The sequence below is a fragment of the Haliotis cracherodii genome, unplaced genomic scaffold, assembly GCF_022045235.1.
Source record: "Haliotis cracherodii isolate W230 unplaced genomic scaffold, xgHalCrac1.p SCAF_4, whole genome shotgun sequence".
Classification (NCBI taxonomy): domain Eukaryota; kingdom Metazoa; phylum Mollusca; class Gastropoda; order Lepetellida; family Haliotidae; genus Haliotis; species Haliotis cracherodii.
The window spans coordinates 19426175-19486217 of NW_027266297.1; the positions used below are offsets into that span (position 1 = coordinate 19426175).

The 60043-nt window shown below is 41.3% G+C and overlaps 1 protein-coding gene across 1 annotated transcript; it reads left to right on the plus strand.

The window, feature by feature from the left end:
* The first annotated feature begins 862 nt into the window (after positions 1-862).
* On the plus strand, positions 863-56134 carry LOC139478627 (GRB2-associated and regulator of MAPK protein-like). Its single transcript, XM_071261186.1, has 2 exons — positions 863-1347; positions 52677-56134. Exons 1-2 carry the CDS (start codon positions 1047-1049, stop codon positions 54938-54940), a joined length of 2565 nt encoding a protein of 854 aa, XP_071117287.1. The 5' UTR covers positions 863-1046; the 3' UTR covers positions 54941-56134.
* The last annotated feature ends 3909 nt before the right edge of the window (positions 56135-60043 follow it).

A 60043-nucleotide genomic window follows, 5' to 3' on the forward strand; every position in this document is an offset into this window, starting at 1 on the left:
AGGACTAGAGATTACACATAGAGTAATTCATTAGAGTACCATGTAAGTAATACGTCCTTGCCAGGATATAAACTCCTAATAACGAACAATACGATAAATCACTGCCACAGAACAGGAGGCTTAAGTGTTTATACTCAGTGGATGACATAATACCAAATGTCAAGGTGACCCTAACTTGTACACGCGCACCTTTGCATATATAAGCGGTGTTTATAGCACTGATAATTGTGCTATTTCATTTACAGTTTAGCAATACACTGATAATAACACGATGGGTAGACGTGACTTTACAGTTGTCCCCTTGTAGAGAACTGAACCCGAATTAGCGTGACGAGCGAGCGCATGGACAAGGCACCTAATTAGGCCATTATACGATGTTTAATTACACTTAAACACTATCTATGTAAACATCCACTATCGGTATTCTCGAATAATATATACTGCTCATTATTTGAAAGGGAATAACCATATATGTCGTTCTATTTATTAATAAATATATATTGACATTATGAGTTATCAATCTTATGTATCATGGAAACAGAAAAAAGCCCAATCAAAGGTGGATGTATATATAATCTAGCTTGTACAGTAATTTATATGACGTTTGCGGTGTCAAATCTATAATATGTTACGAGAAAATTAACAAGCGCTTATGTAAATACGAGTATGGTTTTGATCAATCGAATAAATAATTCAAACTGCTTTTTCATGTATGTAAACTGGTATGGCATATCCAGCGAGCAGACGACACAAACCGGTTCGCGGTTAAAGTTGCAAGTCTCGGCTCGCTATTTTTACCTGGTCCTTTGATTTGGTTGGCTGTCAGGTGCTTAGCGAATATTGACAGTCTCCCAGGCGGGCACGCGCCGTTGGACAGTGTGGGCCACTCGTATTCTCCTTCCAGGTCAGGGTGAGACGGTCTGTTCTGTTCATCCCGCTAGGAGCCAGTGAACAATGACCCGGGCACCGCAACCGAGCTGAGATCGCTGGCGGATCATATTTTACCTATGGAACGTATCTGCGTTCTGTTGTCAAGCTGATTCAACATGGCGGACGATAGTGAGTTTGACAGTGTTTCTAAACATACACCTAAAGACATGGTATGGGACGATCGACCGAGGACTTTACGGCAAATAGTGTCGAACTGTCGTCTGCCTTTTTATGTTAAAGCTTACAAAGGAGATCTGTCAAAATATATACCTGAGTCTAGTGAACAAAATGACGTTCTGCATGTGTTGGAAGTTCGGCGGAGGAAAATTGTTTTAGGCAGACGACTTCAGTGGGAGAAAAGAGCCAATGATTACACGGTGACTGGCGACCAGTTGGACATACCGGCTTCTTTCAAAGGTAAGTGAGAATTGGTGTTTTCCACGTAGAGACGATGAAAGCAGACGATCACAAACATAAGAAACATGGTGCAACTGTGACGAAACTGTTCTAAGTTCTCAGACGTGATTGCCTCAATCAAGAAAAACATTACCGTTGCTTGTTGTAAGAGGACGTATATTAGGCAAGAGTCTTTTCAGGACTATATAAACAGTCTCACTAAAGAGGGATTTTTTCATGGATACATTGTGGAAATGCGTTGCTAGCGGGCTGTAAACGTGTTTGTTGTTGTGTGGAGTTGGTCGGTCTTGCTTTCGTATTAGTTTCTAGCAGTTTGCTTTATCAAAAGGTGCCATTTTTATTTGAAAAAATATTTCACGCATCTACAACAGTGTAATCATCATATATATAATTTCAAATCAAATAGTCTAATCTTGGCGTGTGCTGGATGTCGTATGTGCGTTAGGTAAGGCAGAAAACAACAGAGTTGATCACTGATATATCTTAGGACATACTGAAAAAAACACAGCTGGAAATTACAAAGAAGCATGTATGAGAATACATCAAAAAACGTTTCCTTTTGTGGTTTCCTGTAGTTGATAATTGTTTCCTATACCAACCTGATCTGTATGAGACGAGACACATCACGGTTTAGACGCAGACAATTAAATAAATGACGATGACACGATATTAAAACATGACAATTAATGCTTGCGCTCTGCATGTTCAAGTAAGTGTCACGACTAGCTTCGTGATCATGGGAAACATAGCCTATATAATTTATTCAAAGGTTTTTATTCTGTTAACGCCATCCCGAGGTACATGAATACACAACCATGAACATGTATACATTCTTCAATAAATATATCATTCATAAATGTTAAGAACGAATTGGATTGTTTAAGATCAATAATTGTTAAAATGAGTAGCAATATGATATATGATATATATCTTTATATACAACATGAAATAAAAGTACAAGATAAATGTACACATTCCTAATTATACGAGTAATATCACATGTTCAGGAATTCCCTATGATATGAATATATATCCCATGTTACTGAGTGTTACATCAATCACTCGGCTGGCTGGTCGTTCAGCCCGTGCTACATGAAATGCAGGCATTAGCTTAGCCAAGTTGAAATCTACACTGCCAATCATAAATCCATGCGTTTCATAACATGTTAATCTTGTGCTGCACGTGATTCAGGGTTGCCGAAAAACTCTTTCATCCCGTTCACAAAAACGTAAATTATTAGATGATCCAGGATTATTGTTCAAGGGTAGGTCTATTGAAAATAGATTTCCTATTTACTGTTTGCATTTCACTTATTTGAGATTGTTTGGTCATATCAAATTGTGTCAATCTGAAATGGATAGAAAATGTAATATCACCACATGAACACATGCTCTTTTGAAATCTAGTATAGCAATGCAACTTTGATATTTAATCGTGATTAAAGTAAATCAATATTGGCTGACAGTCTAATGTCTGCTTAAACTCCAATGCTATTATTACTGAGCGTATATGTCCAAATCGATTAGGACACACGCTCAATTGTATCTGACTTGTAGCGAACACTGTTTCAAAACGAAAAGAAATAATTGGCATATTCTGTCACAGTGAGACCCGCGAAAGTAAACACACTTTGATGAATGTCGAGGATTGTTGGGAATGATCGTAAAGTTAAAAACACAAATGCAAACGCGAAGGCTGAACACATGAAGGTGAGGACTGTTTTATTTAGCTTAGTCAGGCATAGACGGGAAAACACCGATTAGATTTCAAATGAGCCGAAGGCCTTTCTTTGACACAATTGCCGTATGAGTTTGCAAAATTTGTCACCTCAAGGACGAACGATTCATCGCATGTGGGAAGTTTAGTCATCAAATGAAGTCGTAAATACAAGTACACTTGAAACCAGCAACACTCAACTTGCCTCAGTAATCCCCAAACTCCCATCTGGTCCGATTCACATGGACGAGGCGATAACCCCAAAACGTTTCGAATGCAGCTAAGCGAATTAGGTTAACCCCACACAACGACACCCTAATTCCACATTTAAGTATTTATTTCTTCATAATAACAATATATCTCAGGTTCATATCGTCTTAATTAATACAACCTTCTTACTTAATGGATTTGTAATTTAGAGGATTATTGAAGGTCTTTACAATTCGTGTTGCGGAACACGGCCATTGCTTGACTGGAGATGTTTATTCATCATAGTCAAAGCAATCTAATGGTTACGCCAGTGTGTGAATAGATTTGCCTTGAGGTAGGTGCTTGGAGTTAACGGTCTGGTGGATTGATTGAGGCGTTAATAGATTAGACGTTATGTTAGATATCGTTATTGAGGTCCCTTCGGATGAATGTTAAAACTGTGTTAAGGTCTTTGATATACTTAGTTTGGCTTTCATTTTGTGATAAACAACAAATACATTGCCAAGGAAGTATATATACTATACGTACAAGATGTCTTAACCAGAGTAAGAAACACACGAATATGACGAGAATAACACAACGCCTTTCTCTGGTGCAGCTCAAGGCATCTGGGTACTTTTTAAAAAGGGCGTTTGCGTAGCCTTGTGGTTAGATTTGTTTAGATGCGTAGAGTCCATTCTACTGTCCCCACCGTGACATTGCCGGACTATAGTTAAAAGTGTCATAAAACTATACTCATTCGCTTACAAAGATCCCTTTAAAGTTTGAGTACATAACGCGTAATTCATATATACTGGTATTACATAACATATCGAACTGTTGAATGTAAAAAGTATTTGTTTTTGTAAAAGAATACATTTTGTTTGTCGCAACGCTGCCTAAAATCCACGTAAACACTTATGACCTTTGGCCCACCCTGAGAACCGAAGAACCGACAACAACGTCCTGGCACACTGAATAACGATCTGGCTTATATGAGTGATGATGATGGAGATATGTTTCTGTCGATTTCCTGGTATAAAGGATCAATTTAATGTACATCTTAATACCCCTTGGGAATTCCGGGATAGACCTGGTCCATAACAACTTATGCTGGTCGTACGAGGCGACTTAATGACTCGTTGCTCACATTATCAATCACTAGATTGTCCGTTCCTCTCGATTATTTACAGGCCGCCGTCGTATACCCATAATATTGCTGAGTACGTGTTTAAGCAACAACACACATATATACACACACACACACACACACACACACACACACACACACACACACACACACACAGAGAGAGACATCCACACGCGCGCACACACACAATATCTTCCTCTTGTCGATATGACTACAGTTAATGTAAAGCATTGACGGGAGGGCAAATATTTGCCCTACTGCAAATTGTCCCCATAGCTTTGTTGCACACCATGGTGTTTGTCATGCTTACACACACGATAGCAACAGACCATACATGGATAGCCCTGCATCCAGACCCCCCTGACGTTGAAACATAACACGTGATTGTATTTCCATTCCATAATATGCCACATGGGCCATTAAGAAAATCAACCGCCATTACAGGTCTTAGTCCAAAACCACGCTGCTTTGATCAATACATATCCCCAGCCTTACCAATTAATCACAATTATGTCAAGATATTCATATCTTAGCACCGGTTACTTATAATCATAACACCACGAACCGACGTTTATCTGATCAACGTGTGAGATCAGGCAATCTGGATGCATGGGAAGCGTGATTGATAGCAAATAGATGTGCACGGTGATATCTGGTTAGTGGTTAATGTCTGCACTGTCCTTGTTGGTATTTAGGACAGTAAAGAGTACGTATACGAGTGAGTGATTTGGGTTTCACGCCGCTCGCAACAGTATTCAAGTTCTATCAGGGCGTGTCAGGATGTGGGAGGAAAGCCCGAAGTGTTGCAGGTCTCAGACGTTTACCACTTTGACGAAACCCACGAGCACGGGTATGGTGCTGATGAACCTAGACGCATAATCAGAGCGAACCGGGATTCGAACCCACGATCATAGGTGGCGTACCCAAGGGACGTAACTCTGCACAGCGAATTGCGGCACCTTAGACTACTGGGCCACCCGTACCCATAGTCCGTATACAACGGGTAGCTGTTCTATACAGCCATCTGACAAAGACATACGTCGGCTAGGTTCTGACTCACAGAGGTCCCTGTGCTATAGACAAATAATTTAGGATCGGATGAACACAATGGCTGATGCGTGTGGGTCGTTGGTGGATTGTTACCACAGGACCTGGATGTGTTAGTGTGTATCCGTACCCAAACGGTCTGGATTGATGCTTGGACTTTCAGATGCTGTGATATTTCTTAGTGTGAAACAGATGAATGTGTGACTGTTCTGAAAACAACAGCCTTTTTGTTGAGGACCAGATCCTGTGATTGTCGTCGGAGTGGAGGAAATGTGGATCAGTGGATCATTGATTGTATGAATCCTTCCTGGTGTACTGTTGCAGTGCTTCCACGGACCCGTGAACATCCGGGGTAGAGTAGGTCTTCAGAAACCCATGCTTGCCGTAAAAGCCGACCATGCTTGTCGTTAGAGGCGACTAACGGGATCGGGTGGTCAGGCTCGCTGACTTGGTCGATGCATGTCATCGTATCCCAATTGCATGGATCGAGGCTCATCATGATGCCAATCTCTGGAATGTCTTGTCCAGACTCGATAATTTACAGACCGCCTTCATATAGCTGGAATATTGCCGAGGGAGGCGTTTCACAACAAACAAAGCTATCAGCCACAGGTTTGGCTGGCCCAGTTATTCACGCACCTTTCTTTGTCAACTACAGCTGGGAGTTGACTGAAAGAGATGACAGCGCAACTAAGTGACCATGAGATATCTACAGGTGTTTTCGCAGCCTTGAGATGGCCTATACGGACAATAAACATGACAGTAGCAGGAACACCCTATCTCCAAAGAACATCGTGACGTTGATAAAGAACATGACATGTCTCCCTATGCACTCCTGATAAAGAGACACTTACACATTCTACTCTCTCAATGTCCCTCATCTTCGCTGGTCCAAGGGTGAACAGGTCGGACTTGAGAGCCCATCAGCTCATCATTAGTCAAACGGGACTGCTTCTGCAGAGATTTAAAGGTAATCATCGAGCCATACTGAAAAGATGGAAGACATAACCACTGGTCCAATATGAGCTGCAAACTAGTTGGATATGACCAGTGGTGTCTACCCCTGTTACGCTGAAGCGAGGGAGCATTATTTTCATCTGTTTGCGATATTATTTTTTGGTGTGAACTTAACATTAAGACAAAACGTTGACTTGTGGTCTAGTGGTATAGCGTCCGCCCGGAGAGCGGAAGGTTTGGGGTTCGATCCCCGGCCGCGTCATACCAAAAGACGTTGAAAGATGGTACTTGTTACTCTGTCTGGCGTCGGCATTAAGTGAGTGAGTGAGTGAATATGGTTTTACGCCGCTATTAGCAATTATTCCAGCAATATCACGGCGGGGGACACCAGAAATGGGCTTCACACATTGTACCCATGTCGGGAATCGAACCCGGGTCTTCGGCGTGACGAGCGAACGCTTTAACCACTAGGCTACCCGACCGCCCCTCTCGGCATTAAGAGTCTGAAACAAGGACTGGTCGGCTCGGAGTCGGTATACTGTGTCTGATTGGGGTAACCTGCAGGATGGTATCTCAGTGAGCTGGCACTATAAATCGGCATCAGTCCGGACTAGTCCAAACACACACACACACACACAAACACACACACACACGCATGCACGTCGCTATTTAAGTCCAAAAATCTTGGACGCAACGTTAAACCCAATTTCACGTCACCTCACCTCACAAAAGGTTGACAACAATTTTCAAACTATTTCAGAAAACCACCAGAACTAAAATATTAATGTCTGTATTCAATTATGTGTTTTAAGGGTATATATCAATATAAAGAGAGCTTGATATTTCACTATGTTCTCAGATTTAGATTTGCCCTTCAGTATTCATCGTTGTGACATTTAGCTTAGCCTTTCTTCTTAAGGGCACAGGGACGGTCGGGTAGCCTAGTGGTTAAAGCGTTCACTCGTCACGCCGAAGACCCGGGTTCGATTCCCGACATGGGTACAATGTGTGAAGCCCATTTCTGGTGTCCTCCGCCATGATATTGCTGGAATATTGCTAAAGGCGGCGTAAAACCATATTCACTCACTCACTCACTCACTCTTAAGGGCACACGACAGACGTCCTTGAAACCTCTGACAGAAAACATGAAACAGTGATTTCACATTCTTATGTGTGCGCAGAATCCCTTCCGGAAAATGTTCGATGAACATAACATGTCCAAAAAAGATAAATTGTTCACTTTAGAAATCGGATGTTCTGATAAAATAATGTAAGAAATTGTTTTACTTCACACAGAGAAAAATGTCCTGGAGCAAAATAGCCTGTTTCATAGAATCTTCCCATTGAAACATTATATAGAACCGATATTAGTGATGCAGATAATAACCTGGCTGTAATAATGATCAATATTAATGTAATACTGTACACCAGCTGGTGAGTACGATGGCTGTCAAATTCAGTTTTCGCCCTTTGCTGTTACGAATGCGAAAACTGAAACCCCTTTCTTCAAATACGATAATCGCATGATATGCCCAGTTGCTGGACAAACGGACCTCTGTCACGTTTCACTCCGAGAGAAACAAGGCTCTGTTACAACGAAGACCCCCTGTCGCGCGTTCTGTACTTGGTGACACGCTTCTCAGACCCCCGGGCTAGAGGCCCCCAGGTAAAAATATCCAGATGTATTTAACGCCAGGGGGGTACCGGCCCCCAACACAATAGTGACTCTCTCCGATTCACCCCCGGAGAATTTGTCCCTTGTTGCATGCGACAAGGTCGAGATTCGTTAAAATCTGCACTTCAACTAGGACTCCAAGTTCACTGTCACTCGTCTTTGAAGGCGCCCGAAATAAAAATGGCAGCATGCATACCTACATGCTTGTCTATTGTTTTCGTTTTGCTTGTTGCTTTTTAGGGACAGGTGCAGTAAGTACTGTCACGTAGGTTATTTTCGTAGACACCGTTTAGAAAAAAAATCACGGCATTAATGCCCTATATGCTACGTGTGCAATATTAGCTTGCCAGGTCGCCATTCTTAAAGTTTATATGAGAGTCTGTGTTAAACATCTCCAGAGTTGTCTCATAGCCTTTGAGGTGAACATCATGGAATTTCGCGCTGACAGTCTAATCTCGGATTGTACCAGACTTGCCTTGAGGTAAGGCTGTTGCGTTACTGACATGTCACCATTTAAACCTCCCATGGTGCTTCCCATGGCAAGCCCATTACATCACTGGGTTTTCATAAGAGGTATTCAGCTTTTTGTGTACAGCAGAGATTTCTTGTGATTATGGAAAGGCTTTTGTCTAACCATTTCACTAATATTCGGGCACGGGTGGCCCAATAGTCGAAGTTGCGTCCGCTAGGCGTGCATGATTCTCTGAGCGTGAGTTCTACTCCCAGATTTCCCCTGATAATGATTCCTGCATTAAACGTACACAACATATTACCAAAGTACTTTTCAAAGCTTGTTAAACCCAACTCACTCAGTCCCCCGATAATGTTCTTGTGTGAAATGATTCACGTCGTCAATCTTTTATCTTTAAAATTTTAACGAATCATATTCGATACAGTAACTGTTGTAATTATATCAGCAGATTATGTTATGTTGAAGGATGGCAGTATAGCACATGATCAAGGTGTTGTTGTTTTTATAAACACGGATTGTACTTTAGGACACGACCCGTGAAGATCCGGGTTAGAACTGGCCTACAGCAACCTATGCTTGTCGTAAGAGGCGGGTGGTCAGGCTCTCTGACTTAGTTGATGCATGTTATCGCATCCAAATTGCGTCGACCGATGCTCATTATGTCCAAAAGTGGACTGTCTGGTCCAGACTCGATTATTTACACACTGCCATCCTGTAGCTAGAATATTAGTGAGTGCGGCTTTAAACAACAAACAAACAAAACGTCATAATACTTTTCGTGTATCGAACAAGCCACACATGTTTGGATCTAAGAGATTCTAAAGATAATTGTACATAAACATTTATTCAACATAATTATCAGTCGCTTTTGTCACGTAGAAAAAAACGTTGAAACGAGTCTAACAGAGACCGATTGTTTTTTCAAGGATGATAGATTAAATCCCCACTTGGAAAATATCTCTCGTTTTGATTCCCCAACAAACAAAGCAAATCTGCAATGCTACTACCCATAACGTGTCTGCCACCCCCCTCAAAACGTGAGTAACGAACCTGCTTATCTCGGGGGTTCATCAACTGCCATTTTGTTTGTGTTTCACGTTTACGATTGTGAACAATCATTTGTTCACCTATTTGCCGGGCTCACATTGGTATCGACCCAACGCGGTCCTGTCATCTCTCCCAATTAGAACACGCACAGGAATTATGTCAGCTTGCGTTATGGATGTAGAGCTTGTTTAAACGAAAATCAAAGAATGAAGTTCTAATTTGACGAACAACGATGGACGTTCGTACCAGTGCGATTATTGACCAGTTTTTAAACCGTTACATTCAGCATGAAATACACACCGGTTACAACCAATTCATTGCATTTGTGATTTTTTTCTTTAAAAAACCCAATTTGTTTGTATTTGATAAAGGGATTAGTTAAAGTGCTTGTGGTGTTAAACACGAGGTCTGTCACATGCTCATATGATTTTTATTTCTACAGAGGAATGTTATAAATTTGTTTAATGGCTTTAAGATTGAATGTGTACCAAAATGTAAAAAACACCTAATGTTTGCCCCATGTCGTACACACACACACACACGTTCTGTATACACGTAATACGCATCAACTATTGTATACATATTAACACGTGAAATGAATCACCTGACACTTTGTTTTAAGTGTAACATGGTTTTTTTCTTGTTTTCTTGGTAAAGTATCTTCACGTATTGGTTTAGTAATAGGAAGATTTCGTACTGTTCAGGAACATTGGGTTATTGCGGTCGCCATTCGTAAGTGGGCATATGAATTTGTTTTTAAGCCGCTTGTAACAATGTTCCAGCTATACAGCGACGGGTACATGAATGAGCTTCGCGCACTGTACGTGGGGAATCGAACCACAGTCTTAGTCAGTACTTTAACCACTGAGCCACCCATTGCCACTCGAAATAACTTATCTTGATAGATGCCTTTGGAGTGAAGCATTGAGTATTCCTGCCACGAACAGGAACAGTCCAGCTGTAACACGCCGCATACATATAGTCTAGTCTGGACCAGGCAAACCAGTGATTGACAGAACGAGCAACGATCCACGCTGTACGATCATATTCAGTAACCTTGGTCTCACGTTGTAATCACGTGATCAGTATTTCCACTGGTACGACAAACATACAGGGGAGCAATACTGCCTCGGAATCCTCACTTATATTATAAACTCACCGCCAAAAGAAACGCGAACCATAGAAACATATAGAGAAGTATTTACGTTAAGAAGAGATCCAATGTGTACCACTTCAGGACAAAACTCCCAATCAGTCAAGTGTTACCACAGAGAGTCTTTATTCTTATCACGATATGCTGCACGTGATTTCCAAATTTGACACGCTAATCCTGCTCGAGATAAATGGCGCATCTCGAGTCATCTATGACGTCACATGTGACGCGTTCATGAACGTCGGCTGACACAACATACGCATGTGTTCGTTTGTGCATCGAACCAATGTAATATCTCTTGAATATGAGTACGTCTTCCTGTATTGACCAACATGCTTGATATTCACGTTTGTTTTGTCGGTGACTGAATAATTGTTAATAACTGCATTCTCTCTTGCTTGGGGGCACGGGTGGACCAGTCATCTAAGGTGCCGCGATTCGATGTGCAGAGTTGCGTCTCTTGGGCACGCCAGGTACTTATGATCGTGGGATCGAATCCACTAAGTTTGTCTCACCGAAGTGGTAAACATCCGAGACCTGCATCACTTGGGGCTTTACTCCCACATTAAGCTGACACGCCGTGATATAACTGGAATATTGTTAAAAGCGGCGTTAAACCCAACTCACTCACTCTCTCTGTTGCTTGAAGGGGCGGTCGGGTAGCCTAGTGGTTAAAGCGTTCGCTCGTCACGCCGAAGACCCGGGTTCGATTCCCGACATGGGTACAATGTGTGAAGCCCATTCCTGGTGTCCCCCGCCGTGATATTGCTACAATATTGCTAAAGGCGGCGTAAAACCAAACTCACTCACTGTTGCTTGAGTGAGTGAGTGAGTATGGGTTTAAGCCGCTTTTAACAATCTTTATCCGATATGACATCGGAGGACACCAGGACTGGGCTTCACGAATTGTACGCATGTAGGGAGTCGGACACGAGCTTTAGGGGTGACGAGCCAGCGCTGAGCCACAACACTAGCACTGCATGCGCAATATGTTTGAAATATTGCGTGGTACTTAGTAAAAGCAGATATAAAGTTCCCCACTCACTTTCGTCCTAACAATTCATTCCTGAAGCGTCAGGCATGGAAGTACAATAGTCCGGGTAGTCATCACTCCTATTGTCCTGGTTAAGCGTCGCTGATCGGGGTCAAATATTACCATCAGATCGATTCAATAATGGATCCCAATCATTATCCTATCAACGGTCGGAAAACTACCCCCTGCGTTTGCAGGATATTAACTGACCGAGGTCCTTCTAAAGGTGTGAGCACAACGTTATATCGTAAACCAGCCAAAGAACCAGTTGTCACATTACAGGGTTGGCCGGTCGGTCAAGCGACGTGGATATAAATCCTCTTATTGTTTGACAATAATTAACAGCCTCAACCCGGGCCCATGCACATATCACATCAGCCCATATCGTGGTTACCTTAGTTTATTTGTTGCCAGAATAGAGTTTTTCAACCTGGCTGATCTCTGGGGAATGGTCAATGTTCTTTGGACACGGACTTGTGTGATGTAATTGCTTGTGAGCGTTTAAACGGGGTCGTGAACAAAGACGACCACCCTATCGGCACACAATGGCCTGAATGGGAACTATAGGTCATTAACGAACACAGTTGCTACTGTATGATTCGTATAGAGGCAATGGAGGTTTAATTTCCGTGTGACCTTCACGTTTAAATCATATTATCATTGCTGTCCCACAATAGCCGTTGTCCCTTGTTCTTTATATGTGTTTGGAGCGATTGTGCTTGAAGCGTATACTCGTCACATCGAAGACGCGGTTCAATTCCCCCACATGGGTAAAATGACATGACTTTAAAAATGTTGAAGGCGGACGCCTCACATGACTTTAAAAATGTTAAAAGCGGACGCCTCAGAGGTGCTTGTAGTAGCTGTGGTCAGTGGACATAAAAGCTGCCAACTGTCTTGTCCGGGGTCCATTGTTTACCCACCGCCGTTAAATATCTGAAATATTGTTGACTGCAGTGTTAATCGACAAACAAATAATAATGAGTGTCAACAATAACTGCTGATATTTTGACCATGTGTACCAAAGTATGGATGTGATCCACTGTCCCTGTCGTGCTAAAATGTCTGCAAAACACGTTCCTAGTTTACTCAGCACAAAACGCTACCATTCATTTTCTCCATACACCTGCAGAACAATCAATAATTTTGCTTCGGAAAAGTTAGTGTACAAACATGTAAATTATTCAAACATACAAACGAATATTTGGAAGCGGATTGTTGGCTGGTATTTTCCGGAGAACGGTGTCGAATTCCGCTGCGCGATTGTTTAGCTCGACATGAGCGTGAGTTGTAGCAATGAATAAATACACGGACATATTTGGCTAACATATTGCCTGTGTGGACATTCTGACATGTGTTATTTATATACAAATTGTGTAATCTGACAATATTTCAATGTATTTTGAAACAATATCCCCTTCACTGGAAGTCAGTCGGGTGCCATGTTATTTGTACGTCGGGTTTCTTGGGTATCTCCAGGGTTGTGATTTGGAACCTTTGTTCTGAAAGTGTCGTCAACATCGTTAAAACATGTTTGTAAATATATTTGTTAGATATTTGTTAGATATTTGTTAATCTTTTGTCAGTTCGTTACACTGAAAGTTTGTTCGTATTTGTCTGAGTGATTACTTCAGTGTAGCGCCGATAGGTTCTGCTTATTGTGGGTTCGAATCCTAGATTTTTTGTGGTCTGCCAGCACCATATGTATGGTCGTGGTAAGCGTATAAGACCCGCGTCAGTTCCAGTTCCGTATTCAATCACTCCTAACCGGTAAGGCTTCAAGGTAAGAATGTAGGCCAAGGGCAGCTTTTTTAAAGGGGAGTGGTCCCAAATATTAAAATCCTCTCTCAGATAATTTTACTGCCTACTACATACTTCACTGGGTACATTGGGGAGGGGACGGTGGAGTACTGCCCCCCCCCCACCACCACCCCCCCCCCCCCCCTACCCCCACCCCCCCCCCCTCTGGATCTGCCTTTGTAGGCCCCCAGCAACCTATGCCGGTCGTGGGAGGCGACTTAAGGGATCGGGTGCTCAGGCTCGGTAGCTTGGTTGATTGCGTGTTACCGGATCCTAACTGCATGGACGCTCATGATGTCAATAACTAGATTGTCTCGATTATTTACAGGCCGCTGGAATATTGCTGAGTGCGGCGTTAAGCAACAAACTAACAAGCAAACAAACACTCACTCAGATAGTGTGTGATTGTGATTATTACAAGATTAGCCTTTCAAATATTGGTGTCGTGTCGGGGACTTTTAGAAAAAAATGCTTCTCATAAACGTTCGCTTACTTACAATATATATTTCTTAAATTTATGACACATTTGGGATAGATTCATGACTTGTTTGCACTCAAAAATATATTTGAAATGGATCACTGCTTCCAGATGGCTGAGCCTTTGGCGATATACATATAACAGTGATTTGAGGAAAAATTCCCTAAAACCTAACACATCAGATACCGCTAGCACGCTTCCCAATCCTTTACCCTAAAGGAAGACGTTTTATCAATGTTATTTGAATTGTTCATTACAACGTTATGACCCGGTGTCATTCAGCAGGCATCCATAGATTCAGCATGGTCACCACGTATTGGACTGAATATTGCAGATACTAACCCGTACCCTTAAAAAAGAATTGCAGAATTGCAGCATTAAAGGAACTGATTGAACTTGTTAAAAACCTATGCATCCCCTGCTGTTTCCCTTCCACGCCCTTATCATATGCATCTGTCATTGGCATTATTTCCCCTGGGATGTCAATGTTGACGTATCGCTGCTTTACTTTCAACTGGCAAATATACATTGATGACTAGTGCCCTGTCATTTGAATTTTAGTATTTTAATACTACTTTAATACCACCCTGTGCCGTCTCGTGGTTGTGCTGTCAGCTGACCGTCTGTATAATTACCACAAGTGAAAATAGTTCAAGTCTCCACATTTCGGCGTTTATCTGTGATTCATCGAGTTCAGATAATAGACATTAGCTCACGATTCAGTGCATGAACTTTAGTGCATTAACGCCAGAAAACACATATCGACAACCATCACGATTTACGATACATTCCTTTGTTTATTATGTTTACTTCCTTGGATCAAATCTATATTTACTATATTAAACTATGAGCAGGACTATCTTTCTGAAAACACGTGCTTGTAATAACGCCATCCGCCATACAAAGTTGTAAGATTCACTGATTTGTTTGCTTTTGTTTGACAATAATATGCAACATGTGACGTCCTAATTGTTATTAAGCCAGTATTGCTGCTTAAACAAATCAAATTTTGTATCTAACTTTATTTAAATATTGGTATAAATGTAAAAGTTGATACAATTATATTTTTTTAAACCTCCAGTTATTTACATGAAAGGGCAAGGTCGCTAATTCTTGCATCCTTGTTCAAAACGCTGTAAAAAAACAACGCCTAGATTCATTAGAACAAAGAGAAAAAACATCCAACAGTATTACTTTCCTAACAACTCTTCAAACTCGAAACATAACTGAATGCATCAATCGACCTACGCCCATTATCTTGAAAAACCCATTGGTGTAGGAGATTTGCGTTTTAAGGCTTTTAATCCGTTTTTGACACAGCATCGGTTCTTCCCAGTTCCTGGAATTCTAAAATTAGCGCGTGAGTCCCACCGGTCAGACACTAACAGTCATGGTGGTATGTTCTTGTTTGTGTAGCCTCCCCGCCTCGTCTGATGTTGGCGAGTTGCTAACGCCGTTGTCTGATGTCGTTGTTGACTGAGCAAGAGGGTTTATTTCAGTAAATATGGGCGTATCGGTAAATGCGAATATGTGTATGAATTTTCAAAATTTGGAAAAGTTGAACTGATTGCATTGTGTATCGTGACTTAATGGATTTATGAAGGATTTTAATCTGCTAAAAATATTGAAATCCGGAAGGCGTTTTTCATAATGTCGCGGCGTTTGAAATATTTTAATCCGATGTTTAATATTTACGAACGTATTGGAATTGTTGGAAGTCGGAAGTCGGAGTTTGCATATACACTTTATGAATCCAAGGTTAAAGATAAAATATGTTGAAAAATAGCGTGGCCTTTGTGATGCCAAAACAAAATAATTCCTAGGCAAAATAACATTGATCTGATATAAGAATTAAATAAATAAACTAGTAATTGAAGAGCAAGAAGAGAGCCACTCCCATCCGATTGAGTCTGGTGGAAATCGGTCGGGGATATCATGACCAACGAGTCAGGGTACAATGACACCAGTCTGTCGATGACCACCCAATCCACATTTGTGTCGGTTCCTACAAGCTTGGGTAACCCCCTGTTCTGTCTTGGAATCCAGAATGGGTTATGAGTGATAAGCGACAAAAAACATTTCCATAATCTTAAGAAATCGAGTCCACGGTACAATTGAGACTATATCATGAGCCTGTGTCAATGATTCACTATCAAAGAGCAGACCAGGTGTTCGCGAAAAGGTGAACGCATCCTGCCCACCGGTGACACACGTCGCAAACACATGCACAGGCAAGTCAATTGTTCACTATGGGACTATGGTACGGGTCAAAATAGGGAGTTGCACCTGATTTCGTTTTGGTCACTATGCGTCAAATTTTGAATGTCCTCCACATAAAACTGTTTGAAACCTTTACTGGGGCATTGTAAGTTGTAACCCTTCTCAAACAAGTCTTAGCAAGCGTCCTTTGGCGCTCCTTGAAATCTTCGAAGAAAGAACCTGCTCGATTGTAGCTCAAAGGTTGTGAAATGTAGGAAACAACTAACTGCATGTATATAAGAACTGACAAGAATGTCACAAACATTATTTAATATTTCAAACTACACAGCAGCTAAGAAACAAGTTGAAGATAGATATTGTATATATACACGTCACGGTATGCTGACGCTAATTTTGTCTACTCGACGGTAAAGGTCTCAAACAGTGCATGAACCAGCCTCACAACACACGCTTAGCAACTAACACAAGCCACAGTGTGCAAATACCGACCATCGCCCAACAATAAATGATTCTGGGCAGGTATTTAGTGCAATCCACAAAGGATTGTCCCATAACCTTGCAAGGGCTGAACCACATGGTCTTATTACATTCTTCAGTGGGAGCTTAGCATGAGAACAATATATTTCAGATAATGAATACGCTGGAGAAGAGAAGCGGTAGTTGTTTGATTTCTTGCCGGATTCAGTATAAGTCTTATCAACCCCGTGGCACATTCTTGTCTGGAAACTCGACACCTGTTTGATAAAGGTCACAGATCGTGTATTGGTCGACCAGGTATTGGAAAACCGACGCTGACCCGTATTGATCTTATCGACCTCTGATAACCTGATTGATTCCTCAGCGTCGGTCTTAAAGGGAGGCGGGTTGTTTACTGGTTCGTAGTCAGTGGGCGAGTGCGAGATGAATATTGTTAGGGAACAATGACACAGAGGACCAATGTTAGCGGAATGTAATGAGGCTTAAAATGTACTCTTACTACTATGTTTAGAAGTGAGAGGGCCGCCTCCGTGGTGTAGTGGATAGAGTGTCTGCCGGAGAGCGGAATGTCGGTGGTTTGATCCCCAATTGAGGTTAAAATATGGTCCTTGTTACGTCCCTGGCACTCGACATTAAGGGGATAAGACGAGGACTGGCCGGCTCGGAGTCAGTATATTGTGTCTAAGAATATAGTGAGTGGGCTATTCATGTTAACCCTCGGCATGGTATTTCAATGGGCTATCACTATTAATAATTAGTCATTAGTCCGGACTAGTACAAGCAGATACATGTAAGTAACGCGAAAGTAATCCTTTTTAATGAATGAGTGAGTTTGCTTAAATTCCAATTTACACAAAGTGTGTTTGTAAATTCACTTCTTGTGATATTAGAGTGAGTGAGTATGGTTTTACACCGCTTAGTTGCATCAAGGTGTGTCAGCGTGATGTGGATGGAAACCCCGAACTGATGCAAGTCATAGACATGTACCCCTTTGGTGAAACCAAAGTCCACTGGTATACTAATAAATAGTGCTGACCAACCTAAACACGTAATCCGTGTGAATGTGGGATTCGGAGCCACAATCATTGCTTCCTGGGACGCCAAAGGGACGTAATCCGATAGTGGTCGGATGAGTACGCTCAGACTTAACCTGGCCAAATGTGTCATGATGCACGATTATTGCTCATGCTGTCGCCCACTGGGTTATCTGATTCCTGTTCCATTGTCAACAGGTCTCTGTCATATAACTTTATTTTTGTTGATAAAGGTGTAAGACGCTAGTTCGGCAGCATGCGACCAGGGACCTTACAACTGAGAAAGAATACACTGGAAAACAAAGATGACATTAAAAATCAATGCATTTGAGGGGCACGGGTGGCCCAGTCGTCTAAGGCGCCGCGATTCGCTGTGCAGAGTTGCGTCCCTTGGGAACGCCAGAAACCTATGATTGTGGGTTCGAATCCCGGTTCGCCCCGATTATGTTTCTAGGTTTGTCAGCACCATACCCGTGCTCGTGGGTTTCACCGAAGTGGTAAACGTCTGAGACCTGCATCACTTCGGGCTTTCCTCCCACATTAAGCTGACACGCCGTGATATAACTGGAATACTGTTAAAAGCGGCGTTAAACCAAACTCACTCACTCACTCACTCAATGCATTTGAATGAGTCTACGTCAACGTCAGGGAAGAACATTTCGATTATCCGCCGAAACAGATGATAGAGTTATTGTTTGTGGGAAAAGGTCGATTCTGATACTATTACTGTAAATCGTAGACAAATATCGTACTTTTTAATAAGATAGATTTGAATCACAAATTAAACGACGAGGTATCTAAATTTATTAACCATATCATCTCTTGACAATTTATTTCAGTGAAATAATTGACATGTTTATTATCAAACCAAAACTTCTTACCAAAATTAACTTTAACTTATCTAAATTTGTTTGACGCTGTGCTTTGGGATTTACTTCGATCACCGCCATGTTAACCCGCCCAAGACCAATTAGATAGTTAGAAGCACCCATGATATCACTGAAAGAAGGCGGACAACGCCAAACATCCACGCACTCATACCCAACACCTAACTCCAAAACAAAACAAACACGAACTGACAGCGTGCCTTTAAGACCAGCGTCGTGATATCGATCGTCTATAACGTGATTGATTCTTAAGCACGGGATAGTCCACAAAGCATACCTATATCCTCCCTCGTACCCCCTCGATAACCTCTAACCTTGCCTGTTGTCATTTTCACTTACTTATTTGGAGCCGCGCCAGACGTATAAAGTCTTCAGTTGTCGCCCCTCTTACACTGTCCGTGTCTGTGTGTTTGAGAACGGATATTCGTTAGATAAGAGAAGTAGATTATGCTCCATGTCGATAAGATGTATGGCTTTTGATTGACGCAGGGGAGTTGTTATCGACAGAGAAAATACCTATTCTTGTAGAGGTATTTATATTAGATAGAAATCAGTTTTAGAACTCGTCGCCGCAAAAAATATGTTTCAGCATAAATCCCCCAACACTGAAGCATTATTTTCTCAATTTGAACCAAATCTCTTCTGAATATCAGGTTACTAGCGTAACCTTGTTGCGCTTCACTATAGATAATAAACCCGTCATTATCTTCCATATGAGTACTTAATTATCAATAAATAGCAGGATTTTTCTGACAAAGTTGCAAATTTTCGTTTTTCAAATATATTTATTTTTTTTAAATGAAACCCAATCTACCTATCCGATTTTGGATGGGCTGAAACAGTAAACACACATTTTGTTTTTGGCCTTATCAAGTACACACGATTTCTGCATCGAATTGAGTATGGGCGTTTTACATCTGATGTACGAGTGGGAAGGGATCGGTGTGGAATTCCATTAGATTCATGTGAATTTGTCCTGTTTTCTTCAGACAATAAAAGAATGACATCTGGATTATTAAACATAGCTTCCTGTAAACGTCTGCTGGCATGTTGATTGTTCAAGTGTATTATTCATTAAAAATTCCAAGCAATAGCCTTGTCGGCTTTAAGAAAGGAATGCTTAATTGATTTGCACCTCCGCTAGGTATGTTCCAGAGAGAGTGGTGTAGATATATTTAAATGAATATTTACAGCGGGTGTGACTGTGAATTAGTTCATAGAAAATGTCTGACGAGCCTACTGGTTGAAAAAGCTTGGAATCTGACTTAAAAGGATTCTGAGGTTTTTCGTTGACGTTTCACCTGCAGTATGGGACGCCAGTTACAATGTCTGCCCTGGTTGATTGTAGGTCATCTTGACATATTCGAGACTTACCTGTGACGTAACATGCATATTTGTCACAAAATCGACGCATTACATATCAAATCCAAAATCACTTTCCAACAAATCTATCACAACTACATGCTGAAATGGAATGATAATATAAAGATGTACCTTTATGGCTATTCGGTATATAAAGACTTACTCGATACCACATTATCTTATCTTATAAAATGTTAATGAAATACTGATGTTCATCAACTCCAATGGATATATTGGATTACAGGGGACCCGTGAAGATCTGGGAGGGATTGGTCTTCAGCATCCCATGCATGCCGGAAAAGGCGATTATGCTTGTCGTAAGACGCGACTAATGGGATCGGGTGGTCAGGCTCGCTGACAGTATCCCAACTGCGTAGATCGATGCCCATGATGTCAATTACCTGATTGTCTGGTCCAGACTCGATTATTTACAGACTGTCGTCATGTGGCTGTAATATTGCTGAATGCAGCGATAAACAACTAACAAACAAAACAAACTGTAACAATACACCATGTGACATCAACCTATTTATAAATGTAAAGTTTTACTTCAGGTTTTAAGCGCTTCCTCCTTTAAACCAATAACAACTCCCCCTGCAATAGCCCAGGAAATAGCAGACAAGGGCAAACCACCATATCGAGCGACAATAAAACGTGAACGTCAGAGAACAATCAGCCTCGATTATCCGCCGAAACAGATTCCATTTGGCATAAAAGGCAGACTAGCGGTGAAAAATATGAATGGATCTCTGAAAGTCAGTGATGACACCAGGTGTTCGCAAAATTTGTAGGCATGTCCTGCCCTACATGTTACACCCGCAGCTCACACAATTGCATAAAAAGGCTTTGTGTTTGTTGCCTGACGTAGCACAGCAGTACTGCTGTGAGGGCGAACTGTACACAAACCAGACACTCAAGTGATGGAATAGGCAGGAAATACACAGTAGTTTGGTAGTGGTGCTCCTAATAATACTATTCCAACTGATACTATCACAATATTGGCCCTAATATACTCGGGGGCACGGGTGACACAGTCGTCTAAGGCGCCGCGATTCGATGTGCAGAGTTGCGTCCCTTGGGCACGCCAGAAACCTATGATTGTGGGTTCGAATCCCGGTTCGCCCCGATTATGTTTCTAGGTTTGTCAGTACCATACCCGTGCTCGTGGGTTTCACCGAAGTGGTAAATGTCTGAGACCTGCATCACTTCGGGCTTTCCTCCCACATTAAGCTGACACGCCGTGATATAACTGGAATACTGTTAAAAGCGGCGTTAAACCCAACTCACTCACTCATTCACCTAATATACTCACCGCCAATTACGCAAATACCATACATGTTGGTTGACTTTCTCATATTCAAGAGACATCAGATTCGTTCGATGCACAAACGCACATACTGGTATGTTGTGTGGACGCATCACATGTGACGTCATAGATCCATGACTTGAAAAGCACCATTTGTCTCGTGCAGGATTAGCGTGTAAAGTTTGGAAATCACGTGCAGCATTTCATGATAAGAATAAAGACACTCTGTGGTAACATTTGACTGATTGTACGTTTTGTCATTAAGTGGTACACATTGGAAAATCTCTTCTTAACGTACATACTTCTCAATATGTTTCTATGGTTCGTGTTTTTTTACGGTGGGTGCGGTCGGATAGCCTAGTGGTTAAAGCGTTCGCTCGTCACGCCGAAGACCCGGGTTCGATTCCCGACAACGGTACAATGTGTGAAGCCCATTTCTGGTGTCCCCCGCCGTGATATTGCTGGAATATGGCTAAAAGCGGCGTAAAACCATACTCATTCACTCAGTCACTCTTTTGACGGTGAGCATAGTAAAGATATTCAACATTCAAGAATTATTTCCGTACCAACTTGTACGTCTATACGAAATCCCTACGAGTCAAACAATTGATGCACTCTATAAAGACACACATCACTGTTCAGGACATGTCCTTCGCTACATGCACTAGATCCATCCTATACATGCACTAGATCCATCCTATACATGCACTAGATCCATCCTATATCGTATCTGTTTGAATAAACACCATGATCTCCCCTTCCCGGATTGATCGTATTAAAGAAAATCATCGAATGCTGATGTAAAAGTTTCCTTAAAAGTTTCAAACATGTGAACTTAAGAAACCCGTAAATACGTCGTGTTTATCAAAGAACGGACGGCTCCTGTGTCGTTCCGGTGTGTTATCCAGACGGCTGATGGGGATTTTGTTCCCCATGTGTCAGGCAGGGGATGGCAGCGGAGGGTCAGGTGTGAAGGAGGAGGAAGCAGCATTACACATTGACGGAAGATGAGCACCGTGGACAGTTTTGAAATTGCAGACCCGCTGAGGTATTTTGGTCAGTGCGCGGAAGATGGTTTTTAAGATGCAGATCGGTGCGTGAAAATAGTAACAGATTAACACTGTGCTACATACGAACTCGGGGTGACTAGGTGTAGGGTCGGGGTGGGAAAGGTCCTTGTGACTCTTTGGGACAATTCTGATCCATATTAAAGCTGATAATCACGGTAGACGGGGGTAGAATCGGTCCGGGCAGGTGTTTGTGACGCCGCTTTCAGGTAAGCTGTGTTCTATTTTGAAATGGATATTGGTAAATATTCTTGATGCTTAAAGTAAATTTGAACTTTGCAAAGTTCAGAAATTGGTTTGCTTTCGGAAGTAAGTGGACTTGTTAACAGTTGGTTTTTTATGTGCATTTGTATCAGTTCATTGACGTTTACTGAAGCGGACCTCGTGGAGATAGTGTTATACATCGGAATGGGGAGACAGGTAATTTTATCGTTAGCGGAACAATGATGTTATTTCATTCTAGATCAACAGCATATATATACTTTATTATTCCATACGTCGTTATACGCCTTGTTGTGTGTTAAATCTACGAAAGCTTATGAGGGTATACCTAAATGTATTCATGTTCGAGATGACTGGCCGTACATAATTTCTCATTTCATGTACCTATAGGGGTACTGAGGCGCTTTAGTTGTCATGCGACTTATTGAAATAGGCGAAGAAATAGGGGTCGAGTGATCATGTTAGTTCTACGGAAAATACCTGGGTTGGAGTGATATGTGGACTATGGGGGCTTTGTGATCCTGACAACCGAGTTGCAAGCCAGGAGGTACAGATTTATAACAAGACTGACGATTTCCTGACTAACGTGGTACAGATATAAAAAGACTGACGATTCTCTGACTAACGTGGTACAGATTTATAACATAACTGACGATTTCCTGACTAACGTGGTACAGATTTATAACAAGACTGACGATTTCCCGACTAACGTGGTACAGATTCATAACAAGACTGACGATTTCCTGACTAACATGGTACAGATTTATAACAAGACTGACGATTTCCTGACTAACGTGGTACAGATTTATAACATAACTGACGATTTCCTGACTAACGTGGTACAGATATAAAAAGACTGACGATTTCCTGACTAACGTGGAACAGATTTATAACATAACTGACGATTTCCTGACTAACGTGGCACAGATTTATAACAAGACTGACGATTTCCTGACTAACGTGGTACAGATTCATAACAAGACTGACGATTTCCTGACTAACGTGGTACAGATTTATAACATAACTGACTATTTCCTGACTAACGTGGTACAGATTTATAACAAGACTGACGATTTCCTGACTAACGTGGTACAGATTTATAACATAACTGACTATTTCCTGACTAACGTGGTACAGATTTATAACATAACTGACGATTTCCTGACTAAGGTGGTACAGAATTATAACAAGACTTACGATTTCCTGACTAATGTGGCACAGACAAACGTCGCCTAGACCACAGAGGTAGAAACTTCTTAAATCGGGATCGAGACTAACAAAGTCAAAGTAAGAAAATTCAGACTATCAGTGTCAAGAATAACGTGGTCCAGAATAACGAGGTCCAGGTTAACTTTGTAGAGACTTATAAGGTCCAGGTTAACGTGGTAGAGACTAACGAAGTCCAGGTTAACGTGGTAGTGACTAACGAAGTCCAGGTTAACGTGGTAGTGACTAACGAAGTCCAGGTTAACGTGGTAGAGACTAAAGCTGTCCAGACTAATGGGGTCCAGACAAAAATGGTCAGGACTATAGTAGTCCAGACTAACGAGGACCGGTCTGACGTTACCCATTCTAACGTGGTTCAGACTAACGAGGACCGGTCTGACGTTACCCATTCTAACGTGGTTCAGACTAACGAGGACCGGTCTGACGTTACCCATTCTAACGTGGTTCAGACTAACGAGGACCGGTCTGACGTTACCCATTCTAACGTGGTTCAGACTAACGAGGACTAACGTGGTTCAGATTAACGATGGCTTCTCTAACGGGGTAGTGACCAACGAGGTCCAAACTAATGCGATCCTTGTTGCACACACTACTGATGTGAAACTAAAGGTTGTCATATCGCTGACAACCTATCACATCTGTTTCAGACAGTATACCCGTTGCCCCTAGTATTGCAACATTCTTTCATGTAGTTACTGTATGTGTCTGCAAGCTTGGCCCTATCCGTTACAAATGTTGAAGTACACAACTAAGACCTGCAGGCTTGAAGCAGGGATTGACACATCGATAACAACCCTTGTCATTGCCAACTTTGGATGTCAGCGTGACCATCCGGTATTGATCACCATCTGCAAGTACCTGTGTACACCTGAATGTTGACTCTAGATTATCGATGATCTATACTACACGTACCCTGCATGTTTGTACACTACTCAGTTTCTACACTTGTATACGGAAAATATGTTGTGCTTTTTAGAAGTCTAAAACGCCAGGATGTTGAAAGTTGGTTTAACATGCACATACATTTCTTTATATACTACCTTGTGTAAACTGCACCGATATCTTGTAGGTTTTCCAGTTTAAAAAGAACTGATGATCGATGGGTTTTTTAAGAAGCTTATACATATTTTAGAATTGCGTTTATGATTTATGCATGCTCCAGTACATAACCCCAAATCAAGGTGCAGTGGCCATTGACATTGGCACTGAGCACTGCTGGTCATGTTCATTGTGGCCCTACGTCTATGAGTTGAGGCGCGGTCGGGTAGCCTAGTGGTTAAAGCGTTCGCTCGTCACGCCGAAGACCCGGGTTCGATTCCCGACATAGGTACAATGTGTGAAGCCCATTTCTGGTGTCCCCCGCCGTGATATTGCTGGAATATTGCTAAAGGCGGCGTAAAACCATACTCACTCACTCACTCTATGAGTTGATGTATCAGGTTCTGATATCGAACGCATTATATTATTCAGAAGCAAGTGGAATCTACACCAGGGGAAGCTCCATCCCTCGCCAATTTCATTGATTCTTTAAGGACCGATCATTTCATAGTATTGGTGTGGAGCATGCTCACGTTTTGAAGGGATGACCAAAAACATTTTGTCTCTAACATAACACTGTACTCCCCGGAATAGTAAATGGCGCTACCTGAGGTCCACTATGGTAATCTACTAAAAGTTACAATGAAAATCTAAAACGTCATCGCAGACTAATAATAGTCTGGATAAGAAGTCTATATTATCTGCTGAAACAGATTCCATTGGTCGTAAAAGGCAAAGTAGCGTTCAAAATTATATGACTGGGTCACTAAAAAACAGTGATGAGACCAGTTGTTCGCATAAAGGGTATCACCGGCCACTCACACAAGTTGCAGACCCGTGAAGATCCGGGTTAGAATAGGTCTTCAGCAACCCAGACTATGCTTGTCTTTAGAGGCGACTAACGGGGTCGGGTCTTCAGGCTCGCTGACTTGGTTGATGCATGTCATCGATCCCAATTGCGTGAATCTATGCTCATGATATTAGTCACTGGATTGTCTGGTCCAGACACGATTATTCACAGACCGCCGTCATATAGCTGGAATATTGCTGAGTGCGGCGTTAAACAACAAACCAACCAACCAACCACACAAGTTGCATGAACAATAAGGATTTGTGTGTTGCCTAACACCGCACAGCAGTACTCCTGCCATACGACGGCGGCCTGTTAATAATGGAATCTTAAATTGACAATCCAGTGACACGATAAGACAATCCAGCAGTTAAGGCTACCCTAGTTACAATCATAATCTATATGACACTAAGTAAAACATCTAGGCCTAGACGGGAAATTGGCATATGACAGAGAAGCATGCCCCCTACCTCCCCTTTTAGCTTTTAATGTTAGCAGCGGAAGGTCCGGGGTTCGATCCCCGGCCGCGTCATAACCAAAGACGTTGAAAGATGGTAATTTTTGTTTCCCTGTCTGGCGCTCGGCTTGAAGGGGCTAAAACAAGGACTGGTCGGCTCGGAGTCCGTATACTGTGTCTGAGTGGGGTATTCATGTTAAACTGCGGCATGGTATCTACGTGAGTTAGCACTATAAATCGGCATCAGTCCGGACTAGTACAAGCAGCCACACAAACACACACACGTACATGCACGTCGCTATATAAGTGCAATAATCTTGGACGCGACGTTAAACCTCATTTCACCTCAGCACTTTAATGTTAGCTGCCCCGATTTAGTGAGGCTCTTAACGGTCTTAGTGTAGGTACTTAACGATGTGTGATGTGTAAACTAACAGGCCATATTTTTAGCCAAATATACTTTCGTCATGGAGCCTGCAAAGAATCACCCAGATCTCTGTTCCTGCACTCAACCCTTTGCAAAAAATCACATTCATTATTTGTGTTAACATGTAGAATTATGTATCCTATTTTCGTAATATTTCTTCTTCGACTTGGAGGCGTGTCTATCTTCCACTTATTTGTTTTACTTCGACAGTTTTACAACAAGATTATAACATCTGCCAAGTGACATGTTTTGATAAATAAATCGCTTACATCTCTACTCGTCCTTGATATCGCGGCTCTGATTTGTTTGCAAAGCATCTAGTCTTTTAAATAAATGTTGATAGTCCCATGCACCTTGTCAAAAGGCCCATACAGCCAGCACGTCCGTACACCTTCCATTAATATCTAACATAACACATCCTTGGCTTCTTGTCTTGTCCCAGCACCTAGCATCTGCTCGTCAACATGCCTGAAACCTTCCATGACAACATTCCCATTCTCCGAGCTCATTTGAAAAACTATAGCCTCCGTGTTGACCATGCGTTCGAAGAGCTTAATACCGGCTCACAAAAACGTCTATTCCAGGATAGGGGTGACTATGTTCCAAGCGTCTGCTTGTCAATATTTGAACGACCTTTGGAACTTGGCTCAGCACAAACTCGCTCTCCTACAAGCCGTGTTCTGTGAGTGAGTCTATTCTAAACGCTGGTCGGTCTGACATAATTACAGAGGTTAAACAACAAGAACAAACAAAAAACATATTTCTCAATGAAGATGACCCGAAGTCGTGCTAATGGTTTCGAAATAGCCCATGTCGGAATGTCTGTTCACACAGGAAGACGGTGCTGGCACCTTTGGTTAGACGAGTGTGGTGAACGTGATGACTCATTGACGGCGGAAGGCAGTAATTAGCGTAATTTGTCGACACTTGTTAACCAGACAGGTTTTATAAATTTTTGTTGTGTATTTTTATTCTATTACCTGAGAAAGTGAACCGCCAAGGGATGTGTTCATGTTTGTTGTGGGCTGAATTAGCCGACATTTGCTGTCCAAATTATGTGTTTGGTCACATTACACGCTGATGATCCTGTGTTCAACGGAAGCACATCGAGGTTGGTAGAGCAGTCTCCTTATCAAAGGGTTCGTGGGAAACAATCGCGATGTCCATCATATTATTTTATTTGGCAAAACCTTCGCTACCTCAATCACTCACTGGGGCGGTCGGGTAGCCTATTGGTTAAAGCGTTCGCTCGTCACGCCGAAGACCCGGGTTCGATTCCCGACATGGGTTCAATGTGGGAAGCCCATTTCTGGTGTCCCCCGCCGTGATATTGCTGGAATATTGCTAAAAGCGGCGTAAAACCATACTCACTCACTGCGAACTCTATACCTTTTATTCAAAATGTTGATGAATTGTAACATAACATATTGCCGCCCTTAATAATATTCCAATTTTGTTTATGGTATCTTTTGTCAGTGGTGAGCTTTGAAGTGAGGTGAAATGGGGTTTAACGTCGCGTCCAAGATTATTGCACTTATATAGCGACGTTGGTGAGCTTTGAACACACTCGATTTTTGTCATTGTTTTCAATTACACAGTATCAGTTAAACACTGTGTAGGGTATTCGCACTTTATTTGTTCATGTTCAGTGGCAGACGGGTGCGAGTCATTGTGTCATCTTCTGTATGACCAACATGAGGCAAGACTCGCCCTGATTAAAGTCCTTCAGTCCTCCAGTGTCAAATGGTAAAAGTCGAGGACCCGTGCAACTTTGTACTCACGTTTCAGTTCGTGACATTAAATAATGGCTATAGCAATATTTGTACCTCGTCTACTTATAATATTTTATATACTCCCAAATGCCAATGGAAGAGTGTACTTTGCCCATAGGAATGTTTGTATTTTTATTTAATCCCTGCATCTTCAGACTGAACAAAAAATATATTTGGGTAGGATGGTCTCCAACGACCACGTTTTCTTTGTTTGGGCCTCGCCAGAGAATTGTCCAATGATCGACGGTGACATTGGCATTGACCTCATGTAAAGTTAATAGACTTGACTTTGACTTTGGCCAGACGTCATTTTAAAATATTTACTTGGCTGTCAGATGGCCATTGTCCAGAGGGTCTTGTTGGTTTCAGTCCAGACAGACAGGGGTCAGTTTACCGTACATGACACCGTGTAGTAGTTGCTACAGTTACAACACTCTCCTCACATGTGATGACAATAGTCCTGTTGACCAATGGGACACACTGTGGAGTCACTATTGTGAACAGTAGTGATGCAAACATACTAGTACGAACTCGCTGAGGTTACGAATGACGGGTGACCGAGTCAGTAACCAATGAAAAACCGGTTACTTGACCCTACACATTCAAATCCAATTCAACCGCTTGGTTCTATCAACGTGCAACAAAATGGCTATCATTGAAACAAAATTGTGGACAGATTTTACGTTTTAATCATAAACATCTCTCATACAATGTTTCATAGTATTGTGATTGTAACGCTTGCGATGATCTGACTTGACCACGTACGGCATTTCTATTTGTGTAGCTTCAAACAAAATGTTCGATAAGAATGGGAAAAACATGGACATAACAATAACATCGACTTGTAAGTTTATTAAAAAGTTGAAGCACTTTTTGAAAATCCTGAAATATGTTGTCCCTGCAAGGTGTTGAAAAGGAAATATGTTTGAAAACCCTGAAATAGATTTTCTTCCGACAAAGTGTTAGAAAGGAAATATCTTTGTATGTTCAACATGGAATGTGTCAATTTTTACATTGTGACCTTTTTCATAATATTAGATTCATCACCTTTTTCAAGTATGAGATTCTTCTTGTTCGACAGTATTTACATGTGTGTTACCTACAAGAGTTCGGGATACGTTGCCTTATACGGTATGTGATTGAATTATTCTCTCAGATATTCAAAACTGCTGCCATGTCACGTAACTCACACTATCTCGGTTTTAAAAGAAAAATATTAATGTTATTATACATTCAATGAATATTATCAGGACAAATCCATTGAACGCAGTTTTGCAATAGCCACGTACTCTTGGTGGAGTTGTTGTTCGAATCTTTGTAAGGGCTGAACAAAGAAAGGATTTGAGTACATCTACACCAGGGATTGACCTAGCAGTCCCAACATGGTTGACATAATTCATTCAAAAACCAATTAGTTTGTGTTCTTTCGGAAACTTTTCTATATACACAGAGATAATGCCTAAAACATGGTGTGGGCGGTCGATCATGGAGTCATTGGCGCAACCGGAAGGCCGAAGTATTTACTCGTATGTTAACCACTGAGTATGAACCAAAGAACGATTATCACCAACTACGTGCAAAGAGAGAATAGTGTGTATAGAGCAACACGTATTCTATGACTTAACATAAATGTGTGCTGTATTCGTTTAGTATTGGTATTTCCTAACTGTCATACAAGGAGGGAGCAATATTCAAAAATAAATTGAGCACCTGTTATGTCGGAAACAATAATTGAGCTCCTAAACATTTAAGCAAATACTGATGTTCAACTAAAATCACCCTTACGCCGTACCCTCCCCCAAATAGATGCTCCCTCACAGTACACAACCCTAATGCTGCATTGCAGTATTGAAGAGCATCACTTTGAAATCATGACTATCGGTATTTTAATTTTCATTGACACATTTTCGATGTTAAAGTCACCCCTTGATTAAACATGTTGAAAGAGATATTAGCTATATTTAATTGGTATTATACTTATACTTCGTTAATTTAAAGTCATGGATAATACAAAATCTATCGAGTTAACCGTAGTACTAATATAATGATCATTTTCTACTAGGTCACAACGTTACATCGTCTTAAACAAATTTGGGTTGATGAAGTTTCCTTGTGTTATTATTATTGTCGTGGATAATCTTCTCGCCAATGGAATTAATGTTCTCTTTACCTCGCTGTACGTGTTGCTTTTTGATGACCGTTGACCGAATTTCCGAAGAATCAACATGACATACTGGTCTTTTGAAACGGTCAGATACGATGACCCTTCTTCTTATACATCACCTAATTAATACTTAGTCCTTTCAAATTCCCTTCTTACTATTAGCCTAGCTCTCCAAATGTTGACACGGTTTGCATAAAGCCTCTTTACCACTGTCCAGTTGTTGATATATACCGGTGGTCAGTTTGTGCTCCCGACCCCCTGGACCTTTGTCCAACTACAAATATCATTATACAACGTGTATATTTGAATTGTTCTCTACACAGTGGAATCATTTTATAGCCATCAATGAGTCATAGGTCGGTGGCATGCGCAGGGATCACGAAGATGACTTTGACATTCAGACACGCGCCAGAACGTGTGTTTGCTCCGGATGACCCTTGGCCTATTGACTTTAAGGACAATGGACTGTGTGTGGAGATTCGGGTTTTCTTCTCGGTCGTATTTCATCATATAAGCTTGATAAATATTGAATGAATGTCATAGATGTTTTGGATTTAAGTTTCGCTTTTTATGTTGCTTCTTGGTTCAATATTGAATAAAAAAACGTACCATAATGCTACCTTTAAACCCGAACCTGCTGCAAAGTATTTCAGTATTTGTGTTCGTTTTTCTATATTTGGTTTTCAAGAGGGAGATTCAGAATGTAAAAAAATGTTGCAATTCGCGGGGGACAAATATAAACGTCAACGCACAGAACCACAATGTGAAGAATAATATTAGTTAGGTGATGTAAAGAAATTTAAATTCTGGAACAGAAATTCCTCGGGAAATTCCAACTGAACTAAATAGACATCTCCAGACGCAGCCCCATGTCAAATATACAACCAGGGTATCACAGTCTGACATAGGTGTTGTTACTTGGGACAGAGCTCTTTGTCTCTCGAGTTATTTCGTCTTTCTAAAGGTGAGAGTGGGTTATATCTATATCTTATTTGGTAAAATGATACAGATTAAAAAACTACAATTATATTTTTCTCTTTTCCACTTGATGATATTTTACCTATTGTTGATTAACAAAGTTATTTTAGGTAAACTTCATATCATGCAATATCATATCATTTTACGTTCACATTCATGTTGTACAGAACTGTTTCCAGTGATTCAAAAGAGATTGTTTTTATAGAGGACCGATTAATTGTTTGAATTGTTTGAAAGGCATTACTTAGAAGTTGACGGATGACAAAGTAGACACACTTTAGGTATAACAACTTCTTTATTTTGCTGTAAAGACGACGAATCGATATAGATCCTTATACAGTTGTCAGGCAAGGCCCGTGATTGTGAAAGAAGTGTCGCGAGTTTTCCATTTTGTATACCATATTTTATCAAGGCAGAATAGGTCCTAGTGCCCGACGGGCGGGATCGGTGTTCATGCTTTTAGTCACTATTTTTTCCGGATCCAGCCTCAATTGTTCACATGCTGCTGTGATAGGGCATTACTATTACTGATATTCACTCCTCACCAAGGTGAATTCCGAAGATCTATTTATAAGATGTGTGTTTTGTGTTGACTTAAAGTTGTGTTACCTCCACAAATACCACAAAATTGGGTTTCAAAATCATTCCTTAATATATTAAATTACGATAGAACCTAAACATTAAGTGTATTACGTTCTCTACGAGAAAGCATATAAAATACTTCCTGTGCAATAATTACGGTGAGATTGTCTTGTGTACTACTCAGAGAAGTGAATGAATACCCGATTCTTTTATATGCCTATAGTTAATCTGAAAATGCCATGACAGATAAACTATAGTTATATGAAAAATATCGAATGTTCTTAACTTCTTTTGAGTAGTATTTAAATGTACAATATTACAACATTACAACACTATACACTATAAATAAACTATCTATTTATTACAACAAACCACATTAAATATTAACGTATGAACTACAATGACAGCAGTGCGATCGTTTTACATAACGACATTGTTACAAAATATCATAATATACATGTAGGCATGACTTATGTATTGATCTCGCTTTCTTCTCGTTGGCATCTTGTAATAGACACGCACCTGTCAGTCACTGTCGCTGTTGGTTCTACTCTGTGATATAGACACCCTGACAACGCATCCGAGCAGTAAACATGTCACTCGCTGATTGAGATGATGACATGCTGGTGACCGCGGTGACAACGACTCTCTCCTTGGTTACGTCGCCTATTTGGGATATAGCACCATTTTCATGTCCACGTGACGTACAGACATGTTAGCTGTCTTTATATGAGAGTACTTTCTACAGACAGATGAAAGTCTTCATCATTAATCATATATCTTTTGACACCATATGTTTCTGTAGAGAAATAACGTCGTGTGAGAGAGCGGTCGTTTGTTATCTAAGTCGGGGAGAAGCCACCAGAAATATATGACTTGTGGGAGTCACATTGAGATAAATAACTTAGTTGTGGTTTTAAATGGACAGACACTTTATTTCATTGTGAGGTGATTATAACAAGCAAAGAATATAAATATTGTTTTATTAAGCAAAATGAGGATGGGATGGTCGGCTGTGTATAGAATAGGCAATAAGAGTTCTTTTTCTCATTTTGGTACACTCTAAAAGGTATTCCCTTTTCATCCCACCCCTGTAATGTGTGCTTATTTGTCCTTTAACTCCGAACTCAGGAATATTCCAGCTATATGACAGCGGTCTGTAAATAATCGTGTTTGCACCAGACAATCTGATATCAAGAGCATCTGGGATACGGTGGCATGTATCAACCAAGTTAGCTGGACTGACCACCCAATCCCGTTAGTCGCGTCTTACAACAAGCATAGTCGCCTTTACCGACAAGCATAGTCGCCTTTTCCGGCAAGCATGGGTTGCTGAAGGCTTATTTTTACCCCGGATCTTCACGGGTCTCCTGTATCGAGTGACTCGTCTCCAGGTTTTGCCATACTTTAAGATAGATGTTGTAATACAGTTGTAACATTACAACGTCTCTATTATTCCCTGTGAATGACGGTGTAGAACAGATATGTCATGGTATTTATTCACCATAAAACGTTTCGAGTTAAAGCATGTGTACACATACTCCTATACATGTTAATAAAAGCGTTAAATTAAGTCTGTTTACAATGCATCGTAAAATTCGAAATGTTTATGAAAAAATTGTTGAGTGGTAATATCGAATGACATTTGAGCATGCTAAATATTATTTACCAGACAAGTATTAACACTGCCTGTGGTACATTGAGAGGGTGTCCTCCCAAAACTTTTACATGCCAAAACTTCTACAGCTTAAAACAACAAAGTTTATAGTCCACTGCACCACTAATCTCCTGGCTATTACCTGTTGGGCATAGATTGGAATAGTCCAATTAATTAAGTGTACAACATACAATAAAACAAAGCAGTTTGAAGACAATGAAGACAATTTACTCATATAGCACTGGTATAAATAAATAGTACACACACTTTTTGCACTAGACTACTTACTAATTTAATGTAAGCACTGGTATAAATGAATAGTACACACACTAATTTAATACAGCACTAAAATTACTTTATTTCAAGTCTCTTTACCAAGTTTGAGAAGATGACCAACAGCATCAAGGAACTAATTTTATTGTTTGTAAGTGACGGGTCTTTTTATTATAATCTTCTTTATCTCCAAATAAGTTGTTTTCATTAGGTACATCTGTAACTATTTATTCCTCCGAAAGTACCCTTCCTTGCCTTTCTAACCATTATAGCAATAGGTAAACTCAATCAGCCATGACAACTCTCTGTAGATGTTTTGGCATGTAGACGTTTTGGCATGTGGAAGTTTTGGGAGTGAACCATTGAGAGAACTCAATGCTATGTCGTCATTGTGAAAACAGGCAGTTTATTCAGTAATTAAGACATCAAGGCCCATAGTACAATGCAGATTGGATATATACATGGTCACGTGATGTACATGATTATATTTTAAATGAAGTTACACATTCCTCATTTTAAAGACATGTTTTAAGAATACAGAAACAGCATGGATCATATCAGGATTTTCAGAGTTTAGCAGATTTATCATTAACTGACGATCTTGAAAAATACCTTGCACCATGGGGAGAAATTCATCCCTTAAATGGGAATACGTTTCGCATATATGTAAGACATGATATTCATCCCCTACTTCTCCGGATGAACAGTTATTACAAATAGAGTTCACAATATCACCGTCTTTGGACCTACGACATACATTTACATTAAAATTATGCAATGAAATTCTAAGTTTACAATAAGCTCTGATTAAACTTTTATCATTTAAACACGTTAAATATCTTTCAGTTTGTAACAATGATTTTACTTTGCTATACTTGTTAAGATAAAGTGATTCAGAAATACTTTGGTGCCACTGTTGACAAAATATATCCTTTAGTCTTTGCTAAAATGAATATAAAAATAACTCTGGATCTCCCACATCTTGGGAAATCCATACATATGAAAAGCCACTAACAAATAATAGATTTCTCACATCTGAACCCAATTATTTTTTTACCATTTTCATCAAGTACCTTTATTATTTTGTAACACTGATATGGGTATCTATCTATCAGGCATCATTCTAAATGAGTTAATCCAATTACCCTTAATTGGCTGGCTACAAAAATATTACTACGGCCTGTTTCATCAAGGATTGCCTTGTTTGAGGTTAAAGAGGCATAATGGCTTTCGACGCCTGAACAGCTGATTGCTTACATGCCATAGACCATGGCAATCTAGAGTGGAACAAAAAACCTAAACATTTATGGTAAGTGACTACACTCATTGTGAAAACGGGCGTATTGTATCGAACAATCTGACTGGTAATCTTAGGAATTATTTTACAGAAGTTAAAAACCTTAAAGCAAATTTGACTAATGTGAATGTTTTCCACGTAATGGCAAGTATGTAAACCATGGCCATTAATCCAACTCATACTCTTTTCAACAGTTTGTGATCACTTGATTGCACGCATATTGAGAAAGTCATACAATAACATTGATGATAATATGTTTACAAAATAAATCGAATGGCGAATATGTTTTAATTGCTCATTCTTGTTTATCCTAAATAGCTACATTTTTGTTTTTCAAAACTGCTACAGATGCGACACAAGCTTTCTAAATTATAAATATGTTCGGTACCACAATTCGTGTCAAATAATGAGTGAAAAAAACTGTGTGTGTTGCTTTATTAGAAATTAATATTCGATCATATGGTGTTAAATATTAACCATATTGCGTGACATTATGCTTCCGATCTTAGATTGATTAGAGATCGATTTACCATAATGATCATAATCAATCACGTTAGTTCATCGAATTTACGTCTACATTGTCACCAGAAGCGCTCACTCAGTATTGCTGTGGGTAATGATGTATGAGCGATTGGTCGATCCGTGTCTATACACACAGGTGTTGTCAGGTATACCGTCAATGGGAAACATTTACAGAAGAGGTGTACCCAAACTAGCCAACATTTGACGAATAGATTGATCAAGCACACACTTCTAGTGAAAACCGGCTATCTTTATTCCATTTGTACATGATCTTGATGATAACATCCAACAGGCATCGCATTAGAGCGTGGCCAGGCTAGTTCGTACGAAAAAACCCGTAGTTTTTGTATGTTAGGGTTAATTAAGCGCCGTTCACCTTTTCACAAATACCTGGTATCATCATTATTTGATAGTTATTCATAAACACATTCTCACGATATAGTCGGAATCGTACAATGGACGCTGCTTTTAGCACATATTTGTTATGATTATGGAAATGGTTTTGTTGCCTTTATTTACAGATTCCACTGATGTAGGTGTAAGTGTACATATATGTTATTTAAAGCATAGTTACACCAGATAATGCTTGTTCGCGTTTTCCGCTTCGTACTTTTCTATTGTACGACCATGAGGATTAAGGGAGGGAGAACGTTCGATACAGCGAGAACATACATAGATGGCCCACACAGCAAAGCTTGTTTTTGAGATACCTTGATGTCATTAGGTGGTGGAGAATTGCATATGTTAATTTACAAGTGAGCAATGAATCACGTCCTTTCATACAGTCAACATTTGTAGAAGGTGAAACAACGTCTTCCTTCTCGGCTGGGACACTTTGCTGGAAAGGTGTTGATATTAATGTTGCGATTGACATATATGATACAATTGAACCAAGGTCGATGGTTAAAGCATTTATTTATTTGGACCTGATTCGTTTTTTTTGGTGTTTTTTTGCAGAACTGCTTGCTAACTGTTTTTACTTTTTCATATTTCTCAAATAATTTAATTGTGACCTTTTAAACTATATGGACGATGTTGGTGCGTCATGAAACGTACTCTGGGAGAAGGACAAACCAGGACAATTGTTGATGAACTCCCAACGTTAGGGACCACTGCTGTATTGGCGAGAGCAGCGTGAACCTTATTCCCTCCCTCACTCACTCACTCACTCACTTACTCATTGTTTGTTACATTTCTAAAATAATTTCACTTTGGACTCTCAAACAAGAGGGTAATTTTGGTGCGTCAGTAAATGCACTCTGGCAGGGCACAAATCTGACCTTGAATTAGCCAGTGTCCAGATATAGAAGCAGCCGCGCTACTTGAGTTGTATTTAGGTTTAAACGATTACTTCAGTGAACACGATCTGCTTGCTTACAGGACCAGGGTTTGAAGAAACCTAAACAGTCACAGCTCCACGCCATTTTTTTTCAAAACTGTCTCTTTTGATACACAAGGAAGTGGAACGTATGTGTAAATCTTTGTAGGTTTTTTGTAAGATCTCTGAAAGTCCTCAGTTGTGGAATGAACGTTTTCGCTAAATGTATGCGGAATGGCCTTGGACTTATACCGTACCGTTTTAAGCGGTAACGTAGTGATTGGAGCGTTGGCTCGGGTTTGGTCTTGACATGGGTACAATGTACCGATTATTGGTCCCCTCGTGATATTCCTTGCATATTTCTGAAAACGGCATAAACCATAATTCACTCACTCACAAACAGCTTCTTGGTGACGAAAAGCAAACCAAATAGCATGCATTCATCAACATGAACAAAATATTTCAAACTTAATTTTTATTGGTCCAGAACATATTGATTATTTCTTTGTCGAAATCGAATGCGTTATTTTTTGTGGTAGTGACTCTATGGCCAGGAACCGTTTACTATGCTGATTACTGATAGCTCATCACGTCATCACGTCATCACTGTGCCCTGCAAAAAGTGAAACCTCTATAGTCTGGACTAGTCCTGGAATCTACCCGCTGGCGGTTACTGCTGGGAAACATGAATGTACATTAGTCCATACCGAGAATTCGTTAATCCAGTAATTTGCTAATCCAGTGTTTTCCCTGGGGGCGGTGCGGTCAGGATTATTAGGGCTTCCCTGCACATGTATAGGAACATATAATCTGTTGAGTGGGTAAAACATACATGATTGCCATGATTGACGTACAGGATGTTTCAACATCTGTGTTGGCATGAATATTAAGTGTTAGTGGAATATTTAAGTCCCGCAACCTCTTGATGCAAAAAAAGATATGACTGCGAAATAGGCCAGGAGAATAGAGGCTATTACCATCAATATCGACAGTTACTCATTCGTTCGTAAAGGCATTATCACAAACCTCTCCGTGCTCTGTCACGTTTCAAATTAATGAGCTGATGAGAGACACATTCCGACCCTTTCGCCTAACCTCTACCTATAGGTGTGACGTAATCAGCGTTCACCTGGCGGCAAGTTCACGTCCAGGCGTTGTTAGTTTGGTAATTACATACATATCCGACATATCATCACTGTCCAGGTGGGTAGTATACGGTAAATACCAGGGGTCATTTAGCGTGTTCCTGTGGGAGACTTGGCGGTTGTTTTCACAAGGATGGGGGCAAAGGGGAGCGCTTTGCTTAAATCGACGGGGAAAAAACAACACCCACGTAAGTTTTTTTGTTTTGGATAATTTGAAACGGTTTCAAACATCCAAGAAGTGTTCATATTCGTATATTCGTTGCACCAACATCGCGGATAACGATTTGTAGGGCTGGTATCGGACGCTGGTGGAACGTATTGATATTTTGGTTGATATTGTGAACATTATATATTATATTTTTTCTTGCTCTGTACTTAGTGAGGAATGTGTCCTGTTCTTACTGTTTTCGAGCTGGCCGTCTTCGTTTTTGATATTTTCTTTGAGAATATTTTTATTTATCTTGTTTTAACTCTGGTTTAGGGGACTTTATTTGTTTTTCGTAGTTCATATTCATTATGTTTGATGTGACGTCACTTGATTGTCACGTCACAGATGATTCTGCTCGCATCGAGTTATCATGCTCAAAGTCCGATGGCGGTCACCCCGCTAAACTAGTGACACGTGCAACTCATAAATTCAGTTGCAGAGAACCGTATTTATTTGTCATAATTCCCATAGGAATGTCTCGTTCTTACTCTGTTCAATAAAACCGTAGTTCTCTTTAAAATATCTTTCCATCTCAGTTCAGTTCGAGGGAATCCAGCACGTTTCGTAGATTATTGTTGTCAGGAATAATTGTTATTTACTTTGTGCTCACTCTATGCTATATCACTGTATTCGCTACAGTAGTTTTCATGCTAAGAAGCGGCACGTGAAGATCCGGGTTAGAATAGGTCTTCAGAAGCCACGCGACTATGCTTGTCATAAGAGGCGAAAAACGGGATCAGGTGGTCAAGCTCGCTGACCTGGTTGATGCATGTCATTGTATCCCATTTGCATGGATCGATGCTCATGATATCAATCACTAGACTGTCTGGTCCAGGCTGGATTATTTACAGGCCGCCGTCATATAGCTGGAATATTGCTGAGTGGGGCGTTAAACAACAACCAAACTAACATGTTAAGAAGCTATCTACTATTTTAATTGAACATATATGTTTTATTCTAACTGTAGGGGCGGTGGGGTAGCCTACTGGTTAAAGCGTTCGCTCGTCACGCCGAAGACCCGGGTTAGATTCCAGATATGGGTATAATGTATGAAGCCCATTTCTGGTGTCCCCCGTGAATATATCAGGAATATTGCCAAAAGCGGCGTAAACCCGTACTCACTCACTATTCTAACTGTAGTGGATTGAGCAGCATTCATTACCTGTTATCCGTAACAGTATATCTGGAACAACAACGTTTGTGTTTGCCCTTCTTTCATTTCACTCAGAACATACCGTTGTCGCATGTAACGATTAAGAACGTCGTTAATGTGGAAGCGACCATTGATATTCGGGGGAGATGGGTGTGATTGGGGTTGGGGATTGGGATTGGGATTGGGATTGGGATTTTATCGAAAAAGAAATTGTTCAAATTGTCCCGGTGAATGCTTGAAAAAATCATTATGCTCAGACTGATGAAACAATGTCCTCAACAAACATTACTTTGTAGCAAGGTGTTAACGTGCAAAATGCAGAATGCTTATCGTAAAACCACATTGATAGATTCTACAAAACACGTATTAGAACCCAGGCCTTCTTTGTACGCCCAATCACCCGGACCGTGTCACCATGGCATCCAATGATTGTGTTTACTTCAAACTGTAAGAGTCTCCTCACCCAACGTCCAAATCGTCGGTCAACGCTAAAACTGTTTTCTCGCGTTTATTCTGGTGTGAACAACAACCAAGGGGTCTTCGAACATCCGTGTGACATTTAGACAAGCTCCAGAGTCCAGAATATTCTCAAGACCTCTCTGTCCAAATGTCCAGTTAAGCCGTATTTGTCCAGTCTTAACCACATTACTGTAGAACGGTCGTGTCCAGCGTAGACTGAATAGCCAGGTGGGCTTAGGGGATGTTTGTGGGTGAATTAGCACCATTACTGTGGATAGGCCATGTGGCCACTTCAGACATCACATGCTGCCCAGAGAGGCTTACCCTTTTGAAGTTCAAGATCTGGACGAATACCTTGCCAGAACCTAAGATTGACTTTGTGAAGAAATAACATGAGTTGTTGTTTTTTTGTCTTGGGACGCATCTGTATCTATCACATGTTGATAAAGAATCTCACCCTTGTGTCTTGCAATATCAAATATATGAACATGAGTCGATAGAAGTTTAAAACTCCGTAGCTTGCGGGCTAAATCATTCTTCCATTTTTTTCAACTTTTTTAGGCAGTTGCAACCTTGTCTTAAATGTATAAAGTACAGCTAACCAGAGTTGTGGTCGAGATATTAGTTATGTCATTTAATTGTGAACTCATAGTAACCGATGGTCTGCAGGGCAGTGTGATGTAGTTTCAATGCAGCTATATCACCATTGAAACACCGCTCGATCCCACCCAAGCACCATCTCCTGTAGAAGTTTTGGATGATATATTCTTATATTTTCCAAAGGAACACCAAGGAGTATACACTCTAGGGTAGACAGGGGCGGCGGGATAGTCTGGTCGTGGGAGCATTCCCTCATCCGGCCGCAGATCAAAGGTCTATTTCTAAAATGCACAATTTGTCCATTCATTGTGTCCCCCGCCTTGGCTGGAATATTGCGTGTTTGTTTGTATATTTATTGTTTAACACCGCACCGAGCTATATTACAGCTATATGACGGTGGTCTGTAAAACATCGAGTCGCCTTTTGCGGCAAGCATGTGTTGCTGAAGACCTATACTACGCCGCATCTTCACAGATCGGAAATATTGCTAAAAGCCACTTAAAACAACTCTCATCCTCTCAAGAATTCAACTTTTAGAAATTTATGACGAAAACAAAATTCCTGAAAACAAATCGCACAGAACGTTAGCGTATATTACTACCTGCTGTTAATACTAGAACATATACTTGGCTCCTATGGTTCAAGTACCACCTGCGTTTGGTAAACTGTCAAAGACTGGCTAAGGGGGGTGAAAAGACATGGGTGAAAATATACATGTATCTATGACGATATTTCAACTATATCAAGTTCACATTTTTCCATACGCATGATTCAGTTATGAACGTTTGATCGTTTTACTGCGAGGTTCCTAACCTGTCCAATTAAGCCTGATAGTAGCACATACAGCACTCCTCAAAGTCAGTGAGACAGAGCTTGCCTGTAGGTATGAACGTGTGTTAATATTAATGTTCTTATTTGTGAAAGGGCGGTGTGACTGCTTGCCATTGTGTGCCTGTGTGTGACGTCTCCATGTTATATGTCAGTACTAATGCAGCAAGGCATGTCGATAAACATGAGTGGGCAGTTGGGTCTGTTTGTAGTAGCCAGCAGTGAATGTGATTTCCCACTGACTAGCGCGTACATTGGAAGGTAAGGTGTTCTTAACTCTTAACCGGTGGCGATTGTTGAATAGAATGCGTTCTCAGTCACCGTGCTTGAATGTCAAAGGAAATTAATTAGGGATGTTGCCTCCCAGTTGCGTTGGTGTATCATCGTACCCCGACATTACGGGTTGATGTTCACACTGTCGACAGCTGGGTTGTCGTCTTGACCGAGTTGCGTCCTTTGGGCTCGCCAGAAACCTATGATTGTTGGTTCGAATCCCGGTTCGCCCCGATTATGTTTCAAATCTTTTATTTTATTACCATTTCAGTCTGACTGAAATCTCTTATGAGATAAATAAGGATTTACAGATTTATGTTTTTCCTATGCATTTTTGTATGCATTTTTTCGGAAGTAAGTTTGTAACTTGATGTAGTCATTTGAGCTTAATAGTAAAATTGCCCACAAAACAATCTTAGAAAAGTGAGTGAGTATGGTTTATGCCGCTTTTAGCAACATCGGGGAACACCAGAAAAGGGCTTCAGGCATTGTACCCATGTGCGAAATCGAACCCGGGCCTTCGGCGTGACGAGCGAACGCTTTAACCGCTAGTCTTCCCCACCGCCCCGAAAAGTATATGTGGATACGATTCTGAAGAACAAATATCAGTTTGTTATTACCATATAGCATTCCCTTACAATAATCTTCAATAACTTTCTTGTCAAGTCATCGGGTCTGACAATCAATAACAATTACGGTCATTTCCGCATCATATATCCAGGTGGATTGGCCTGGTATCTCAGTGTGGGGTCGCCTGGTTATTGACCACAATAGTCACCTGGCTATGATCGTTCAATGCCAATAAGACACCGTGACTGAATTCAATATAGACATAATAAGTACCTACCTACCCCAAGAGGGCGAGTCGCAGATAGTTCACAGCACTTAATTATTGGTTGACTGTGTGACTGTTTTATATATGGTGTGGGAATTGTTAATCTCTGTATTCATGATTTATTCGGTGAGACTATTTTAAGATTTGATTGAAGTCCACGTGTTTCAAAGGTGGGGGGTATAAATTTTCAGTGTTTGCAATAATGCCTTTGTCATAACGTGACACGGTGTTTAACTGATGTCTTTCAACGTTCGTCAAACTTACATTTTGTAGGTGATGACGGTTTGTCTCATGTTGAAGGATAGACCAATTTAGAAGCCGAATCATTTTCCTTGAGAATTACTTGGTTGAATAGTTTTCATATCTGACGACATCGTAGTAAAGATCGGGTGGTCACAGTATCTGTGGAGTTCGTAGCATAATTTGATCAGTGATCATTTTATCAATTCCAAGACGTGGAACCGACAGTATGGGTGATGCTAACTCTAGCGTCAATGGTGTGTTTAGTCCAGGTTCGATCTCGGACTACGGGATATGTTGATGTAGCCGAAACAGAACCGTTTACGATGTAAACCCAACCTCTCACTCACGAATCGTGTATTTTTTTCAATTAATTCTTTTGTTGTACCATGAAAGCCTAGCGCAATCTTAACAAGCAAATCAAACGACTGTGAGGGATCCACTAAGAGGTAAACATAATCTCCTGAGGCTAATGTGGTGACACCGACTGTCAAGTAGGTCATCTCCATTCACAGAAGCCTGTCCAAGTGTTATTTTCTCCAATACATTAAGAAGAAGGTGTTGGTCTTCCGATCAACTGATGCTCGAGACAAACAAAAGAGCCTGGCGTGGTTAGTTTGTATCCCAAGCAGAGTTCACTCTGAGCTAACATTACCGAGAGGGTGGGACTATTTGCGCTCGTCATGATTAGACGTGACGATTGGTGGTTCAGCTGTGGACAAGCTAGTTAAGGGGTATTATGCACAGATAGACACCTTTTGTCCGACTTAAACTTCAAGCAAACCGTTTGGTATAGTGGAAGACGCTGACCTTGTTTTTCTTTGATGACCTTGTGTCCTCTTCCGGTTTCAGCGACCATTATGGCAGAGGGTATACATATATATGAAGAAGGTTCCTTGAGCTATGTCAATCAAAAACGTACTTCGACTTCTTTGATATGAAGTCAAGGACGTGATTCTCCAAGCAGGTTTAGGACAACCTTGCTATATTTTCGTAATCTTTTCACGCATGTGTGTATACGAAATAGCCTGTTTGTGAAGACAATCACACAGGTCAACAAATCTCGATGTGTGAACATCGTTGGCAAGGAATCCCGCAACGAATAATTTGCAAATGCTGTCTGTGCCTTATAAATTTGGATGTTCAAATTTGTTTGTCATTGCTTGAAACCAACACCGCCGCTTGTCTTATAAAAGCATGGAGTTTGCTCAAACTAAATCAACAGATATGACATCACACGCTCTAACTCATTTCCGCCAAAGGTATATGACTTTTGAAATAAATTTTATGAGAAGTATTTGTGATACGAATTGTTTTATTAAAATGTAAGACGTCGATGATGAAGATGGTCTTGTGACCAGGAACCATCGGCATGACCTCTTTGATGTGGGCATTGAAACATTGGCAGCGATCGCAAATAAACTTTCAATTGGTTTCCGATTTTAAAGGTTTGTTGCCAATTTCGGAATACCGTGATAATCGTGTAATATGTGACTTCCCTCTATGAGAAATGTGCCCTTGTTGGTGCAGTCAGCCGGCGTATAATGCCTTCCACCTTGACACCGACATTGGAAATAAACATCAAGCCCACTCGAGGTGATAGATTACAGGGGATAAACAGGAAGCGGCAGCTGCAACAGTAACGACACAGTCGGAGTCAGCATGTCGGCTTTGTTGTGATGTATGTAGACATTTGCGTTGGTATTCATTGTTTGGTATCATTGTTTTGATTATCCTGACTCCCAAATCTCCAAACAAAAGTTTAAAGTGGGGACTTTTGAGAAGCAGACATTCTGGATAGGTGTCGCAACAAAAACTGAGCTTGTGTTTGTATAGAGGTATCAGTTGACTAAATTAAGTTTGTGAGTTTGTTTGTTTGTTGTTTAACGCCACACTCAGCAATATTCCAGCTATATGCCGGTGGTCTGTAAATAATAAAGTCTGGGCCTGACAATCCAGTGACTGGCATCACGAGCATCGATCTACACAAATGGAATACGATGATATGCATCAACCATGTCAGCGAGCCTGGCCACCCGATCCTCGTTACGACAAGCATGGGTTGCTGACGACCAAGTCTAACCCGGATCTTCACGGGTCCACTTAATGATGAGACATAGAGAAAGCAATGTGTACAATTGCCAATGTAGCCTTGCGAATGTCATGATCAAACCAGAATCTATGTATCGTTGAAGTAATGCACGCGATGTTTCGAAAGGAACTTAATTCAGACATAATACTGTATTGCACCAAATCTTATCACTGAAGGACTGAAACATTTGCTTGGGAAAGTTCAATTTGTAAATCAAATGTTGAGCTTTTGCTCTAGGAGTCGTTATATTGATGACAATCTTCAAACTAAAACCGTTCTTTAGAATAGGTTGATCTAGATCTCCGAATACTTCTATTCTTAATAAGTTATTCCTTAAACACTCATTTGTAAAATCACAGATCTTAACTCCATGTGCACAGCTAACACGGGTCATACCGTGTGGGAGATGTGTTTGCAATGAACAATGCATCTTCCTTAATATCTATCCTTACTATGTAGTGTTTCCTCATACAGAAACTCTTTCTAACGCTCTATGGTTTATAAAGGTGGGCGCCAGCCGGGGACAAGGTCGCGAGAGTCAGTGGCGCGTTACCCCTGACGGTATACATTGTGGTTCACACGCTCTTGTATTGAAGGTTAAACTACACCAGCGTGACTGCTGAACATGAAACCATTGCGTTGCCCCGTGGAGGGGCTTGATGTGTATTTAAAGTTATACCACCAAGTGTACGCCGTGAGTGAATGTTGTCTTTTGCCACAGTCACCAATATTACATCATTGTTGTGGCAGTTTGTAAAACTAATAATTTAGTTTTGACCAGACAAACCACTGACTTTAGCATGGGTTAAGGTAGAAGGTCAATAGGCTACTCAAGGCCACCGGTTAATTTAAAGAAGGGGACTAGTGGTTCAAACTGGTGTTATAAATTAAATCTACAATACTCTTTGCACAATCATAAGAAATCGCTGCGAAAACAGAATGCACTGTTCGTTACCGACTATATCATAAGCATGTGTTTATGAATCTGTATCAGCTAGGGCTGACATAAGGTGGTCGCGAAAAGGTGAACGTTACCTGCCCCATCGAACGGCACATGTCACAAACACATAAATCATGCTGTTTCCGGAGGATTATTATCTAACAATAAGCCGTCCGTCGTTCCACAACTTAACACAGAAAGTGATGGGAAGCAAGAATGGTTCTAACATGTCCTTATAGCTGAAGCTGTTAAAAAAGCAACATTAAGTTCTCTAAATTGATTATGAAACATCTTTTAATGTGTCACAATTTGTAAGGAATCGCTTGTATTTTGGCATTAAAGGAGCAATAAAATAGCTGGGGTCCTTCTCAAACGTTGACTGTAGTCGTGTTAATATACAGCAGGAAGATATATGAACGTATATGTCTCATTTATCAGTTGATCTAATTACCGATACACTGGGTTGAACCCACATAAATGCGCCGCATTAATTGACGATGATTGACTTGTAGTTTCTCCTCTATATTTGCATGTTCAAACCATAGCGATCAACGCTGTTTATGTTCACGGTGCAAATTAACAAAATATTTCAAGAAATGCACCACCAAAACCGGTCAGAAAGAGGATGATGAATGGATATAATATATTACATACGTGTGTCTCAAATAAGACAACGTATCTGGCTTATAATAAATAATATTACATATCTTAATAACATATATTTTCAATTCGACATACAATATCACATCCAGTATTAACCGACACAGATTGTATTTGATTTTAATGATCATATTTGTATGTAAAACAGTGTGCATTGAGCTGTGACCATCTCATGGGTAAACAATGAAATAAACAAACTACCTGTCTCTTTATTCTCTCCAAAACAAACACAGACGGTATATAAATTCATTGATTCGTGGCCTAATGTTTCTGTAAAGAGGTAGGACAGGACTATAAATCCTGAAATGAAAGCGACAGTTATGCTTGTGTTGGCTATGGACCAGTGAACGTCAGTCTTGGTTGGGGGAGTTTTAGTTAATCAGGTCGTGTACTTAACATACCTTGAAGTTCGTACACTGAAAGGGATGGTACAAGATTTTGTTGACATGTTTTCTTCTGTTTAATTGTTTTTCCTTTGAGTCATAATGTTATTTACTTCACTCAAAGATGTTAATGGTTCTTAGAAGGCAGGTTAAGTATCGTCAACTAATAAGGTGACATTTCCTTGTTAATGCCTTATGGTCAAATAACGATAAATATGTTTTTTGTGTACTATTGAGTTACTACAGTTAATGGACAGTGACTGCAAGGATGATCATACACACCTGTCCGACAAAACAACTTCACAAACGATGTATTGACGGTACTAATGCCTGAAGTCGATCTATATGACAACCCTTTTTCTGGGTACGCTACAAGGCAACATTAAACGGTGTAGCTAATTGACCCCGAGCCAGCAGTATACCTTGTCTCAGTCCTAAGCGGATCACGGTTGAGAGATTTAATACCTCACTTATTTATCTACGTCTATAGATGCTGTAATACAGTGCAATGTTAAGTTGAAGTAGCCTTCAGTCACTCAGGGCTTGGCTTGGGGAGAAAGCTCCTGGCTTGTGCTGACGCTAGGATGGTTATTTGGATGTAATTAGCGATAGATAGATGTTGCATAACATTTTACAAATGACTTGGTGGAAACTCTGGTTGTCTTAAGGGTCTTGGGTTGTGGCCTTGTGGTTAAAGCGTTGTCTCGTCACGCTGAGTTCTGTTCTCCACATGGATTCAAGCCAATTCCACCCGTGAAGATCCGGGGTAGAATAGGTCTTCAGCAACCTATGTTTTCCGTAAGAGGCGACGAACGGGATCGGGTGGTCAACCTCACTGACTTGATTGATGCATTTTATCGTATCCCAATTGCGTGGATTGATGTTCATGATACCAGTCACTTGATCGGCGTAAAACCACACTAACTCACTGATTCATAGTATGAGTGATAATGTAAGATAAACATGTTGTCTCACACAATGTATAGGAAACGTCTCGGAAAAAAAACCTGAATTGTCTTTTCACACGTTAACAAACTGGCATTAGGCATATAGTGACGAAAATGGGCATTGAATGACCATGGAAATATGTATTTGGGATAAAATCCAACCTTTATTCTGGCTCAAGTGACAAAGCGGTCTATCGTGTTTGTTGAGGAGGCACGTATTGGGACCCAACTGCTGTTCGAGGTGTCTTTATTGGTGCTATTTGTGCTTCATGGGAAGCATGGTTAACACGTAGGATTGCAGTTGATGCCTACAGCTGCCCACGCCATGTCTGATAGTTCAACCAGCCATCTCCCATCCCAACAATCAAACACGTTACAGGACTTCCTGTCTCTCCAGAAAATAGGAAAAACGTGTATGGGGAGAACAAAAATGTTAGGGTTTCATTCTGTACATGCAAATATGATTAATTTTAGAAATTATTATTTTGTGCACCACTTCAGCCAGAGCGTTCAGTAACGGTTAGAATTTATTTTGAATTTGGAGATTCGTTAACGTCATTGAACCAAGACAGTATTTGAAAGCAATAATAATAAAGGACCGCATTTCAAAACGCAAGGGAATAGGCCTTGCATTTGCGAACATATGCCCAAACAAGTGTAAGCATATCTTAATAAGGTGTAGTCCTTCACAAATTCCCTACTGTTACTTGTAAACTCGCGAGATACCTCACTTAATCAGGGCAACGGTGAATACCACCATGTCCCCAACTTGGTAACTGTAGCCGTGACACTAGCGACATTGAACTGGTTGGACTATATATCATTCAAAACACTGTATATTGTCAGTCTTGAGAGGCTAGAGTCCTTGTACCCTATACTAAGGATTGCGGTACAGTTGGCGCATGCTACTATATCAATGTCACTTGTCCTTATCAATGGCCAGGGAGAGTATAGTCAAGTAGGTGTACATGTTATTCCCAGACCGTGGGTTTGCCTTTGATGTAGGATGGTTGAATATGTGTCTGGACTAGGATTTTCTCTGTCAGTCAGGGACACGGTTGTTCGTTTAATTAACTTTCAGTGAACTTGACAAAAACAAGAAAAAACACAGCGTTCATTGGTGCTCGGGAAGCTTGTCTTTGTTCCGCGAGATGCGTGAGGGTAGCGTGACCTGGAGATGATTACAAGAGACGAATTTTCGTGTGTGTGCCATGAGTCCTGCACGCTCCATTCTCAGGTTCAGGTCATGAGTGCAGAGTTGCTTACCTTACCTGATAGGATACGATGGTAGTGTGGTCGAATCCCAAATTCGCCCCTGGTTCTCTCAACACCACATGGCATGCCCGTGCTCGTTGGCTGGGACCTGCGTCGTTTTGGACTTTCCTCCAACATTAAGCTGACACTCCTTGATATGTTTGAAATTCGTGGAGAGAATATTGTTTCAAGTAGTTTTCAATAACTATATATGATTTCAACTCGACCTTGTTAGAGCTGATTCCGGGGTGTCGTAATGTCTGTACTAACATGGCTGACAGAGTGATGAGACATATGCATGTATTCACACATCACGGAGGAACGCACGACCACCGTCTGCAATGTCGACAGGACCATTGTCCAGGTGACGCTAGTGGCTGCTCACTCACTCACTCACTCACTCATCCATTATACAAATACCACCTTACTTCGCATTCAGCTGTTGTTTAATACGTATACCAACAGGCGACATACTAAATGTGGGTTCGAATCCAGCATTCATCCCAATTATGATCCTCTGTATCCCCGATTGTCCAGTGTATCCTACCTCCATTCTTTTCTGATACCTACACTGGACCCATTCGTTTCGAACGTGACTTCTCCAGGTCCATATATTCTAGACCACCTCCGTGGTCTAATAGTAAAGAGTTCACCCGGAGGGCAGAAGGTTCAGGGTTCGATTCCCGGCAACGTCATCCCAAAAGACGTTAAAAGATGGCAGTTGTTACCCTGCCTGGCGCTCGGCATTGAAAAGGCTAAGGCAAGGACTGGTCGGCTCGGTGTCAGTATACTGTGTCTGAGTGGGGTATTCATGTTACACTGCGGCATGTTATCTCAGTGAGCTAGCACTATAAATCGGCGTCAGTTTGGACTAACTTCAAGCAGCCATACTATTTATCATACTAGAAAGGTATAATACACTAGATAATATAGGGTGGCAGTAATTACAACGCACGACAGTTTGACCCCCTTTGACAATTAAAAAACATCTTGAGCCCAAATCACCCACTCGCTAACAAACACGTAATATTATTGAGCGTCGTGACAGAGCACATTTCAAATCAAAGAAATAGGTTATGTGGTTATTTATTTAACGAACGTAATGGCACTGACACCAATACAGTAGAAACAAAGGCAGCACGATTACCGAAAATCGATATTATTTTATCAACCTGCGTGCCACATAAACCCATTTCGACATTCAAAATATACATACAACATTTTCCCACTCAAACCAACGTTTCAACTTTGTGAGAAAGGTCGCGAAAGTCTCTGTCGCCATGATCACAGTTGTCAAATAATTGCAACATACCATGCAGGGGCTATAGAGCTGTAGACAAATAGCACTGGTCGGTCACCTTGTCCCGTGACGCGTTGCAGCTCCCCTGAACCTGGAAAATACACGTCGTGTGAGAAGGGGATGTCAGATCCCTCCACAACATGCGAGATCCGGGTGGGGCTGCCTTCTCCCACAAGCCGGGGATGTCAACGTATTGTAGTCACAGCATGATGACTTTATATTGAGTGATAGCCCTGACTGCACTCGACGTGTTTCGTATTATCCACTCACTGTCACTAGTATGACATATGGTCAAGTTGTATTTGGTTTAAGGTATAATACATCAACTGAAATGTAGTCATAAAAACCCTCATTATTTTTATAAATATACTCAGCTCTTTTAGGCTGTGATCTTACATTCTATAGTGTTTATATATATGGAATCAGGTATCGGGGAATTATCCCTATCCTAATACAAAGTTCAGTGACATTTTTAATTACGAAATGGTAGGCTAATACATGCTGGGTCTGGACAAACAATAATACACATGTAGAAGGGCCCAACAGTCATATATTAACCAGCAACGCATCAAACAATATAACGTTACGGCGACGACCAAATGTCTTTGGCAATACATTTTTACCACGAAGATACCTTGTTGGTGCCAATGACCAACAAGGTATCTTAACTTTGAAATAGAACGTATTCAAAGTTTTGTAGTAATAAGGATGATAATGATGGTGATGGTGGTGATATGCTCTTATGTCCGAATTTATTTCAACGATATATGTGGGGAAAGAATGCCTTGACTCGTTAATTCGTACATTGTGACTACTCCCAAGGATATTCACAGAACATTACCGACCAGCATTCCTTTGATCATGACCTTGATTTCGATTTTTCTTTGCGACCAAAAAAACCAGTTCGATCGTTTAGAGATGCAGAGAAATCCACCCCTTTCATTATGCAAGACATCAAACATACACATCACGCTTTGCTGCCCTTACCCTTGAAAGGTCGACTTATCAAACTGTCTTCTTTCGCTTCCACACGTTTCCAGAACCCATGTTGCATATTTATGAGTCCCACAGAAGGAACGTAGATTCGCACCATGTTGACAATTACGTAATGCCGAATTGTGCAAGGGATGCGTAAGCAAGGTAGGAGGGATATGGTCGCGTCTGGGGGAAAACCTACGTAATTCTATTCAGAAACGTGTTTGAACTGCAACCGGTATATTTGGTTTGACGTCTGTGAGTGCAGCGGGAACATTCACTCATAACAGGTGCCCGGATGGTTAGTCATTGCTCTGGCCGAGTGAAACGACTGTGGTGTTAGTGAGAGTACCAGTTTAATGTGTCGGTCATAGGATTTAATGTGTGTTTCTGGTTGTCGTGGAGTGTGATGGCAATGCTATTGGCTGAGTAACGATACGAGGTATGTAAGTATGTGGGCCTGTTTGTGGGAACACTGTGTGTTTTATTGGAAGTCCTGGGTGACATTTTCAGTGTATGTTTTCTTGGGAGTCGGGGACGCCGAATTAATGATTTCAGTTAATTGTGTGTCTGTGGGGAGAGATATCGGTCAGGGCAGAATGTATGCAGTGATGACGAAAAACAAATGACGTGACTTCATTGTTGATAGTGTACCATGCATTTGAGTTGGGGTTTCAGAGTTACTCCTTACTCCATGGGGATAAGAAGGGTAGTGGTAGGTAACCGTTTTGTGTGATTTCTTGATGGGAAATAGTGTCATTTCTGTATTCGGAAGCTATGTCGTTGATGGTTTTATGAAGACGTTACGTTCTTTTTTACGAATATTGTCGAAATCGTACACTCGACTCTGCTTTTAGCAGATATTTCTTCTGGCTACCGAAAGAGATTTGTCGTTTCGTCTCGAGTACTGTGTGACTAGTAGTTCCTCCAAACCTTCTGGTATAAGCGACTGATTCATATTTCAAAGTTTTTGTCACCTATGTATTTTATGCAGACGTTGGCATAAATTAGCGTTGTTATCTAACGATTGCTACATTGTATTGATAACAATGGATAATATTTACGTTGCTTGTGTATGAATTGCTCCGCAATCTATCAGCGTGATAAATGTTTATTTTCTCAAATCATAACACTACGAACCTAATGATTTCTATGTATTCATGGTCATATTTCTTCTTCCAGGTTGGTTTGAGGTTGTCCCAGACGATGGAAGACCAGTTGAGTATTTTGACACAATCCACGGTATCACCAGCGTAAAGCCTCGGCGATTTCTGGTTCGGACATCAACCGTGGGCTACCAGCTCAGCATTGAAGACGGTGTCAGTTGCTGGATGCCCTGTGAAATAAAGTCCGGGGAAGTATTAACGACTGGCATGATCTACATGGATAACAAGAAAACCAAGTCCGTCTCAAAGAACATCTTCAAGAAGCTACTCAAATCCAACAAGAACTCCAAAAAGGAGCAGGATATGAAATATCTGCAATGTTATGACAGTGAGGGTAAAGAGATCATGATACCTCTCATTATGTCCGGAGTATTCAGTCCAGTAGGGGATGCTACCGTTGCTAACTATGATGCTGTGTATGAACTTCAGGACTTGATCATGGCGTTTGGCTTGCCCGTCAACGCCCAGATCATATACTCCGGAGCCTCCGAGAAGGCTAGGTGTCCAAATGGAACTGTCAAATTTGAGAGCACACGAGAGGAAGAGTACGCCATTGTTACGAAGATCCCGTCTGAGGAGGAATCAGAATGTGAACCTACCCAAGTGGAGCTTCCTATGGACGGGGAGGTGACTTTCTTCAGAGAAGCCAAGAAGAGACTTGCTAAGAAAGACTCCGATCCCAAGCATCCAGTTCCTAGTGAGGAGACCAAGGTAGAAGCGACGTCGAACATTGAACTCCCCAAACGTGCCGATAAAGAAGCCAAAAAATCCAAGACGTCCGCTCTCCTTGACAAACTCAGTGTCCGAAGGACGAAAAAAGAGCGTGCAAAATTAAAGGCTATGAAAGGAGACGATGTGTTTTCAAGAAGATTGAGTAAGAACGATGTGAGTTATGAGGAGTTTTTCAATGGACTTAACAGCAATGAAGAAGACAAGGAAAACAGTGAAAGAAACAAGTCTAAGAGTCCCGAGAGTGAACCAAATAAGAATTCAACATCGAAAGAGGACACCTATGGCAAAATCCATAAGTCTCATATACAGAACCGAGATCTTCCTCCGATCCCGCCTGATGACAAAGGGCATATAGGGAGTCGCGGTGATCACAATATCTCCAAAGATTCAATCTATGAACATCTTCCCCCGGCTCCTAAGCCACCAAGCCGGTCCTTCTCCGACCTGACTCGTATGCAGGAGGAAGATGAGGATGACGGCTACATGGTGCCCATGAACTTGAAAGGCGATTTTGATACCGCTTACAGTGAAGGCACTGACGCCATTCTCCGAAGAAAGCCCCCTACCGCACCACGTGACTCTATGAAGTATGCGCGCGCACGGAAAGCTAGAAGTGACATCCCCTGTCACGGCGAGGAAGACTTTCATGACAACTGTCCTTTTGACATTGACGATCTGTTTAGTTTCGCTTATTCCCAAGAGTCCAAAGACAAGCCTTACGGTACCATCAACAGCCGTTACAACGTCAGCACGTCCCAACTGTATGGGTCGAACAATAAAGGGAAACCGCCTCCGTGGCGAGCACATATACCCCACAGCTACGATCCCCGTTTCTTTGACGACCAGGACATCGAAACAAGACAGAGGACAGGTACTCCAGCAAAATTCAAATCGAAATCTCAGCGAAATCTCCACATGGACCCCAACGCTACAATTCGTAGCCATAACCTTCGTAAGATGAGGAATGTGATGGAGGTGTTTCATTTCAGTGACTCGTTTAGGGATCTCAGGGGTGGGGAACCGCCCCCGTCACCAGAGGAGTTCCACCGGCGCCATTTCGAGAACCCATACGGCATGACACATGACCCCAGCGCCATCTACTACCCGGGTAGCGGGCATGGACATGGGCATTACATAGAGAACGAGTCGCCTTACAGAAAATACCACCGCTCCGCCTCAGTTTCGGGACTTAGCGATCCTTACCTCAAACAAGGTGATGACTCAGCCATATCGATGGGGTCCAGAGGAGACTATGGGTATCCCAATGGCAGTGATTACAGCTATTCCGAGTACGGAGAACCGGAGGATGAGAATTACACCCCCCCGGGTGAGACCGAGCATCTCACTGTGAAAGAGGTGTCGAAATGTCTCCGCTATATAGGAATGAAGGACCGTGTGGTGTTGAGATTCTCCAACGAGCAAATTGATGGGGAAATGTTGGGGAGACTGGACAAGAAGCTTCTGAAGGAGGGCTTCCCGGAACTCAATGCTCTGGAAATTAAGAAAATATTAGACTTTATTGGCGGATGGAGGCCTAAGAAAGCGTGATGAACCTTTCACTTTTCACAACTCACAAATTCTCCATGGTTACCGAGAATGTCATGGGCCGATATGACGTGTAAAATTGCAGTAAAGGTTTGAACATGAAAGCGCAGTAAAACATAAAATCAGGTAATGTAATTACATGCAAGGCTCATTGGTTCCTTTCTGTTTGGCAATCCCTTTCTTTTCGTGTACAGAGAAAGGACTCTTATTTCTCGGTGCCCATGTTGTTCAAGTGAGTGAAGGGCCAGGGAGAGAAACATCTGTGTTTGACGTATTTACTGCTAAACAAACTTAATAAAAATCTATGTGAACACCGTTTTGGGACATCCCGAGTGCAACAGAAGAACCCATTTGGAGTGTGACAGTGCACGTGGAGTCGACGTCGACTCGACAACCGCAAACCGTCCACCCCTGCTGTTGTTGTGGACTGCGCAGATTCTGTAGATCCGGGTTCAGTGTCAGGTTGTTAGTTTTCTTAAGTTTGTTTGAAAGTACTGCGAGGTATTTGTGTTTAAATGTCATTTTCAATAAAAGCACAACGAAGTGAAGCACACGTGTGGATTGACCTTCAACTGACCACTGCCAAGGACAATGTAGGACGTGGTCAGTACTGCACGTAATGCGAGTCTCATATCCATATAAGGAACTAGGCATATATAAAGGTACCTTGAAAAGAACATTAGCAATACAGTGAGTGCTGTTTGGAAGGCCAACACAGAATGATGCATTTAAGGAAAGGTGTGTTGTCTGGCACAAAGGTATGCGGCATTTACACCATGATGTATGATAAATGATAGTGTGTTAGAATATTTCCACAAATGATATAGATAAAACAGTTAAATGTACAGTATGTAATTGTTAATTTGGTGTTGAAACTTACAAACTGTTATGGAAGAAAATATGTATAGTACACTGTAAAATATTGTTAACCCGAGTAAAGTTTGTATATACTGTATATTGTTAATTTATTGACGCAGGTCGATGATGGAAGATTTATTCAAAACGGCATTGCACAATACGATTTAGCTGAAATTCATACTTCTATTTAAATACAAATATTTTCTGAATCCTGTTGAATCTCTATTTTTGTATCTTATGTTTTAAAATTATCGTATTGTTTAGAAAAAAAATGTAATTTTTGCCAACATTTCAAAATCCCTCATGGCCTGTCCAGCAATACACGACCTGTCTATATGAAACGAGTATTGATATCATGTGCAGTGTTAATAAACATTGTGTACGTTTAGTGATGTTTCTGGTTTTTAAATATTGAAAGTCACGAGCACAGCGAACAATACCGTCGGCGCACTTGTACATGACCTGTGGTTAACGTGGGGAAATCACGTCAATGTGTCAGTGTGAATGTTGTTTTACGCCCGGTCAGTAATACTCCAGCTATATCATGGGGCCCTGAAAGTTCGAGACTTGGCATGCAATCCAGTGGTTGACAGCATGAGCAACGATCGAGGAATGTGAAACACAATCTGCAAGGCTCTTCATGGGTAGCAGACCTTTCATTTTCCAGCCACTGGCCCAGGAGTTGCAACAGTTGAAATCACTTAGAATGAAAAAGAAGTGAAAGCAGAATCTAAAGGACTTGCCTTATTTTACCAGCTCCGACTTCGTGGACGTTTGTTTGTTGTTTAACGCCGCACACATAAATCATCCTGCTATATGGCGGCGGTCTGTAAATAATCGAATCTGGATCAGACAATCCAGTGATCGTTATGAGCCTCGAACTATTGGGAAACGATGACATGCATCAACCAAGTCGCCAACCTGACCACCCGATCCCGTTAGTCGCTTCTTACGACCAATTCTCAACCCGCTCTTCACGGGATTTGGGGGAAGTGAAGTGAGCAAGCAAAGGTATTGCAGCCATATAACGGCGGGATATACAACACTATAAAGTTAAAATGACGCTCTTAAACCGGGGTGGGTTTTCTCGCTGAAGCAACTGTTTTTGCAAGCTATCAAGGCAACCTGCATTTGTTTCATCGAGGATGGTTGACCATGAAATAGGGTGAAAATACAGTCAGACCAGGATCTAGAGTAGAACCCCGGAGCTCGATTTAACTATATAAAACATGCACAAGTGCAACCAAATATTTACGTCTGCATGCACCAAGTGCATAAAAAATCAAATTTGTGCGTGAATCACCCTCACTTGATCACACAAAATCGATCTTTGAACACGCTAAATACCTCTAAAGTATATTTGCTACACTACATCCCTAATCCCTGTGTAACGTGTAATTTGCTATGCTTTCTTAGGCTTGACGTCATCAAAATGTGGGTACTTAAGATTATGTGCACGCTTCTATTACGTCTTGCAGCAATGCATCGTTAATATATGTGACACTTGCAGCTTGCCTTTGATAAATTTATAGGACCGGGGTGAGACCTGGTTTTGTTTGGTGCAACTTGGTTTTCATGTCAACAAGTTAAATTGCAGTTGAATCAAGTTCCTTACATCGACCTTGAACCCCCACCCGCGGTGCAAAATTGGCACAGACACACCACGGTACATATTCGATTCACACAGAAGAACCCTTAGCCTCGGTCCCCCTGTTTTCAGTACATTTCATATACTTAAATACACCGTTTTGTTTTGTTGCAAGTTACGGATAGAAGGATGAAAATAGAATATACTATAACATTTGCATATTATCAGACCGCCACCTTGTATAATCTTTGTTGATAAAAGCATCATACCAAATTCAATAACAAGCAATTAATTACTAGTATTCACATACATATTTAAAAGTTATTATACAAACCAATTTCTTTCAAGTAGCTCAAGATTTGATGCCCGCTTACACGGAAAAAGAAATCTTTCAGATTTACTGTTTGATCATGTGAATCCCTTGCAATTGCAAAGTCCACACAGTCAAGCAATACTGCGGAAAGGTATCTTTGTGGGCTAGCGCATTTAAATCGGGATTATTCCAGACCAGTACAAGCAGAGTAACACACATGCGCGAACGCACACACACAGGTGCAGGGGCGGTCGGGTAGCCTAGTGGTTAAAGCGTTCGCTCGTCACGCCGAAGACCCGGGTTCGATTCCCGACATGGGTACAATGTGTGAAGCCCATTTCTGGTGCCCCCCCCCCCCCCCCCCCCCCCCCCCCCCCCCGTGATATTGCTAGAATATTGCTAAAAGCGGCGTAAAACCATACTCACTCACTCACATACGTGCATGCACGTCGCTTTATAAGTGCAACAGTCTTGAACGCGACGTTAAACTCCATTTCACGTCACCTTATTATTATCATTATTGTTTCCTTTTTTTCATCAATAGACAGGTTAAAAATACACCCTGTGATCAAAGGATTAGATATCACCCTCCCTGTATAATAGCTGATCCATACGAGAGGTCCGAGGTAAATGGCCGTTAAAACATTGGTCAATCAGTCGGACACGATTAGCTTGACGTCCGTCCAGAATTACCCCTCTCAAATAAAGAAGGGGATATGGCCAAATGGCTACCATGCTGTGGCAGGCACTTTGATGAAATGTGTTGATAGACGGTGATCGTTGCACTGATCAGATGTATTGACTGGCGACACAAGTTGCTTATATTGGCGGGCGTTTATATCATTGGACCGTAATGAGCATTGAGCTGTAATGCCAGAACTGGCGCCTGTGTGTTCGTGTCGTCTGATCCCATCTTCCAAAGGCAAGGGAGTTGACTAAAAGTCCAATTTCCACCCTTGCCGAACGAGGGTGGAATTTCCAGACTCGATCGTAGCGACTGTTGGAACCATTATTCATGAGCATCTTGGTATGTCCAATGTATCTGCAAGATAGGTACCTAGAAACCTCAGAGCTCAAGATCGCCATCAGAGAACTGAAAGTTGTCGAGACCTCCTGGATCTCTATGCTGCAGATGAAGCCAGATTTCTTTCTCGTCCAGTGACAGGTGATGAAACATGGATTCACCACTGGGACCCAGAAACTAAATTGGAATCCTTGCAATGGGAAGCAGCCCGATTCTCCCCCTCCGAGGAAGTTTCGCACTCAGCCATCGGCTGGCAAGGTAATGCCAACATGTTTTTACGCCGCTTTTAGCAATATTCCAGCAATATCATGGCGGGGGACACCAGAAATGGGCTCCACACATTGTATCCCATGTCAGTATTCGAACCAGGGTCTTCGGCGTGACGAGCGAACGCTTTAACCACTTGGCTACCCGACCGCCCCTTTTGGGATGGAAGAGGCATATTACTGATTGATTACATGCCACCAAAAACTACAAACAATGGACAGTATTATGCTAATGTAATGAAAGAATTGCGAAAATCTATTCGCCAGAAACGCCGTTGGATGTTAACACGTGGTATTCTACTTTTGCATGACAACGCTCCTGTTCACAAGTCGAGAATTGCACAGGCCGCCATATGTGAACGTGGTTTCGAACAGTTAAATCACCCACCCTACAGCCAAGACTTATCCCCAAGTGACTATTTCCTGTTCCGGCAAATGAAATCTGCCCTACGTGGAAGACGCTTCCAGGATTACGAGGACATAAAGGCTGTCACAGAGGCGTGGTTAGAGGGCCAATCTGCGGATTTCTATAAAAGTGGTATTAAAATCTTGCAGGACAAATGGAATAAGTGTATTAAGGTGAATGGAGATTATATTGAAAAATAGAGGTGCAAAAGATATTCTGCGATTTGGTCTATATAGAAGTTACAAAACTCATTGAACGACCCTCGTACATGAAACCACTTGAGAACCTTGATTTAAAACTTGAAGAGATTTTGACCGTCAGGTGAGGGAATACAAGCTCTGCAAATCCTGCAATCGACCGCAATCGACACGTTGTTTGCAAACCATGTGTCGATTTCGTCACGTTTTTTACTGTTTAAATACTAACCGATCGTAGTGGTAGTTGCAGATCGTAGTGGTAGTTGCAGATCGTAGTGGTAGTTGCAGATCGTAGTGGTAGTTGCAGATCATAGTGGTAGTTGCAGATCGTGGTGGTAGTTGCAGATCGTAGTGGTAGTTGCAGATCGAAGTAGTAGTTGCAGATCGAAGTGGTAGTTGCAGATCGTAGTGGTAGTTGCAGATCATAGTGGTAGTTGCAGATCTTGATGGTAGT

Coding starts and splice junctions, on each gene's coding strand:
- LOC139478627 (XM_071261186.1), top strand. CDS start 1,047: ATGGCGGACGATAGTGAGTTTGACAGTGTTTCTAAACATACACCTAAA. Junction 1,348..52,676: donor CATACCGGCTTCTTTCAAAG/GTAAGTGAGAAT, acceptor TTCTTCTTCCAG/GTTGGTTTGAGGTTGTCCCA.